Here is a 72,089-nt window from a genome sequence, read left to right as displayed (position 1 = left end):
CTCTCCCCAGTTAAAAAAATTATGAAGTAAAAGTTTCTTCAAATTAATGAAAACCAACGAGGAAATGATAAAAAATTTCAATGAGACAAAAAAAAAATATTGAACCCGGGCGGTCAATAAGGCAATAGACCGCTGACTCGATTGCTCCAGAATTGTTTTTTTTTTTCCTGTTGAGAAATATGCTGTGATATCTTTACTGTTGAGAAATATGGTTATTATGGTTAAGGTCAGAGATCTTGACATCCCTAAACGATGTACCGCAGCTTGATCTCTCCGACATCCTCCCCAGAATCCAGTCCATACAAGCGCTGTAATGTGTGGGATCCAGTCCACACCTCTGACAAACTCCAGTAACAACTGGAAATATGTCAGAGATGGTATCACCACATCTCATAGCACTCACAGTACCAGAATACAGTTCAGACATCAGATTGATCAGTTTTGGAGGCACCCCACGAAGACCAAGAATCCTCCAGAGGGCATCCCGATTAACTGAATAGAGCGCTTTGCAGAGATCAACTCTGGGGCTTTGCAGCCCCTGCTGAAACTCTTATTTGCATTCCGTGAAGACTCGAAGAGTAAAGATACGGTCAATCGTTGACCTCTGGTGTAAAGCCTGACTGCTCAGGAAGCTGGTGCTCAAGCAGATGGTGGAGAACGCGAGCAAGAATTATCCGAGTCTATCAATATTCTACCCCCTCACAGATTCCTCACACATCGGCCTCCTTGACAACCCTGAGCACACTTACAGTTTTACGCATCAGCTCCCTGAACAGCTCAGCACTGCCATTAAGCCTGACCTTGTGACTCTGGTCAATGGTATCCAGTGTCCCTTGAGAGACAAAATTCTTCTTCGCCCTGCGGTGAGTTCCAGGACATCCAGCGGCAACATCAAGGATGGTGGTCTTGAAGGCACTCCACAACTCTTTGGGATTCTCTAAAGCACCCAGACCCCCCAAATGCCCACTCATCGTGTTTGCAAACTCCTCAGCTGCACTCTCATCCTTGAGGTTGCCAACATCCATCCTCCCCTCCCCCCCCTTGCCCCACATCTACTTTCTCATCAATCCTCCTGAAGTCCTGTTACTCAAGTTTTTGGGTTCGACTATATGCCACAAACTTTCTTGGGAAAGCCACATTTCCAAGCTAGCCTCCAAAGCCAGTCGCTGACTAGGCATCCTCCATCGTCTGAATTCCTTCCTTGGCACACCTGAGCAGGTGATTCTCATCCCACTTACAGGGGAATTCGCGCATTGCATTCATCCAAGCCCATCCGTCGGAGCACTGCAGTTAGAGCAGAGAGTGGTAGGCTCTTGACAGAGGAGTCTGAAGTGAAGGCCCGCTGGGCCGGTTACTTTGAGCGGTTGTACCAGGCTGATCCACCAGCTGTCGAGTTGGACGTCAAGGGTGTTACAATCCCTGTTGCTGACCCTCCAATCAACTGTGGTACACCTTCGCTTGTGGAAACACAGGCTGCAGTGAACCGGTTGAAATGGGGTAAAGCTCCAGGGATCTGTGGCATGCATGCTGAACTTCTCAAGGCTGGTGGAAATGCTGCACTCATGATGTTGCATGCAGTTTTGTGCTCTGCCTGGAACACAGGCATCATCCCAACTGACTGGAAGAGGGGCCTTGTTATCCCTCTCTGGAAAGGGAAGGGTGATCGCCAAGACTGCAACAACTACCGAAGGGTGACCCTGCTCTCAGTTCCGGGCAAGGTATTTGCTCGGATAATTCTTGATAGGGTTCGCCACCATCTGCTTGAGCACCAGCATCCAGAGCAGTCAGGCTTTACACCAAAGAGGTCAACGATTGACCGTATCCTTGCTCTTCGGGTCCTCACCGAACGCAGACGAGAGTTTCGGCAGGGGCTGCTTGCTCCCAATGTTGATCTCTGTAAAGCGTTCGATTCAGTGAATCGGGATGCCCTCTGGAGGATTCTTGGTCTTCGTGGGGTGCCACCAAAACTGATCGATCTGATGTCTGAACTCTGGTACTGAGACTGCTGTGAAATGTGGTGGTATCATCTCTGACTTATTTCTAGTTGTTACTGGAGTTTATCAGGGGTGTGTACTGGCCCCCACACTTATCAGCACTTGTATGGACTGGATTCTAAGGAGGATGTCGGAGAAATCAAGCTGCGGTGCATCGTTTGGGAATGTCAAGATATCGGACCTTGATTTCGCAGATGATGCAGTCGTCTTTGCGGAGACTTTAGATATCCTTTTGGGGGCCCTCGAGGTGATGAATGAGGAATCTGAGCCGCTGGGGTTACGGGTTTCTTGGGTCAAAACGAAGATCCAGGCTTTCGATGACATCTTGGATGCTGCTGTCCTGTTTGTGGTGAGGATGTTGAGGTCGTCGAGAGATTCACTTACCTTGGCAGTCAGAGGTCAATAGACGTCTGGGTCGGTCCGAGGGAGTCATGGATTCACTGGGTCATGGGGTGTGGCGCTGCCGGTATCTGTGCGGGGGGACGAAAGTCCGAGTCTTCAGGTCCTTGGTACTTCCAGTCTTGCTCTATGGATGCGAGACTTGGACTCTGACCAAGGATCTGAGACGGAGACTTAATTCCTTTGGTACCAGGTCTCTTCGGAGAATCCTAGGATATCGCTGGTTGGATTTTCTGTCCAACGAGCGGTTGCTGAGAGAGACTCGGATGAGATTTGTTACCTGCATAGTCCGTGAGCATCTGTTGCGGCTGTATGGACATGTGACTCCTTTTCCTGACGCTGATCCCTGCTCACCAGATTCTCTCAGCGAGGGAGTCTCGTGAGTGGATGAGGCCAATGGGCCGACCACGTGCTTCATGGTTGCAGCAGGTTGACCGGCATCTCAAGGAGATGGGGATGGGCCTGGCATCTGCCTGGGGGAAGGCCAGAGGGAGGCCCCTGGAGTACCGGTGGAAAGTGGACGCAGTGGTGCGCTGTTCTGGCACATGCTCCCATACCTGATCTGACACCTGAACTCCTAATCTCATACAAAGCTTTCATCCACAGTCTGACGGAGTACTACTCCCCCCTCTGAGGTGGTGCTCCTGCCTCGCACATAGCTCGGCTTCACGCTATGGATACCAAGGCTTTTAGAATCATTGGTATCTCCTGCAATGAAGCTGAGTCTGAGACTTTTACTCTCACTGCAGGCAGGTCAGTGATCTTTCTGTCTTCTAACGACTCCTCTCCGGCCTTGCACTCCTCGTTCTGTCTGTGTTATGTCCCCCCCCCCCCCATATTTCTGCAGGGCTCTCAAGGTCTGCCAGCAAACCCTTCTGGTGAAACTGCCAACTCACCTTCACTCTTTCATTCCTCTTTGTTTTTTCCCAACTCTGGAATAAACTCCCACTCTCTCTTCAATTCCACTCTCAACCCCCCCAGGTCTTTAAAACAGCTATTCACCACCATCTTAAATCTTCCCCCATCCAAAACCATGATCGTTTCTATCCCCGTTAATCGACCCCAAACCCACCTCATTCAAATTCCCTGTCGTGTCCATCTTGTTTATCTCATGTACTCTGCTCCTTCCCTGTCTCCTCCACACATCTCCTGATGTCCATGTTCTCCACTGTTGTGCTTTCCTCTCCTACCCCCTCTTGTCTCTTGCTCCCTTTGTTGTATATTCTGTCTGTGAGCCCTTACAAAAGTTTGGCCAGAGGTAGAATAGTCCTTGTCATTTTGAGGGCACGTGACTCATGTTGTTGGTATGTGGAGGGGTTGTTTTTCCCTTTGGGGGGGATGTTGTTGTTCATGGCACGGAAGCCATGGTTGAGCATGTTTCTGCACTTCCTGTGCATGGTTTTGGTGAAGGGAGCATTCTTGTGTGAGTGCTCGTCGTCGATATTTGCAGAGTTCAGGACGTACGTATGTACGTGTGGTCTCCAGCGTATAGACTCTGCTGACCGATGCGACTGCACGGATGTTAGGGTCTCTCGGGTTTCCTTGTGGTCTCGGACCATTCATAGTGAAGCTTTTTTACCACCAACTTTTTGGGGATTGCCGGTCCTGGTAACACCATCGTCCTCCAGACGCTGGTCGGGTTGTCAGGTAATGATCACTATCGTGACTCGTGGTACTTGTATGCACCAGGGATCCAGTTTGTTGTGGTTATGTTGATTGCCATGGTTCAGATATCATTCTTTCATACGAAGGATGATTTACAGCCTGATGTGCCATCCAGGTGATTCCGCTTTACTCTGTGGATGATAAAGCTGTTTTGACACTGTATTGGTTTGATAAACTTGTGGTTTGACATTAGGTTGTGCTGGTTAAATTGTTGCATTGGATTGTGACCAGAAGCAGAATAGCACAGAGTGCGGTGAACAAGTAGGCATAAGTGTACAGCCTGGTGTTGGCTTAGTGGTTTGGGTGGTGGCTTGGGATCCTAGGGTCCTGAGTTCAAGCCCTGTTGGCCGCTGAATTAATACACCAGGGGGTTGACTCAGCCTGTCATCCTTCCGAGGTCGGCGAAATGAGTACCCATGGGCACTGCATCAGCGACACAGTCGCACTTCCAAGAAATGATAGCTACCCTAGCAGCTAAGCTGCCATACGCAAGAACAAGAAGAAGCCATAAATGTAATAAACACAGTCAATCTAATAAACCGTTGTCTTTATCTTCAGGGAGAAAGCCGACATGTAACTCAGTTACATGAGCCTCGACAAAGTATACAAAAAAAAAACCACCAAATCCTCTTCTCATACCGTTAACGTTTGCTTTCCTGATATTGAACAGCCTTGCCCACCTGTCCCTAACTCCACACCTGAACAATATAAAACATGCATCATGCTTCCGTCACTTGTCCCCTGATTTTTGTCCCCTATCCACCTCCTCCACCGTATTCGCATCATTGCTGAAACAACTGGAGAGCTCCAGGAACACCTCCTGCAGTGTTACTTTTAGCTTACCTGGACTTCAGTAATGTATTGGAGTGTATTGACCGCATCACAATCTGAGCTCATGAAGGGGGTTTATAGGGGGGGTTGACTACCCCCAAAAATGTTTTGTATATACCGTCGTGGCTCATATGAGAGCTAACACAATGTAAAACGAGAGGGAAGGGAAAAAAGTGTGGAACAGAAATGAGGAGATCTGTGGAAGGGAGGAGAAGTGAGAAGGATCTGTGGGAGGGAGAAGGATCTCAGATAGAGCAAGGGGGGGGGGGTGAGGCCAGAGAGGAGACTGTAGAAGACAGAACGACCACTGACCTGCCTGTGGTGATAGACTGAGAGACCCAAAGACTCAGCCTTATTGCCGGAGATACTAATGATCCTAAATGCCTTGTTTTCTACAGCGTGAAGCCGAGAAAGGTGGGAGCACCAGCACAGAGGGGAGAGTATTCCTCCATCATGCTGCGGATGAAAGTTTTGTATGTTGTCAGGAGCTCAAGTGTGCCAATAGTCTGGGAGCTCGTGATGGAAGATTTCACCCCATTTCCCCTCGAAGGTTTGACCCCTCAAAGTTACTCATGCCACTTCAGTCATTCACAAAAACTGTCAGCTGCGTCCCAGTCAGTGGGTCTGGACCTAAGACCCCCTTGAAAACCCCCCTTTGGGGGTTATTTACGAGGAGGTTAAATTTATTTACAAGGAGGTTACACATCGTCGTCACAGCTTTCACTGTCGCTGCTTCCAGCATCGCTGTCACTTTCTTCGTCTTCGTTTTCACAGTCATCCACGTTCCCTGCTGTAACAAAAAGAAGTATTTTATGCCCCAAAAAAGCTTTCATATTTTTGGGAAAAACCAAATTTACCTTTTTTCTGTTAACCATCTTCTTTAATGCATTATTAGAAACGAACTGTAATGGACAAACATTGTTTCTTACCTCCTCCATCACTTTCCTCGAAGATGTCATCTTCGCTGCAAACAACATCTTAACGATTTTGGAGAAATATCACCATCAATCCATTGCAATCGGTAACATCCATTCTGTTTCCAGCCTAAATCTAGTGGTGATAATGCCGATTGGTTGCATTGTGCAAAAGATAGCCACCGCCTCGCAATGACATGAGTACGTGCGCTTTATCTTCTGCAGTAGTACCTCGTGAGCATGGCGAGAGAGCACTGACCTCAAACTTATTTACACACGAGAATCTTTGCTCTCCTTTCTTTGGTTTGTATTTGTCCAAAAATATCTGCAGACGGACTTCATCGACCGATGATATCTTCTTTTTTGCTGTACATCTCGCAAACAAACTTTTCTATGTTGACAACTGTGTCCTCGCTGACTTCTGTCTCACGTCCTAGCTGACTGAAAGCTGCCTGTGCATCGTGGTTTTTCTGCAGTATCTTCAATGGCCTTACTTTGCCTTTTTCTGTTGAATGAGGAAGTGTAATCACAAGCTGTGAAAGCGTGATTTGCTGGGAGAGAGTTGCATAACGTATCGCCGAGTGCTGCGTGCATCTGATTTATACTGATGTATCTTTTGAGTATTGTTGGTTAGCAATCCTGCTTCTCTGCATATCTTCAACGACTGATCAAATTATTGGAAGCAACCCAGTGCAATAATAAGGCAGTCGGTGTCAGATTATGAACGACGACGTTGTTTGCAGTTGGGCATGTTTGCAAGATGGTAAAACATCCGACTGTCAGCTTCTTCATGATTGTTGCCCAGTGTAGCTTCTACCTGCTTCACTACTCTACCATCGACCACTCTGTAGCTGTAGCATACATCACCAGAATTAGCATAGAGTTTTTTTTTTGCTGAAACACGTCAGCGAATCCATCATCCTCCGCCTCTGATGCAAACGTGAACCTGGCTGGGTCTTCAACACACTCCTTGATGAACTTCCTTCTTTTCCAATTTCGACTGCATTAAGGAGGAACTTCTCTGTGTTGCCTGAGGCAGCTTTACCTGTCCCTATGTTGTAGAGGTGTCCAGGATCAAGCTCGCTATTGAACGGATTCATGGTTTCCTTTACCATTGCCATGACGCTCTGGATAGCAGCATTGTCATTCCTGATTCTGTGAGCTTTCAGACTTCCAGTGACATCTTAGTTGTTGCTCATGCTCAGATCTTCAAAGACATGCGAAAAAAGAGGGGGAGCACTCGGGAGAGTGCAAAACCTCCGCCGCCAATACTGCTGGGTCACTCAAGTGAACCTTATATCTTATTCATTAAATATGTCAACAGTGCTGACAGAGTTATAGTTCTTTTCTCCAACATTTTTTTTTGGGGGGGGGGGGTGGAAATCACTTAAAACATGTAAAAATGCAAAAAAATCGAAATTTTGTTGAAAAAAAGGTTTCAAAATTTTTTTTTCTCTAACAATTTTTGGGGGGGTTGGAAATCACTTAAAACATGCAAAAAAAAATTCTCAAACAATTTTTTGGGGGGTTGGAAATCACTTAAAACATGTAGAAATGCAAAAAAAATAATTTTTTTTCTGTAACAATTTTTTGAGATGGGGGTTGGAAATCACTTAAAACATGTAGAAATGCAAAAAAAAAAATTCTCTATTTTTGGGGGTACAAAAAATTTTGGTGGGGGGGTTAGAAATTACTTAAAACATGTAGAAGTGCAAAAAAAAATTCTCTATTTTTGGGGGGGGGTAAAAAAAAAATTTTTTGGGGGGGGGTTGGAAATCACTTAAAACATGGAGAAATGCAAAAAAAAAAAATTTTTTCTCTAACAATTTTTTTTGGGGGGGGGGGTCCAAGTCCAAAATGTACTGGCATGATCCTAGGACCATACCTAACCCCCCCTCCCCCCAACCAAGTTTTGTCGAAATCCGTCGGAGTTTTTCCGTAATACTGTTCACAAACAAACAAACAACAGAAAGGGGTGAAAACCGTAACCTCCATCCATCTTCGAAGATGGCGGAGGTTAATCACACTCGATCGAAGAAAGTGGGATTCTGCCCATCGTTGCCGAGCAGAGATGGAGTCTGTGATTAAGGCAATTCTGGTCCGTTGACTTGCTGCGTCAGCATTGATCGTTTGTTCCAATGTAAGATGTATGGGACTTCCTGAAAATGGTTTTGTCGTTCTTTTAATAGTGAACCATCCCTTCTGGAACTCAGCAAAAACTTCTGGATGTGTTTCGTGTATTTTAAGGAGGTTGTCATGGTACTTGACAGTTCAATGCGCATAGTTGGGGTGGTTCAATGCAAAGAAGTAGTTGGAAATCTTAGGTAGGCAGGTGATGCATGCGTCTAAATCGCCGACTGATACTCCGACTGTACTCGTGGTAGAGATGAATCATCGTGATGTACTTTAGCCAGAACTGAGCGGTTTTCTCATTCTGTGTATCGAGCGAGTAGACATTGTATGCTGTAAAACGTCATCCATTTCCTTCGTGTAGCTCTGAGAATCTATGTTCTTGTGCTGCTTTATGGTTTCCAACTCACGCCGGATTACGTTACATATATCAGATGCATTTTCTTGTGTGTACAGGAATGATTCGAAGTGCAGGATCTCCATAGAAAGGGCAAGTAACTCATGTATTTTCTTGCAGCGTTTGTAGTTTTTTCCCTTGATGAATCCGTAATTTTAGGTTGTGGTCAAGAAATGCTATTCTTCCATATATATATATATATATATATATATATATATATATATATATATATATATATATATATATATATATATATATATATATATATATATATATATATATATATATATAGTAGGCTCTCGTAGTGATGATTATTAAACGACCTCTGACTGGCTCAAAGCCTTCTGTAACAAACGTGACTTTGGACTGCAATCGGAAAGCAAGATTTTTGTACAGCTTTTACGGCGATATGGACTTACCACTAATGTTATCCTTTGTTACACATTTGTCATTTAGGTTAAGTTATGTTATCACAAAAATAACAAGACCATATTTTTAAAGGTTGTGCAGCTTGAGCATTTTGTTTCTTTCATGACGAATTGACCGATAGCATAACGTTTGTTACTCTGTTGTCAACCCCCCAGCATTCACATTAAAGTATATTTTTGGCAAATTCAGGGTGTATGATATCATAAGTAAAATCTTTTTACACATATAATCTAAACCAGTCTCAATCAAAAACGTATGTGTTCATATAAAACTCTTGGTAAATCTATTTAGTTTTTCATATAACACTTAAGACAAAGATTTATTCCCATCACAGTGAATAAAATTTTATCTGCACACTTTAATTTTAGGACAATAGCGGTTTTGCTATAAATAGGATATATTTACATTTATATACACCTAAAAACATGTTAGTGGTATTCTATGGACACTTAAGGAATCCTGTGATAGCTCCTGAAGATAAGACCCTTAAATGTAGCATATTACTGTGGAACAGCCCTTATAAGAGTTGGCCTAAGTAAATGTAACTGCTGATTTCTTCAATTTTTCAATGATTAATTCCAATTTATTGTATTACAATTGAACATGATCATTGTCTTCTTTATTTTCCTTCCTTCCGATCTTCCAAAACCAAATTATTTAGCTCTTCATCATAATATTCAGTCCTTTTCTCACAACCTTGGTGCAGTTTCATTATCAATGTTCCATCAATGTATACTTCACTTAATATGTTGTGATATCTAGAGTTTCAATTGAGGTGATGTAGAGCTTGGATGAGGCATTTGTTTCTATATTTTGTGTTTTTTTTTTTTTTCCTTTTTTCCAGAAGATGATTTCTTGCTTGAAGTTAATCCATGGTTTGTATCCATTTGCAAAACTCGCTTTTCCTGATTGGTTGTTCAGTTTGATCAAGGTTGGAATAATGATAACTTTTGTGAAGAATTTTGAAATACTGTAGACTGTAGAGCAAGTGAATTGGATGGTAATTCTCCACTTCTGCCTTTTCATTATTATTATTTTTTTCTAAAACCAGGGGTTGTGAAAGAAGAGTGCAAAAAGGCACCAAACTGACATGTGGTGTGGTCACAGTTTGAAACATTAAGTAAGGGAATGAACAAATATGGAAAGAAAGTTGAGGAGGACAGGAGACATTATAACCTGCATTTACGACTCTGCTGACCTGCACTTAAGACTCTGATAAGGTAAATTGGGATAGGTCGAGTTGGTGGGAGTTGGTATGGGATCCCAGAGGGAAGAATGTGATTGAACCACCAATGGAAGGCAGTTCCAAAAATGGCAAAACTGGAAAAGGAAGATGTTGTTGCACACTTACACTGCATGTTTGTTTAATTTTGTCAAACATACATTGTGATTTATGTTAACCGCCCTGAGGAAGTGGAAGCGATGCTTTAGGTATGAGGAGTTCTCTAAATGGTTTCCGGTTCCGGTTTTGAGCGGCAAGAGGTCTCCTTCGGGGCTCCCTGCTGACATTCTCAAAGTTAAGTTCCGGTTGTTATTTGTCCCGTTTTAACTGTTTAATTTTCTCACCTACATGTTAATGTGTGTTCCTAGTTCGGTTTTGTTTCAAAAATCGTGCTATTTTGTGAGTATTTATGTCGACGTTCTTACCTGGTGTTTGAGGCCTAGTCCTAGGCTTGAGGCCTACCGGTTCCACTTGGTGTTCGATCGTTTTTTTTGTTTGTTTGTTTGTTTGTTTTTTCTCCCCATTACCTTCAATTTCTATCCTCCCCATTACCTTCAATTTTCATCCTCCCCACTTTCCAAACATCCCCCATTCTCCCAACTAATCTCTTTCTTATCTCAAAAAAAAAAAAAATATATATATATATATATATATATATATATACCCAACAACAACAACAACAACACGCTCATCTTCTCCCGATTCTGCTACTTCTTCTTCCTCTTAACTTCCTCCTCGTCTTCCTCGATTTCTTTTTTTTTTTTTTTTACACTTCCATGACCTAATCTGTTGAACTCTCTCATACATTAATATTAACAACAAAAACGATCTTATAATGCTTCATCTTCCTCTCTCACACATGTGGTACTCTTTACTGTTTCACAATGCACTACTCTTCTGCTATTTTAACAGACTGCTCTCATTTCGACCTCTCCTTCATTCCTTGCCTAAAAAATCCAACGATTACAGCGCTTCTTCTCTCCATGCTCTGAATTCGCCTTCATTGCATCCATCAAGAATTGTGTTAAATCGCATCTCTGACCTAAAACTTTTAAAAACCACAGTTTGCCATGGATGCTCGCTTTCCATCAACCATTCTTTTTTCCAACTTCAGTGCCAACTCACCCCCTCACCCCTCACTCTCACTCTCAAAGCAACCATCCCACTCTTCTCCCTCCAAGCCTCCCTCTCACCTCTTTCAAAAATTCCCCCTCACCTTTCTCCCACCTTTCATCCCCCTCACTCTTCCTTCTCTAAGTTGCCCCCCTCTCATCCACCAACCTGCCTCCCTCCACTGCCCTCTCACCTCCATCTCATCACTCCACCTCCTCAAATACTCAACTGCCATCTTCCTTGTCTCTTGTCCCCCCTCTCTCCCAGCACCACAGAGCCTTTTCTCCTCCTCATTCGGCCCCCTCCCCTCGCTATTCTGCAATACCCCACACTCCTTCAGCAACCCTCCTTACCTCCCCCCTTCCCCCCTCGTCCTACCCTCCCCCGCCCCCTCCACCTCCTGCACCCAAAGCCTCCTCCCCTACCTCTTCATTAAAAGTGTGGACCTCAAATATCCGGGGCCTTCGCTCAAACCTTTCAGCTCTTTCCATGCAGGTTGCCACTGACAAACCAGACATTATCTGCCTAACAGAAACTTTCCTCTCCCAAGACGTGTCTGACTCCCAAGTATCTCTCCCTGGTTACTCCCTCTTACGGTATGACAGACCTGAGCCTCGTCCTGGTGGAGGTGTTGCTCTCTTCATCAAAGACTCTATTCCTCACTCTCCCTGCACTGCTCTCACTCCCCCACACCCCCAGGAATACCTCTGGCTTCGGCTTCCCTCCACTCCCACCTCATGTTTATATGTGTACTGTACCGTCCACCGAACAGTGATGACTCCATCTACACCTCACTCTCCGAAAACATGGACCATCTTCTATCTTCTCATCCAAACTCTCTCTTCCTCTTATGTGGCGACTTCAATTGTCATCACGCCAGTTGGCTAGGTGTGGGTACCTCTCTCACCTGCCATGGGACATCAGCAAAAGCTTTCTGTGACTCATTGGGACTGACTCAATCGGTCAACTTCCCGACCCGGATCTCAACCAATGGTACTCCATCTCTTCTGGATCTGATTTTGACAAATTTCCCTGACAATATCTGCTGCTCTTCCTTCGTTCCAATTGGTTCTTCTGACCACGTCCTTGTTAAAGTGGACATCTCTCTGGCTGTTATCAGAGAACCACCTCCCCGCCGTCGAGTCTGGCATTTCACTCAAGCCGACTGGCAGGGTCTCCGAGCAGCCATCAAACTTACAGACTGGTCTCCTATCACTACTTTCTCAAACATCAACTCATCCTGGGAATTCTTTCAAAGAAACTTGCTCTCCCTCATGCACAGATTTATCCCCTCTCGTGTTCAGTTGTCTTACCCTTCCTCCCGCCCTTGGTTTACTGAAGCTTGTGGCGAGGCAGTTGTCCTGAAACAACTTGCCTTTGCCTCATGGAAAGCAAACCCAACTGAGGGCAATCTCAGTTCTTTCCACAAAGCTCGTAACAAGTGTGTAGCTACCCTCAGGAGAGCCAGAAAACAACATCTTTCTCATCTCAAGTCTGAACTCTCAAACCTCTCTCCCTCCTCAAAATCCTGGTGGCGTTTAATCAAATCTGTTTCTGGTGTATGTTCCCCCTCCATCCCCTCCCTTACCTCAAATGGCCGCACTGCTGATTCCACACGTGATAAAGCTGAATGTCTAAACTCGGTGTTTGCAGCTAAATCTTGTGTCCCAAACCCATCACTATCTCTACCCACTTTACCCAGTCGCACCCAACTGTCCCTGGACTCTGTATCCTTTTCTCCTGACAAGGTGGAGAGTTTGCTTTCAAACCTCGAGTCAGATTCTGCAACCGGTCCAGACGGCATCAGCCCACGTGTCCTCAAAGCCTGCTCTTCTGCTCTTGCTCACCCTCTCTCTGTTCTATTCACCCTCTCATTTGCCCAAGGTCATCTGCCATCTGCTTGGAAATCTGCTAACATCACTGCCCTGCATAAAAAAGGTGCAAAAACAGATCCCTGTAACTATAGACCAATCAGCCTTCTCCCAATCATCAGCAAGGTTATGGAATCCATCATCACTTCAGACATCAAATCCTTCCTCTTCTCCAATGGCTTGATTTCCAATCATCAATTTGGTTTCAGACCAGGTCACTCTACCCTAGATATGCTGCTACTGCTCTCCCATCAATGGATGGAGGTCCTCAATGCCAGACAGGAAATCCGAGCCGTATCCCTGGACATATCACGTGCTTTTGACACAGTCTGGCACCCTGCCCTACTCACCAAACTCTCTTCCCATGGTATTCAAGGCCATCTCCACTCATGGCTCGCAGACTTCCTCTCCTGTCGCAGTCAACGTGTGGCCCTAAATGGAGTTCTTTCATCCCCTCTTCCTGTGCAGGCTGGAGTTCCTCAAGGTAGCGTTCTGGGCCCTGTTTCTTTTCTGGTTTTCATCAATGATCTCTCGGACTCTCTGGAAAATCCTCTATTTCTCTTTGCCGATGACTCCACCCTCTGCCGTACCATCTGTCATCCCTCAGACCGGCAAGCAGCAGCTTCTTCGCTCACTGCAGATCTGGATAAAATCACAAACTGGTCCAACACGTGGAACATGTCTTTCAATCCAGACAAATCTCACACTCTCACTATGTCTCTTCGAAAGGACCGTTTACAAAACCCCCCCATCCACTTTCTCAACAATCCTCTGGAAGAAGTCTTTTCTTTCAAGCTTCTGGGTCTCACTATCTGCCATGACCTTTCCTGGGAAAGTCACATTTCCAACCTTGCCTCAAAAGCCAGTCGCCGACTGGGAATCCTCCGTCGTGCAAAGTCCTTCCTCGGCCCTCTTGAGCTCCTGACCACTTACAAAGCTTTTGTCCGTAGCCTGATGGAGTACTGCTCTCCCCTCTGGGCTGGTGCTCCTGCCTCCCACCTTTCTCGACTTCACGCTGTCGAAACCAGGGCTTTTAAGATCATTGGCATCTCCTGCAATGAAGCTGAGTCTTTGGGCCTCTCACTCAATCACCGCAGGTTGGTCGGTGGTCTTTCTGTCTTCTACCGACTCCTCTCCAGCCTTGCCCCCCCTGCTCTCTCTGCGATTTGTCCCCACCACATTTCCACAGGGCGCTCAAGGTCCGCCAACAACCCCCTTCTGGTAAAACTACCAAAATCACGAATCACTGCTCATCTTCACTCATTCATTCCTCTTTTTTCCCGCCTTTGGAATAAACTTCCTCACTCTATTCTTTCCCATTCTTCCCTCCAGGCTTTCAAAACAGCTGTTCACCACCACCTCTTATCTTCCCCCATCCAAATCCTCGATCTTTTCTACCCCCGATAATCCACCCAAGCCCACTTCCTTCAATTCTCCTGCTTTCCTTCCTGAAAGTCCCTTTAATGTCCATCTTCCCCTCGCCATGTTCCCCGTCCCATCCCCATCCCTCTCCCTTCCATAGTTCACCTGTGTCTGTTCCCCAATGATTTGTCCCTTCCACTCCCGCCCCTTTTGTCTCATGCCTCCTTGCTGTGAGTTGTGTGTTAGCTCTCATACGAGCCTCGACCAAGGTATACAAAAAAAAAAAAAAAAAAATGCTCTCTTATTTTCCAATAAGTTTTTCAACTTGTTTCACACTTTCCTTTCTTACCAGGCCAAGTACAACTGGATTTTTATCAATCTTCTGTACTGACCAAATCTTTAACTTTTACTTCCAAATGCAATATATTGCCAGTAATAAGATGAATTATAACCACTTGGCCCGTGACAAGAAACCAGGTGAGGCAATCGGGGAACAAACACAGGTGAATGTGGCTTTATGGAAAACATGGTGAATTTGGAAAAGCAAGAACAATTCGCTGGATAAGAAGTGATTGGGGAAAAGGTGAGTGAAGTTGCTCATTGTGCGAGTGCCATCGTTGGTTTAAAAAAAAAAAACCCAAAAATTCGTAAATGGTTTATGCTGAATGAGGTAATGCATTTGAATGACATTTGACAGAATGCCTTTCAGTTGAATACCATTCATGTTATCAAATCAAGCTTAAAGAGAATGAGTTATATTAAGTGTATTCATCTTATCAAATTATACTTATAGATAATTTGATATATTAATTGTATTAATCTTAATAAATGATAGAGAATGAGTTATATTAATTTTATTAATCTTAAATGATAGAGAGAATGAGTTATTAGTTGTATTGATCTTAAATGATAAAGGGAATGAGTTATATTAATTGTATTGATCTTCACAAATGATAGAGAGAATGAGTTCTTAATTGTATTAATCTTAACAAATGATCAAGAGAATGAATAATATTAATTGTATTAATCTTATAAAATTATACTTGAAGAGAATTACTTATTTTAATTGTATTTATCTTATCAAATCATACTTAAAGAGAATGAGTTATTTTAATTGTATTAATCTTATAAAATTATACTTGAAGAGAATGAGTTATTTTAATTGTATTTATCTTATCAAATCATACTTGAAGAGAATGAGTTATATGAAGTGTATTAATGTTATCAAATCATACTGAAAGAATGAGTTATTAATTGTATTAATCTTAACAAATGATAGAGAATGAGTTATTAATTGAATTAATCTTAACAAATGATAAAGAGAATGAGTTATTAATTGTATTAATCTTATCAAATTATACTTGAAGAGAATTAGTTATTTTCATTGTATTAATCTTATCAAATTATACTTAAAGAGAATGAGTTATTTTAATTGTATTAATCTTATCAAATCATACTTAAAGAGAATGAGTTATATGAAGTGTATTAATTTTATCAAATCATACTGAAAGAATTAGTTATATTAATTGTATTAATCTTAACAAATGATAAAGAGAATGAGTTATTAATTTGAATTAATCTTAACAAATGATAGAGAGAATGAGTTATTAATTGTATTAATCTTAACAAATGATCAAGAGAATGAGTTAATTGTATTAATCTTAACAAATGATCAAGAGAATAAGTTATTAATTGTATTAATCTTATCAAATTATACTGGAAGAGAATGAGTTATTTTAATTGTATTAATCTTATCAAATCATACTTAAAGAGAATGAGTTATATGAAGTGTATTAATGTTATCAAATCATACTGAAAGAATTAGTTATATTAATTGTATTAATCTTAACAAATGATAAAGAGAATGAGTTATATTAATTGAATTAATCTTAAATGATAGAATGAGTTATTAATTGTATTAATCTTAACAAATGATCAAGAGAATGAGTTATTAATTGTATTAGTCTTATCAAATTATACTTGAAGAGAATTAGTTATTTTAATTGTATTTATATTAAATCATACTTAAAGAGAATGAGTTATATGAAGTGTATTAATGTTATCAAATCATACTGAAAGAATTAGTTATATTAATTGTATTAATCTTAACAAATGATAGAGAGAATGAGTTATTAATTGTATTAATCTTAACAAATGATCAAGAGAATGAGTTATTAATTGTATTAATCTTAACAAATGATCAAGAGAATGAGTTATTAATTGTATTAATCTTATCAAATTATACTTGAAGAGAATTAGTTATTTTAATTGTATTTATATTATCAAATCATACTTAAAGAGAATTAGTTATTTTAATTGTATTAATCTTATCAAATCATACTTAAAGAGAAAGAGTTATATGAAGTGTATTGATGTTATCAAATCATACTGAAAGAATTAGTTATTAATTGCATTAATCTTAACAAATGATAAAGAGAATCTTCTTCTTCTTCTATCGGCTGCCCCGTTAGAGAGTCGCCACAGCGGATCAACCGTCTCCATTTCTCTCTATCTCCACATCTTCCATTGACACTCCAACCACCCGCATGTCCGCCCTCACCGCATCCATGAACCTCTTCTTTGACCTTCCTCTTCTCCTCCTGCCTGGCGGCTCCATCCTCAACATCCTTCTCCCGATAAGCTCCACTTCCCTCCTGTGCACATGTCCAAACCATCTCAATCTCGCCTCTCACTTTGTCTCCAAACCGTCCGACCTGCGCTGTCCCTCTAATATACTCATTTCTTATCCTATCCATCCTCGTTACTCCCAACGAGAATCGCAGCATCTTTAACTCCACCACCTCCAGCTCCGCTTCCTGTCTTTTTGTTAGTGCCACCACCTCCAAACCATCCAACATAGCTGGTCTCACTACCGTCTTATATACTTTCCCCTTCACTCTTGCAGCTACCCTTCTGTCACAAATCACTCCTGCAACGCTTCTCCACCCACTCCATCCTGCGTGCACTCTCTTTTTCACTTCTCTACCACACTTTCCGTTACTTTGGACAATTGATCCCAAGTATTTAAATGCATCCACCTTCCCCACCTCAACTCCTTGCAACCGCACCATATCACCACCCTCCCTCTCATTTACGCACATGTACTCCGTCTTACTCCTACTATCATTGCCCTTCTCTCCAGTGCGTACCTCCACCTCTCTAGGTTCAGCCTGCTCCCTACTCTCCCTACAGATCATGATGTCACAGAAAAATACCTACAGAAATATTTCTCCCTACAGAAAAATAAGTTTTTCAACTTGTTTCACACTTTCCTTTCTTACCAGGCCAAGTACAACTGGATTTTTATCAATCTTCTGTACTGACCAAATCTTTAACTTTTACTTCCAAATGCAATATATTGCCAGTAATAAGATGAATTATAACCACTTGGCCCGTGACAAGAAACCAGGTGAGGCAATCGGGGAACAAACACAGGTGAATGTGGCTTTATGGAAAACATGGTGAATTTGGAAAAGCAAGAACAATTCGCTGGATAAGAAGTGATTGGGGAAAAGGTGAGTGAAGTTGCTCATTGTGCGAGTGCCATCGTTGGTTTAAAAAAAAAAAACCCAAAAATTCGTAAATGGTTTATGCTGAATGAGGTAATGCATTTGAATGACATTTGACAGAATGCCTTTCAGTTGAATACCATTCATGTTATCAAATCAAGCTTAAAGAGAATGAGTTATATTAAGTGTATTCATCTTATCAAATTATACTTATAGATAATTTGATATATTAATTGTATTAATCTTAATAAATGATAGAGAATGAGTTATATTAATTTTATTAATCTTAAATGATAGAGAGAATGAGTTATTAGTTGTATTGATCTTAAATGATAAAGGGAATGAGTTATATTAATTGTATTGATCTTCACAAATGATAGAGAGAATGAGTTCTTAATTGTATTAATCTTAACAAATGATCAAGAGAATGAATAATATTAATTGTATTAATCTTATAAAATTATACTTGAAGAGAATTACTTATTTTAATTGTATTTATCTTATCAAATCATACTTAAAGAGAATGAGTTATTTTAATTGTATTAATCTTATAAAATTATACTTGAAGAGAATGAGTTATTTTAATTGTATTTATCTTATCAAATCATACTTGAAGAGAATGAGTTATATGAAGTGTATTAATGTTATCAAATCATACTGAAAGAATGAGTTATTAATTGTATTAATCTTAACAAATGATAGAGAATGAGTTATTAATTGAATTAATCTTAACAAATGATAAAGAGAATGAGTTATTAATTGTATTAATCTTATCAAATTATACTTGAAGAGAATTAGTTATTTTCATTGTATTAATCTTATCAAATTATACTTAAAGAGAATGAGTTATTTTAATTGTATTAATCTTATCAAATCATACTTAAAGAGAATGAGTTATATGAAGTGTATTAATTTTATCAAATCATACTGAAAGAATTAGTTATATTAATTGTATTAATCTTAACAAATGATAAAGAGAATGAGTTATTAATTTGAATTAATCTTAACAAATGATAGAGAGAATGAGTTATTAATTGTATTAATCTTAACAAATGATCAAGAGAATGAGTTAATTGTATTAATCTTAACAAATGATCAAGAGAATAAGTTATTAATTGTATTAATCTTATCAAATTATACTGGAAGAGAATGAGTTATTTTAATTGTATTAATCTTATCAAATCATACTTAAAGAGAATGAGTTATATGAAGTGTATTAATGTTATCAAATCATACTGAAAGAATTAGTTATATTAATTGTATTAATCTTAACAAATGATAAAGAGAATGAGTTATATTAATTGAATTAATCTTAAATGATAGAATGAGTTATTAATTGTATTAATCTTAACAAATGATCAAGAGAATGAGTTATTAATTGTATTAGTCTTATCAAATTATACTTGAAGAGAATTAGTTATTTTAATTGTATTTATATTAAATCATACTTAAAGAGAATGAGTTATATGAAGTGTATTAATGTTATCAAATCATACTGAAAGAATTAGTTATATTAATTGTATTAATCTTAACAAATGATAGAGAGAATGAGTTATTAATTGTATTAATCTTAACAAATGATCAAGAGAATGAGTTATTAATTGTATTAATCTTAACAAATGATCAAGAGAATGAGTTATTAATTGTATTAATCTTAACAAATGATCAAGAGAATGAGTTATTAATTGTATTAATCTTATCAAATTATACTTGAAGAGAATTAGTTATTTTAATTGTATTTATATTATCAAATCATACTTAAAGAGAATTAGTTATTTTAATTGTATTAATCTTATCAAATCATACTTAAAGAGAAAGAGTTATATGAAGTGTATTGATGTTATCAAATCATACTGAAAGAATTAGTTATTAATTGCATTAATCTTAACAAATGATAAAGAGAATCTTCTTCTTCTTCTATCGGCTGCTCCCGTTAGGAGTCGCCACAGCGGATCAACCGTCTCCATTTCTCTCTATCTCCACATCTTCCATTGACACTCCAACCACCCGCATGTCCGCCCTCACCGCATCCATGAACCTCTTCTTTGACCTTCCTCTTCTCCTCCTGCCTGGCGGCTCCATCCTCAACATCCTTCTCCCGATAAGCTCCACTTCCCTCCTGTGCACATGTCCAAACCATCTCAATCTCGCCTCTCTCACTTTGTCTCCAAACCGTCCGACCTGCGCTGTCCCTCTAATATACTCATTTCTTATCCTATCCATCCTCGTTACTCCCAACGAGAATCGCAGCATCTTTAACTCCACCACCTCCAGCTCCGCTTCCTGTCTTTTTGTTAGTGCCACCACCTCCAAACCATCCAACATAGCTGGTCTCACTACCGTCTTATATACTTTCCCCTTCACTCTTGCAGCTACCCTTCTGTCACAAATCACTCCTGCAACGCTTCTCCACCCACTCCATCCTGCATGCACTCTCTTTTTCACTTCTCTACCACACTTTCCGTTACTTTGGACAATTGATCCCAAGTATTTAAATGCATCCACCTTCCCCACCTCAACTCCTTGCAACCGCACCATATCACCACCCTCCCTCTCATTTACGCACATGTACTCCGTCTTACTCCTACTATCATTGCCCTTCTCTCCAGTGCGTACCTCCACCTCTCTAGGTTCAGCCTGCTCCCTACTCTCCCTACAGATCATGATGTCACCCACGAACATCATAATCCATGGAGACTCCAGTCTGATCTCGTCCGTCAACCTGTCCATCACCATTGCAAACAGGAAAGGGCTCAGAGTCGATCCTTGGTGCAATCCCACTTTTACCTTAAACCGGTCCATCATTCCTACTGCACACCTCTCCGCTGTCACACTGTCCTCATACATATCCTGCACCACCCTCACATACTTCTCCACCACTCCCGACTTCCTCATACAATACCACAACTCCTCTCTTGGCACCCTATCATAAGCTTTCTCTAAATCCACAAACACACAATGTAACTCCTGGCCTTCCCTATACTTCTCCATCAACATTCTCAAAGCAAACATCGCATCAGTGGTGCTCTTTCCTGGCATAAACCCATATTGCTGCTCACAGATCATCACCTCTCCTCTCATACAAGCTTCCACTACTCTTTCCCACAACTTCATGGTGTGGCTTAATAACTTTATGCCTCTGTAATTACCACAGCTCTGCACATCACCCTTGTTCTTGAAAATCGGAACCAGTACACTTAATCTCCACTCCTCCGGCATCCTCTCACTTTCCAAGACTTTATTAAACAATCTGGTTAACAACCCCACTGCCATCTCTCCTAAACACTTCCATGCCTCCACTGGCATAACATCTGGGCCAACTGCCTTTCCACTCTTCATCCTCTTCATAGCAGTCCTCACTTCATCCTTAAGGCCCTGTCACACCTTGACGTTTTATCCAGCGTATGCCGACGTATGAAAAATTTGGCGAATACGTTATGGGTAAGTTAAGATTAATACGTTAAGGGTAAGGTAAGTTATGGGTAAGTTTGTGTACGTTAAGAGCACGCTGAAGCACGCTGGCATACGTCGTAGTAAGCCGAGCTCCTCGACAAATTTTGAGCATGCTCAAAATTTTTCGACGAATGCCAGCGTGTGACTCACACATTCCGCATACGCTGGCCATAAGTTGTAGGCACGTTATGCGATTGTTGACACACGTCGACACACGTTACTTGTAAGTTACTCAAAAGTCGAAATACGTCGAGGTAATGTCTAGCGTACCCGAAACTTATTTCTAACCGATGAGTAACGTGCTTTGAACCTATGTGTAACGTATCTCCAACGCATATTGACGTATGTAGACGTATTTTACGTCTTCCGGACGACCACAGAACTTACTGAACGTGTTTCTAACTTACAGCTACCGTATAATGGCGTATTGGCAGCGTTTAGGGGAATTGGTATATAAAAATGGGGTTCACAGGAGGAACCCGTCAGTGTTTCAGACTCCATGGTGAGTAGACACTTTGATGTCCAGTGCGGTTATGATTTGAATCGTCGAGCGGCAGCCTTTTAATAGGCTACGCCACGTGATCGTCGGCGATACGCTACCGCGCTATGCATATGTTAGACTATCGTTGGGCATAAGTTGTGAACGCCGACAACACGCTAAGCATTCGTTGGTATAAGTTATCGAAACGTTCTGTGTACGTTACTAATACGTATGCATATGTCCAACTCGTTATTATACGCCCAAAACTGAAAAAAACATCAATAGTTCAGCGTACGCCAGCGTTTTAGATAAATTTTGATACGTTTCCATACGCTGGCAAAATCGTCAAGGTGTGACAGGGCTTTTACTGATCCACCCCACTTCCTGATTCACTATCTCCACCTCTTCTAACTCTAACTCTAACTCTAACTCTCTCTCTCTCATTTTCTCATTTTCTTCATTCATCAGCTCCTCAAAGCACTCCATCCATTTTCTCAACACACTCTCCTCGCTCGTCAGCACATTCCCATTTGCGTCCTTTATCACCCTGATCTGCAGCACATCCTTCCCAGCTCGGTCCCTCTGTCTTGCCAATCGGTATAAATCCTTTTCCCCTTCTTTTGTATCCAACTTCTCATACAGCTCGTCATATGCCTTTTCCTTGGCCTTTGCCACCTCTCTCTTTGCCTTGCGCTGCCACTCCTTGTACTCCTGCCGACTTTCTTCATCTCTCTGACTATCCCACTTCCTTTTCGCCAACCTCTTCTTCCTTATACTTTCCTGTACTTCCTCGTTCCACCACCAAGTCTCCTTATCTTCCTTCCTCTGTCCAGATGTCACACCAAGTACCTTCCTCGCTATCTCCCTCACAACTTCTGCTGTCGTTGCCCAATCATCCCACCCATCTTGACCACCATCCAAAACCTGTCTCACCTCCTCCCTAAATTTCACGCAACAGTCTTCCTCCTACAGCTTCCACCATCTGGTCCTTGGTTCAGCCCTCACTCTCTTCCTCAACCTCACCTCCAAAATCATCCTATCGATGCTGTCGAGCTACACTCTCCCCTGCCACCACCTTACAGTCACCAATCTCTTTCAGGTTGCATCTCCTGCTTAAGATGTAATCCACCTGTGTGCACTTTCCTCCACTCTTGTACATCACCCTGTATTCCTCCTTCTTCTTGGAATACGTATTTACCACTGCCATTTCCATTCTTTTTGCAAACTCGACCAACATTTGCCCTTCCACATTTCTCTTGTTGAGACCGTACCTCCCCATCACCTCATCATCTTTATTCCCTTCCCCAACATGCCCATTGAAATCTGCTCCAATCACCACTCTTTCATCCTTGGATACACTCTCCACCACTTCATCAAACTCACTCCAGAAATTTTCTTTATACTTCATCTCACACCCCATATGTGGGGCATATGCACTGATGACATTCATCATCACCCCTTCAATTTCCAACTTCACACTCATCACTCGGTCAGACACTCTCCTCACCTCCAATACCCTCTTGACATAATCTTCCTTCAGTATTACCCCGACACCATTTCTCCTCCCATCCACACCATGGTAGAACAGTTTGAAACCACCTCCAATGCTCCTCGCCTTACTCCCCATCCACTTGGTCTCTTGTACACACAGTATGTCCACCTTTCTTCTCTCCATCATATCAGCCAACTCTCACCCTCTGCCAGTCATAGTACCAACATTGAAAGTTCCAACTCTCACCTCCACACTTCTACCCTTCCCCCTCTCCCACTGCCTCTGGACTCGCCTTCCCCGTCTCCTTCGCCCAGCAGTAGCACAATTTCCACTGGTACCCTGCTGACCACCGGTACAGGTGGCGGTCGTTGGTAACCCGGGCCTCGACCGATCCGGTATGGAAATTCGTTTTATTGTCCGCATAATGATTTGGCATCGGTTTTATGCCAGATGCCCTCCATGACGCAACCCGATCACCTTCGACTACAAAAGGGGATATGGTAAACCTATTCTAACGGGGTATACACCGGCCCAGTAAACACTGGTACTCATTTCGCCGACCTCGGAAGGATGACAGGCTGAGTCAACCCCCTGGTGTATTAATTCAGTGGTCCAAGGGGGCTTGAACTCAGGACCTTTTGGATCCTGATGGATCCCAAGCCACTGCGCCAACACCAGGCTTACTCATAAAGAGAATGAGTTATATTAATTGTATTAATCTTAACAAATCATAAAGAGAATTATTATATTAATATGCAAAGCCATATTTTGTGGACGTATCTCCTCCGAAACTACCTGACGGATTGTCGCCACTTTCGGCATGCGGGTGCTCTGTGGTCTAATGTACATCATAGACTATGTGAGATCGTGCCAGACGGACAGATTTGGGGATTTTTGGCGATTTTCTAATTTTTACATTCGTTTGCGTGGCTACGTGTGACGTCACTGCTGAGGCATAATGACGTCATGACATAATCAGTCATTACGTCTGTCGTCGACAATTTGTCGTAATGAGTCGTAAAGTCGTAATGCCACTCCAAGAAAAAAGCGTCTGCAATGTAAAACCCTCTTCTGCACATGCTGATGACCTCACAAGGTGCATTTGACGCAAAAAAAATGTAACAAGAAACATTGTATATAAAGAAATTGTCTAAATCACATTGTGAACACTGGATATATTGACGTCCTGACGAACCCTCACTTTCGAAACTTCGCGTGAAGCGCGGGTTTGGTTCGTAAGCTATTACCTCTGCCACCAAAAGTGGAAGATTATGTTTTCATCCCGTCTGTTTGAGTACAGGATATGAGAATTCTTCATCATCGAGATATATAGGGCCAAAAACGATACATGTATGTACATATAGGACAAAAACGATGAAAAACAATCTATAAATAGCATGATATTTCAAAAAGTTATTGGACTCGACATGTTCCACTCGATCAGGCACTGCATGGCAGAGGTATGTACTCTACCAAGGACACTTCTTGTATTAATTTATTAATCTTAAATCATAAAGAGAATGAGTTACAGTAAGTGTATTCAATTTCCTGATGATTCCACTGATTAAGCACAAAAGAGTTTGTTCATCCCTTAAATCCCAGTGAGAATGGCCTTGCATCCAAAAGGAATTTTGTACCGAGGTGTGATAGGTACACCTCGTGTTTGGGAACGATTTCGGCCGACAGGATATTTCTACACAAGTGGGACATTATAAATCTTTGAAAATGAATTCTAACAAGATGGAGTAGTGTGTGTGTGTGTGTGTGTGTGTGTGTGTGAGTTGCTGTGAGTAACTTATATTTCCATAAGTGGGTGGGTTTCAGGAGCAGAGACCGACCACACCTCAAGATATCCACCTCCATTGAAGTATCCATCCAAGAAAACAAACACACGTGTACGTGTGTGTACTTGTATGCACTAAAGTACTGGACAGTGGCGATTTATCTTGAGGTGTGCACTGTGCATGGTAACGTTGTACGAAGCTGGGATTGCCACTCACAACCTCAAACTTTCATTTTTTGTAGTAAGTGGTTGTTTCTTCACCCCTGTTTGCTTGTCTGTGAGCAGGATATCTCAAGGTTATGGACGGATTCGGACGAAACTTGAGGGACAGAGGTTGGGTGTGTGACAAGGACGAATTGACTTGGTTTTGGTGAAGATCTGGATCCGAATATGAGAATTTGTTTTTGTAAAATGATTCTTCACCACCGAGAGATGGGGGGGGGGGCAAAAACAATACGTATCTCGATATTTGAAAACGTTATGGATGAGGTGGATGTTGGTTCGGTGGCAAGAACAAGCCAATTAGATTTTAGTTCAGATCCAACCCATCAGTAGTATCCAAAATGTGAACTGTGCCCACGTCGGAGGTATGTGCTCTCCGTAGGAAGTCACTTCAATGCGAATGAACATTTGAAGGTGTGAAAGATTGTTCAGCAGTGCCAGCCCATCACTTCATTCTTCGCTGGAGATACTTTTCAGGGCAAAATGACTCATTCCGAGGAGCCTTTCAAATTGAAGCTCATGCATTCGAAGCAGGAACTCACACAAGGCCCTTTTTCAGGAAGACGTTTCCTGACAAAAAGCACGACGATGGTAGATTAGGCAAAGGCACCAGCAATGCTGAGTCCTGTGTTTGGATCGAGTGGATCCTCATTTTCAATGAACAAACCTGGCACTGATGCATTATTACAAGCTGGATTGTGAAAGCATTAAAGCAAACTGTGTATTTATTTTATTACAAGTAATGCATTAAAGAAAATATTTTACAGGAAGGTACAAGATTAACAATGGCAAACTGTAAGTCAGGATTTCCTTTCCATCGTCATCCATCTCTTCAAGTATCACACCAAACTTATTGGTCAGCACATTGCCAACAACGCCTATGTCCTTATTCCAAAGGTCTATTATCCATCGATGCGTCACAGGGGTGCTTCGCTCAACCTGGGAAGTGACGTTCGATGTTTACTGCGATAAATCTGAACAAATTTGCAGTCAGACCCATATTGGAAGAGCTGCCCTCAGTATACACAACACAGGCCTAGCTCTGATGGTGACCGCACGGACACGGACCATGTGGTGCTCGTACGAGTTGGGGACGGATGCGAGACAAGACTCCTCGTCGGCGGGCCAAAACGAAAAAGAAAAAAAAATCAATTATTCCTATTGACGATTACTCGTGTTTTTCCAGTTTACCATCGCTTTGACAGTGGCACCATGAAAAGGAAGACTTGGCAATATAGCAACAAATTTGTGCCTCGTCGTCACGTGTGTAACACAAGGGCCACCACTTCTGTCTTAATGTAAACGGGTTTCACTCAATACTTTTGCTACGATCACTTATTTATTCAAATAATGATTTTAGCGATAGAGATACTTTTCCAAAAACATAGATGAACCAAATGGAGCACAAGACCATGAGGTTCGGACATTTTGTTAGGCCGAGGCCCAGGAGGTAGGAATTACCGTTTGCACAGATTTGGTCAGAGCTGCAGACTACCTTCACGGGAATCGTGGAGTTGGTCATTGTCGAACAATACACAATGAAATGGCAGACGTCAGTTCAAAATCACCACAGATGAAAAGAGGAATGATTGCATAGGTGGTTAGTCCGCATAACTGACGATGGAGGAGTGCACGGAGCCTCCTTCACCGAGTCGTTGCACAGAGGGATGAAATGGCAGCGACGTTACGTGGAGTTAGTGGAAAGTTTAACGTTCGTTCAAGTTTTGAAGTATTTACCGGAAACGACGACATGTATAAACCACACCGACAGAAACGGTTAAAGTTCACCCGCACTCCTAGTTGAGATCGATCGTTTATAGTGACCCTTTATCCATAAGAAACATCCAAGCTGTTCACATTACAAGAAGCAAAGTTACAAATTTGAAAGAACGGACATCTCAAAAAGTGTCAGAGGTTAATTTAATATTTCACATCAGTGCAAAGCAGTCAGAAAAAAAACAAAACAAGAAACTTTCACATTATTCACATTATCAGCAAAATAGTCCAGCCTTTTAAAGATGTGACTTTCCCAAAGGGCCAACTTATCATTTTAATTTGATACGAAACAAGATGCAATGTGTGAACTTTCCCCCACCATCTTTGGGCAACATATTCAAAGGAGAGCGAGTGACGCGTTCACCCGGATCGAGTGCCCATTGTGATTAGTTTGGCCTCGTGTGTGTGTGTGTGCACGAGTGTGAAAGTTGATGTCTTAGTGACTCGACTGTGTTGTCCTCATTGAAGGGGGTGATGCGATGGCATGAGGCTTACTGAAGTTAGGCCTTGTTCGATGATTTCTGCCCTCTTGGCCCCTTCATGGTGACTGGTCCTGAACTCCAATATCTTCCCTCCATCTTGTTCTCGAGCCTTTGGGTGTTGAGGGACAGAGTCGTTTTATCTGTTGTTTTCCAAAGCTGTTCGAGAACTTGAGACCGGGCTTTGCAACAAATGTCGATCACTTTGTATGGCGAGACAATGGGCAAGCACAGGCTTGGGGGAAGAAAACTGATACAGGGGTTGAGGTGTCCATGCACCAGGAAGTAGTCGCTGTGACGATCGCTCAAATCGAGAAGGTTGAAAATCCTTGAACATTTTCGGCATGTTTTGCAGAGGAAACATAGAGATGGAAGGACGCTTGGCTGGTCTATCTAGAAGTGTTTCAGAGTCTGTGCAGAAAGGGTTTGAGATGGACGTGATGAGGGGACATGGCGGTGGATGAAGAATGGATAATTCATCATCTGTTGTTATATCCTCAGTGTGGACGCGAGATGGGGCTGAAGAGACTGCTGACAAAGACAAAAAATAGACAGGCATTGCAACAGGTCATCAACACAACGTTAGAGCCAATGCTTGCAAAGTTCATGTTCAAAACGATCAAACGGTTGAAACCACTTCGACGTTGGGCTACATGTATATACAACAAGCTCAATCCGTGATGATCCGTCTTGCACTCTTCACACAACTTGAGAGAGACAGAGACACAGAGACACAGAGACAGAGGTATATGGTTAACATTACCTTTATGGAGAGTGACGAGCTCCTGCTTCTTCATCTTTCTTGCGGGCTTGTACACCCAATCTAAATAGTGCAAAACAGTAGAATTGATACATTAACTGAACACACTCATTCACTGTGCATTTTCACTTCACCAATGAACCGTTGCCCTGCAGTACGAAAAACACTTTTAAACTCCTTGTTGGTTAAATCTTCTCGATTGTACCGCACCACCTTCACTAGGTTAACGAGCAAATGACACGATAACAACACACCGCACTTCACACCACATATCTCATTTTACAAGTTGTTTACGGATGTTAAAGACCTGACTGTACCATCCAAAGCAGGATGCTTGTTCGTCATCGAGGTCCCATATGCTAGCTCATTTCCAAGTTATTCTAAAGGATCTCAGTTAAGCTTTCCTACAAAAAGCCTGGATGTGAAAAAACAAGACCAACTTTGACTGATGAGGATGGCAGAGAGAGAGAGAGAGGAGGAGAGAGGAGAGAGAAGAGAGGAGAGAATGCCCAAGCAAGAGCGTACCAGGAAACATCTTCTTGTGTTCGTTCGCCAGCATGAAGGCTTGATCGTAATACGGACGTTTCAGGTCCTCCCTGAGGGAATGCCACACCTTCCCCAGGGCCTTGCTCACTGCAGCGTTGTCAAAGTTAGGAAGCACGTTGGCCATTTGGCGGCGGTGTGACTTCGCAAACACCATGAATGCATTCATGGGCCGCTTGATGTGATCCTTACGGTCGTCTCTCTCCTGATTGATGACCTTCCGAGCTGCAGGGATAAAGACAATTATGCAATGGATGGGGTTGAATAGTGGGGCAGATAACAGCAACTTTTGAGAGGAATCGTGCAAATGATGATACAAGCATCAAATTTGGCACATTTGTTCTCCAGGGGATTCTAATCAAATCTGCCTGATTGGCCATTTGAAAATCTAAGATGGCGGCCATTTTTCAACGTGGCCGCCAAGTTAGCCTCCTGAAGTTGACTTTTTGCTTCGACGTATTTGTAGTTGTCCGATTTCCATGATCTACGATTCCTACGACCTCATGGACTGGAATCCATCGCGCCTTGGCTCCTTGGCCAAAGACAATCCACATGTTCTCAAGACCTCGTTCCTGTAAGGATGGCAGTACAGATATTGCTATGACTAGTACGTCCGTGTCATTAGCCTTAATGATAATGGACTTGCTACCATCCGTCGTTGCATCCCTGGCGTGTACAAATATTCGAGTGTCAGCTTCTTCATGACAACATGGAGACACAGCATCCAGTGACTTACTTGTGTTGCTAATGGAATCTTCTCCTTTTGTGACAATGACTGTGCTTGTCATCTGTGCTTCACACATCTTTTCCGCAAGGAAGTGAAACAGCTCAGTCTTGTTTCTGTCATCTCGAAGAAAGCTTCTCCAGTTACTTGGGGTCTTATTGGTTCCTGTCACTCTTCTTCTGATTCCTTGCCCCCATTTCGACCTTGCCTCGGACTTCAGACTTGACTTCTTGTACACATCAAACACTACGTCCACCCTCTCGTACCTGGCACCATAGGATTCCACCTTTGGGATGATGTCTTCTTTAGCATAGTCATCAAATATCTTTGAAGTGCGTGGAGGTCGGGCATTAATAAGTGCTGAGCCATCAATGATGACTGCATCTCCCCTTGGTTCCCTGTCTGGGATGTTCACTTGCGCTTCAAGAATTTCAGCCAGCTGTGACTTCTGACATGTATGAAGCTTGCCGCTGTCACTGAGAGATACAGGGTGTGACTGATTCTCATCTATCTATAATTCCAGCAATTTCTGTGTGTCTGTCTGTCTGTCTGTCTGCGGCCGCCGTTTCTCGACAACCGCCGGTCCGATCTGATTGAAACTTGCCAGGAATATTTCCGGGGCCCCGCAGATGTGCCTTCGAGGTTTGATGTCAATCGGACGAGCGGTTCCCAAGTTTTGGCCATTTATCTGTCAACCAATGACAACACATGGTGCTATGACGTCACAATTCGTTTTTTTGTTGTTGTTGCACAATTGACGGTCCGATCTGATTGAAACTTGCCAGGAATATTGCTGGGGACCCGCGGATGTGCCTTTTCAAGGTTTGATATTAATCGGACAAGCGGTTCCCAAGTTACGGCCATTTATCTGTCGACCAATGACAAGACACGGTGCTATGACATCATGAATGACTTCACAATTAATGTTTGTTTATTTTTCTTTCTTTTTTGCACGATTGACGGTCCGATCTGATTGAAACTTGCCAGGAATATTGCTGGGGACCCGCGGATGTGCCTTTGAGGTTTGATATTAATCGGACGAGCGGTTCCCAAGTTACGGCCATTTATCTGTCAACTAATATCTGCGAGAGGGGGACGGGATTACTCTGCATTACTGCAGAGAGTGCTTTCACATTTTAAAAGAAAGATTTCTGGGCACTCAGTGTCTGCTCATGGTGTCTGCTGTTGTTGGTTGCATCTTTCATACCAGACATGGCCTTGTATCCAGCTACTAGACGACTCACTTCGGGTCCAGCGACCATCCACCTATGAAGTGCTGCCGGGTCTTCTGTCAACTCAATTGCTCCTCCGTCACCTTTGATGACTGCATTATTTTGCTCGTGGGCTTGGTCAATTGCCAGGGCAGAGAATTCTCTTCTCGACTTGTGGATAACGAAGTTCCCTTTGTGAAACTCCCTGGCCACATCTGGATGTTGTTGCTCAAGCGACATCATATCTCGGAGGGGAACTGGGATCCATCGCGCATAATTGACATTGTTATTCGCAAAGAAGTAAGGCGCCAGTTCTGAAAGTGCTTCACGGCACAGGTTGAAATCTCCTTCTCTGAATGAGCAGATCAGGGTGAATATGGTGAGCTCCATGTCCAGCACCAGACTCCAGAACTGGAACTGTGGACTCTCTTGCCTCCGTTGTTCACACCAATCTTCAAAGGTTAGATCTGATCTGTTAGACTCTTCAGAGCGGTAGTCATGGTATGCTTCCTTAATCAGTTTGTACAAGCTGCATGTGGCTGACTGCTGAAACAAAGGTACTACCTCTAACACTACACCCCATGCATAAGTAGCTACTACTACATACATGTTAAGTCATGCAAACGTATGAAAATCATAAACAAATGTGCAAAATCAGAAAAAGTGTGAGTCAGGGGGCTTTAAAAACAGGAAAATCCACTCCAGCAGGCTTGAAAACATAGGAATCCACACTTAGATCATGCAAATCGGACAACTACAAATACTTCTAAACAAAAAGTCAACTTCAGGAGGCTAACTTGGCGGCCATCTTGAAAATGGCCGCCATCTTGGATTTTCAAATGGCCAATTGGGCAGATTTGATCAGAAAGCCCTGGAGAACAGAAATGCCAAATTTGATGCTTGTATCATAATTTGCACGATTTTTCTACTGTCTACTACACTAGAAGGAATGGGAATGAGATGGAAGGTCCGTGTGAGAAATTTACCCTCCCAGAAATGTTCAAGTGATGGATTTCAATTGTAATGTGACTTATCAGCTTCATGTTGCTATTGTTATGTATTGCTTGCAAGTTGTAACAGTCAGAAATAACAAAATTAATGTATTACGCACGACACCAGATTTAGCAAACGTGCAATTCCTAAATATTTCTAGAAGTTGATTCACCAAGTTCATCCCTTATTATCAAAAACATTTCTCACACTGAAAAAACAAAGGAATTTGAAAACAATCTTGGAACTATTAAGGCTCTAAGTGTAGGTTCAAAACTTCTCAGGTTGTTTAAAATATATATATATATATATATATATATATATATATATATATATATATATATATATATATATATATATATATATATATATATATATATATATATATATATATATTGTTACGGTTGTGGAAATTCGCATTACACCATAAAGAGTCCTCAGGTGAGATATATCGGTAAGTTCATGTGTAGTTAGCCCAAACCCGTAGTATAGAGGGAATATATGTGATCCATTCAGGCTGCGACACTTCAGTTAGCCGTTTTTCTTTTGCTGTAGTTAATTTGGTGCAAAAACAACAACGAACCTCGCCACAACCAACATCTCAACGATCACGCCATTCACTACACGACGCCGCCTTCCACAACTACGCTACCACATCTTCGCCACTCGCCATTCAACGAGCACCGTGCGGGCGCGTGCAAGAACAAAAACCAACAACGCTTGTGGGGTTTTCCCGCCTGATGCTTCCGCATGAATCCACCCCCACCATGCTTGGTGTGAAGGGGAGGGGTGCGGCAGCTCGCTCCCGATTGGTGGATGCACGGCGTGAGGCGGTCGGAGTGGGGGCACGCCCCCCTTCGAGAGCTTTCTAGAAACGCCTCGAAGGAAGGAGGAGCCAAGAACGGTGCGGGGCGCGGGGCGGAGCCTGCACCTACAAAAGGCGTGGGCATGAAGAGTCGTTGTTGGTTGGTTGTTCCCTTGTCCCAGTTGGAGGCTGAAGGCTCTTGGTTCGTGCAAGCGATTGACAAAAGGCGTGGATGTAAAGGTCGACGAGAACGTCGTTCCCTTTCCTGTTCCCTTGTCCCTGAAGGGGAATTGTGGAGAGTGGTGCTGATAACGCCAAGGTCGGAGGTTCTGTTCGTTCGTCCGAGCTGTCGAGCGGACCACACGAGCGATGCGCGGCACTTGCTCGCGGACCACGCTGGAGGGACTTGGGACTTACGGTCGCCAAGGACTCGACACGCTCAGGGAAGTCGCGACTTCCTTTTCTTTTGGGGTTTTGTGTAAATGTCTGTGGGTGGTGCCAGTCTTGTAAAGTAGAACTATTTAAGTGTTGTAATAATTATATTCGGTTTTAACTCTTTCCCTGCTTCCTTATGGCTGCATATACGTGCTTGTGTGTGTGTGTAATAAAGTGCTTGCTTGTTGAACTGTTTTCCCATTTCGCTTCGTCTTTTCTTTTATTGAATCTCCATCTTGCATCACGTAAGGGATTGGTCGTGGGTTTAAAACACCCGGTAATTAATCGGAACCGTCAAGGCCGACGATAACTTCTTCTTCTTCTTCTTTCGGCTGCTCCCGTTAGGGGTCGCCACAGCGGATCGTCCTTATGATCCGCATAGTGATTTGGCACATGTTTTACGCCGGATGCCCTTCCTGACGCAACCCTGGTCGCTTCTTACGACACAGGGATATGGTACACCTATTTTAACCGGGGTATACACCGGCCCAGGCCACTGGTACTCATTTCGCAGACCTCGGAAGGATGACAGGCTGAGTCAACCCCCTGGTGTATTAATTCAGTGGCCCAACGGGGCTTGAACTCAGGACCTTTTGGATCCCAAGCCGCTGCCCTTACCACTGCGCCAACACCAGGCATTTAAGGCTGAATTGTCAAGGCCGACGATAACTCCGCTTGGTTATCCCTGTAATACGGAACGAACCGCTTAAGCGGTTCGTGTCCGGAGTCGGCCTGTGGCGTGGTCCCATCCCTCGGCAGATTACCCGCGCGGGTACTTAGGTATATCGACATTCGGCGATTCACCCTATCTCACGCGGGTGGACTGCGTAGTGGTGGGGTTAAACCCCCACCCGTGACTGGCTCCTGGCGGTAGTTCCAGGAGGGTCATGACTGAATTGTCCGTTCCGGTGGGCGAGGCGGCCGCCATTCGAGTCAAGCGGCCGATCGCACGCCGGCGGGCACGAATTCGCAACAATATATATATATATATATATATATATATATATATATATATATATATATATATATATATACATATATACATACATATATATATATATATATATACATATATATATATACATATATATATATATATATATTTTTTTTAATCTGCTAATGATGTTGACAGAGTCTTCATTTTTAAATAAATATCATTTCTTTTTCGTCAGTGAGACACCGTGCACTGTCAGGCTGAGAAAGAAAACCTGGTACGGCGGAAAGATCCCGAAACACACCGATAAGAACTTGCGACGATGGCTCAAGCCGAGAAGGTTCACAATCCTTCAACGTTCCAGGTACATCTGGTGGAGGGAGTGAAGAGCTGGAAGGACATGTGGCTGCAAGATTCAGAGGTGTTTTAGAGTCTGCGCAGGAAGGCTTCGGGGTGGAGGAAACGAGGGAACAGGGCAGTGGACGTGCAACTGAAAACTTGGTTCCACCGTCGGAGTGCAATGGGATGGGAGAAACTGAAAGAGAAAACAAGAAAAAGAGCGATCAGAGATTGCAGACCCTCACCTGGACTTGTTTTGTGTGGCAAATAAACGGAAAGATGGACTAAATGAAAGGTTTAAAATCTAAATGATCCAGTTGTAAAGGTCAAAGTTCTTGAACTGCCACTTTATAACTGTTGGCAGTGATTACTGGGTATCAAGACGTCCCGCTTCTCTTGGACACTCGACCCTGACCCATGACGTTCATTATTATGCAACTGAATTCAGAAAGGGATTAAAATAAATTCAATTCAAATCAAATGGAAGACCAAATAGGTACAATCCGTCATCAGGAGGAACCTGCATAGGATTCGTATTTCAGCTGCGACTACTCTACCCTCAAACCCATCCAGGCACAGCCAAAGTGAGTGTTATTCAAAAAACAATAAAATTAAATTAAAAAAAAAAAGAAACCCAGATCCAAAAACATAAATAATTCTGGCTGCCAGAACATGTATCTGATCAAGTTGAAATTTAAAACATTTATTCCCCATCACTTCCAGATCATAATTGTGAAGTTTCACATCAATTGATTAAGCAGTTCCCCAGAGAAAACAGTTAATATTTTTCTTCAATCCATTATGGCTGACAAACCATGTAACCTATCAATTATTCCTTAACAAACTTGTACACCCATGGCTTGAGGAACATTTGTGTGAAGTTTTTCCTCGATCTGTTCGGCCGTTCTGGAGAAGAAGAGTTTAAGAGGTTTTAGGATAAATCCAAGATGGCTGCCAAACCATGTGACCTATGATGTCATGTACAGTGGGGAGAACAAGTATTTGATACACTGCCGATTTTGCAGGTTTTCCCACTTACAAAGCACGTAGAGGTCTGTAATTTTTATCAGAGGTACACTTCAACTGTGAAAGACGGAATCTAAAACAAAAATCCTGAAAATCACATTGTATGATTTTAAAATAATTAATTTGCATTTTATTGCATGAAATAAGTATTTGATCACAGACCAACCAGGAAGAATTCCGGCTCTCACAGACCTGTTAGTTTTGTCTTTAAGAAGCCCTCCCATTCTCCACTCATTACCTGTATTAACTGCACCTGTTTGAACTCGTTATCTGCATAAAAGACAGCTGTCCACACTCAATCAATCAGACTCCAACCTCTCCATAATGGGCAAGACCAGAGAGCTGTCTAAGGACATTAGGGACAAAATTGTACACTTGCACAAGGCTGGGATGGGCTACAGGACAATAGGCAAGCAGCTTGGTAAGAAGGCAACAACTGTTGGCACAATTATTGGAAAATGGAAGAAGTTCAAGATAACAGTCAATCTCCCTCGGTCTGGGGCTCCATGCAAGATCTCACCTCGTGGAGCCTCAATGATCATGAGAAAGGTGAGGGATCAGCCCAGAACTACACGGCAGGACCTGGTCAATGACCTGAAGAGAGCTGGGACCACAGTATCAAAGAAAACCATAAGTAACACACTACGCCGTCATGGATTAAAATCCTGCAGCCCACGCAAGGTCCTGCTGCTCAAGCCAGAGCATGTCCAGGCCCATCTGAAGTTTGCCAATGACCATCTGGATGATCCAGAGGAGGAATGGGAGAAGGTCATGTGGTCTGATGAGACCAAAATAGAGCTTTTTGGTTTAAACTCCACTCGCCGTGTTTGGAGGAAGAAGAAGATGAGTACAACCCCAAGAACACCATCCCAACCGTGAAGCATGGAGGTGGAAACGTCATTCTTTGGGGATGCTTTTCTGCAAAGGGGACAGGATGACTGCACCGTATTGAGGGAAGGATGGATGGGGCCATGTATCGCGAGATCTTGGCCAGCAACCTCCTTCGCTCAACAAGAACATTGAAGATGGGGCGTGGCTGGGTCTTCCAGCATGACAACGACCTGAAACACACAGCCAGGGCAACTAAGGAGTGGCTCCGTAAGAAACATCTCAAGGTCCTGGAGTGGCCTCGCCAGTCTCCAGACCTGAACCCAATAGAAAATCTTTGGAGGGAGCTGAAAGTCTGTGTTGCCCAGCGACAGCCCCGAAACCTGAAGGATCTGGAGAAGATCTGTATGGTGGAGTGGGCCAAAATCCCTGCTGGAGTCTGTGCAAACCTGGTTAAGAACTACAGGAAACGTCTGATCTCTGTAATTGCAAACAAAGGTTTCTGTACCAAATATTAAGTTCTCTTTTTCTGATGTATCAAATACTTATTTCATGCAATAAAATGCAAATTAATTATTTTAAAATCATACAATGTGATTTTCAGGATTTTTGTTTTAGATTCCGTCTTTCACAGTTGAAGTGTACCTATGACAAAAATTACAGACCTCTACGTGCTTTGTAAGTGGGAAAACCTGCAAAATCGGCAGTGGATCAAATACTTGTTCTCCCCACTGTACGTTATCCTTTTGTTCCTCATGGATAGGCGGTCATATATGTAAAGTTTCGCCTCGATCTGTCCAGCCACTTGAGAAGATTTTTGAAGGTTTTCTTCGTCTTTTTTGTTTGTTTTTTTCAAACAATATGGCTGCCGAATCACGTGACCGACATCAAATTTTTTTTGTGGACCATTTTCTCCCGAGATGACCCTCAAAAATGTTCATACTGATCAGATGCAACACTATACATATGCAATGATGATGTCACAACGAAGGCACCTATGATGTCATAAAAAAACATTCCCCACAAGGAGTACTTTCTTCGTGCAAGGTTTCAATTTTTTCCTTGGTGCGGTTTCAGAGATGGAGGTAGAAAGTTTTTCCGTTTTTCCAACATGGCTGCCACACCATGTGACCTATGACGTCATAATCCGTAAAACATTCTACACGAGTAGTAGCTCCTACGGGGAAAATTGTCTCAATCTGACGAGCGGTTGCAGAGAAAAACACTCACGTTCTGTGCAGACAAACAAGAAGACGACGTCATGCAGAGTACGATCATTGCAAAGTCCATAAAACAAATTTGATCCCAAAAGTAATTGGTGGTTGAATTCAGTGACCTGAAATATAAATCCTCTTCAAATTTCAAGTCAATCGGATTTAAATTGAGGATTTTAGAAACACCACCTTAGTTGCTGACAGACAAACAGACACGATTACAAAATAAACTAACCAATTACTTGAAAAATCTTCCATTTTGCAAGTAACAAACACACAAACAGACAAACAGACCCAAATACAATACCCTCTCCTCTGGCGAGAGTAATAAAAAATTTTTTTTTTTAAAGACAAAGAGATGAGAGATTATGAACAGAATAAATTACCTGTACAGTACTCATAAAGTCATCGATAAAATGGTCCAACAGTTACCTTCAACAACAGGCAACACATCCATACACCGCCCCATCTGTGGATAGCCCTCTTAACACTACTTATCCGAGTGGAGACAAAAGCAGGCCTTGTACAATGTACATACAGCACGTTACCTTTTTGTACGATGATGAGCTGCTGCTGCTTGTTATGCTTTCGTGTAGGTCTGTAGACCCAATCTGATGATGGGAAACAACAAAGTCGATCGATTAGGGCCCTGTCACACCTTGACGTTTTAGCCAGCGTATGGCAAGGTATCAAAATGTATGTAAAACGCTGGCGTACGCTGAACTATTGATGTTTTTTTAAGTTTTGGGCGTGTAATAACGTGTTGGACGTATGCATAACGTATTAGTAACGTACACAGAAGGTTTCAATCACATATAGATAACTTGTACCAACGAATGCTGAGCGTGTTGTCGGCGTTCACAACCTATGCCCAACGATAGTCTAACTTATGCATAGCGCGGCAGCATATCGCCGACGATCACGTGGCGTAGGCTATTAATAGGCTGCGGCTCGACGATTCAAATCATAACCGCACGAGACATCGAAGTGTGAAGCCGCTGTCACACCTTGACGTTTTAGCCAGCGTATGAAAAATTTGCCAAACCAAGCTGGCACACATCGAATACGTTATGGGTAAATTTTGTATACGTTAAGAGCACGCTGGCATACGTCGTAGTATGCTGGCAGACATCATAGTACGCTGGTATTCCATCATACGCCGAGAAATTTTCAACATGTTGAAAATTTCTCGACGTACTTGGCGTATGACACATGTTCCACATACGCTGGCATAAGTTGTAGGCACGTTACGCGATCGTTGACACACGTTACTCATAAGTCAAAACACATCGAGGTAATGGTTAGCGTCAGTGTTCCAGACTCCCTGGTTTTTTTTTTTTTTTCCTTCGGTATGACGGTGATGTTGACACTTCGATTTCTAGTGCGGTTATGATTTAAATCGTTGAGCGGCAGCCTATTAATTATATTATATCATAACCGCACTAGAAATCGAAGTGTCAACATCACCGTCACGCCGAAGAAAAACAAAACCAGGGAGTCTGGAACACTGACGCTAACCATTACCTTGACGCGTTTCGACTTATGAGTAACGTACAAGTAACGTGTGTCGACGTGTGTCAACGATCGCGTAACGTGCCTACAACACGTTACTCATAGGTTAGAAATAAGTTTCGGGTATGCTAAACATTACCTCGACGTGTTTCGACTTATGAGTAACTTACAAGTAACGTGTGTCGACGTGTGTCAACGATCGCGTAACGTACCTACAACTTATGACCAAGTGTATGCGGAACGTGCGAGTCATACGCTGGCATACGTCGAAAAATTTCAAGCATGGAAAATTTGTCTAACACCTGGGCGTACTACGAAAAAAAGCCAGCGTACTACGACGTATGCCAGCGTGCTCTTAACGTATACAAACTTACCCATAACTTATTCGACATGTGCCAGCGTTTTAGCCAAATTTTGCATCCGTCAGGCATACGCTGGCTAAATCGTCAAGGTGTGACAGGGCCCTTCACGGCTGCGCACCTGTCGATCTCAAGCTCGGATTATCGAAGTCCTTTTTTGCCTTGCATTTTGAACAATCTTAATTGTGTAAATATCAGTAGATAACATGGAGAAGAAAAAAAAAACATCACATGATAACAATATGCTGTACTTTATGGTAGATTAGCTAGATATTATGTGTGAAGGATTCAACCGTTTGCACTCAAAAGGAGTACGCAGGTGGGCCACTGTGGAATGATACCCTGACTAACTTGGATTCCAAAATTATGATTACCTTCACCTCCCAAGGTGGACAGAGGTTGTGTTTTCACCTCTGTGTGTGCATGATATCTCAAAAAGTTACGGACTAATTCAGAGGAAATTTGGTGGAAAGGTTGGGTGTGTGACCAGGATGAATTGATTAGATTTTGGTGAAAATCCAGATCCGGATCCAATAATCTTTCAGTGATTCTTCACCATTGAGAGATCAGGCCATAAACAATAAACAGCACGATATCTCAAAAAATTGTGGACAGATTCGGACGGCATCGCGAAGCATGAAGAACAAAATAAACATCGATGAGATTCATTCCTTAGACATATGCACAATCCCTTTGGAAGAGCAATGAATTCGACAAAACATTCGCACACACAGTGAGGATGTTCATGTGCAAGAACGTACCAGGAAACAGCTTCCTTTGTTTCTCCTCCAGCCTGCGAGCCTCTTGGTAATATGGACGTTTCAGGTCCTCCCTGAGGGAATGCCAGACCTCCCCCAGGGCCTTGCTCACCGAAGCATTGTCAAAGGTAGGAAGCGCGTTGGCCATTTGTCGGCGGTGTGACTGCGCAAACACCATGAATGCATTCATGGGCCGCTTGATGCGACCCTTACGGTCACGTCTCTCTTTATTGCTGAACTGCTCAGCTGGAGGGATAAAGACAATTATGCAATGGATAGAGGTTGAAGGAATGGGATGAGATGGAAGATTTGTCTAAAAGAACAAAATACGTTTCTCTCTCATAGTTGGGACAATACATCATTGTCATGAGGAAGTAAAAGGTGAAACGGACACGTGATAAAATCTAAGTGCCACCAATGCTTATAAAATGTCAAAAAGACATTCAATGTGTTACTTCGGTATAATAGCCTTCCTTTAAAAAAAAATAATAATAATAATAATAATCGGCGATTCCAAATGAAATCACCTTCCGTTCCAAAATGTCTTACCTTGATGAGTCACTCAACTCAACCAAACTGTCGGTTTAGCCACATGGTTCAAACAACTACAGTATTTCACATTGTATACCCTTAACTTTTCACTTCCTTGCTTACATCCAGACTTCACGACTACCTGGATGATGATTTGTCAGTGAGAAATTGGTTGCCACTCAATGTTTGTTTTAAAGATAGTAGAAGCACCCGCTCCGTTTGTGAGCAGCCTTGGTGAGGTTGGTGGGGGGTGAGGGGGTTGGACATTTTATGAGATTCATTCCTTAGATGAATCCTTAGATGCTAACAATCCTGGCCCCCCCCACCCTGTCTGCAAACCACTTGCACAGGTGTGGAGGGGGGATGTGCCCATGACCTGGGTACTACCAACACGTATGCGAACTTTGGTGGAGATCGGCCCAGCTCTGTTTCATTCCATGATGTTCAGACGTGTACAAGCATGCACACACGTACGTACACACCTTATTTAACTATAGTAGGATGAGAAGAACAGTCCAGGACAAGATTATGCATCTGGCAAAATATTCGGGTCATTGGAAACAATGCAATCCGATAAGGGAGGGAAAGCCTTTCGGACACGCAACACGCGCGGCTGCCACTCACCGACTTGGATCTTCTTGGTTGGCTTTGCAGAATTCGGACATTTTAACCTGTTGCCACGACAAAAAGTCTTTGTGATTTGCCGATTCAACTGCTTCGTGTTTACCACGCTGGAAGCGTCGGATTGAGAAACAGCGTCCCCACCTTTCGTTTCTCTCTCTGTAAAGACAATTCAACATGAAACATTTTAACAGTTGCTGAACCCTTTTCACAATGTATCGTCAGCTCATATCGGTGGTGCTCTGGTTAAAACCAAGGTGGCTTTGGAGGTCAAATCACGTGAGGATGGAACCCTGATAACATGCTGAGCGCACTTTCATATCCCACTCAGGTTAAGATGAAAAGGATTCAGCGACTATAAATGGATTCAGCAACATTAATCGACTATAAATGGACGAGGTGTGTGCGTTTTTTAATTTTTTTTTGGAGTACTGCTGGAGCATTCTGATGTGGAATGTGATGCACCAAAATGATCGTTATGATCTCCCAGGATCGATTAGCCTAATAAACTACAAAGAACCCGGAAGAACTCCGACGTTATAAACGCACGCCATGTTAAGGTGTAAGGAGAAGCTTAATAGGTCCTTCCACGGCATGGCATTCCATTTACAAAATAAAGAACATAAAATAATGATAATTTAACAAACCATATATTAAAACTAATAATATCAACAATAATAACACTAGTATCATTTGGCAAGAATAATAACGAACGTATCATCTCCGCCCTGGCCCAAGCACATCAAAGCTTGGTGAAAAGGCCTCAAGCAGTACAGCACACAGGTATGCCACATGGTTGTGAAGGCCAATGAAAATTTGGTCCAATGGACCAACGGGCCAACTAGTTCGGATAAACAATCAGGAAGTCAGCCTCGAATGTTTTCGGTTAAGAATTGCTCCAAATCAGGAAGTCGTGCAAATTAAGTGCACAACTACGAACTCTGTTACTCCGCCAACGGCAATTTCAGTGACGCCAAAGCAGCTTCACAGGAAGGATTACACTGGGTGGTTTGCCGTTGCGTTACCAGAATGGAATGGGTACGTTCGGCAAAAGTATGAGAAACAAAGCTGCCGGTGATGACCGATGATACACGCGTTGACGTTGTTGCCTTAACATGTCAAGTCTGGATAGGCGTTTGAAGGTCAAACTCCTGAATATACCTTAGAATACTGCTCAAGTACCTTGGCACGGCACACATGTGATTCTATGCGTGAAGGGGTTAAATCGATGAGATTTATTTATTTATGTGATGTCCACAGATTTTGGCACGTTGATAACACAACGGTAATGGTAGGTAACCCTCCTCAAACCGACGATGGTTTTCACTGCACAGTATCTGCTTTTTCTGGAACTCGGCTGGAACCCTCACCACGACACAATGTACAATTACAAAAATGTAAACTTCGATTCGAACCTAGAACTGCACCTTTCATTGCCCTTTTGAGAAGCAAAAGAGAGAGACAGTAGAGGGGTGATGGGTGAGGATTGGTTTCAGGAAGGAGCGGGTCTTCTCCATGCATCTCAGAAGGATGAACACCGGAAATGTCAACTTCTCATTGCTTCCCACGGTAGTTAGCATACCTCAAATCAACATCATGTTGATTCCATCAATTGTGAAGATAGCAAACAGCGACAAGCCACCAAAGAGGCAATGGGATAGAAGTGGCTTGCCTGAATTCCTGGAGTACCTGTTGGTGATACCATTTATACATCGTCTGGAGAGAAAGTAAGTCGATTTGCTCAGACACTTGCAGGTAATGCTTTCAGGAGAGCTCTGCAAAGCCACTACCGATTCCATTTTTAGAACGAGTCGATTCTGTGGCTTTTCTCCGAAAATACAAAATACTTTGTTGGCGCGAGACTGCGATTAGTCTCAATGCGATCTCACAAAGCAGACATGGTGAGGGTATGAATGAACAAGCGGTGCCAATGACCAACCTGTTTCATTCTGGTTGGAAGTATTGGGCTTTCCCTGGCTAATGGGAAGAGGCTCCGATGATTCCAGCCTCCGAACCATGGAAAAGCAAGTTTACACTCACGAACTAGCGGGCCATTCTTTCATGACTGCCGAAGCAACACTTCTTGGCACTGTGCCCTCACCTTGCCTCAGATAATCTAACAACACAATTCACAACAAAAAGTTTGGTTTCTGAGGACCAGTTTTATGACAACATAAGGAGATGAAAAATAGGGGTGCTCACCTGCTAGCGGCTGGATAAGATAACCAGGGAACCACTGGTAGACGTGGATGACCCACAAAATATATTATGGAGAAGAAAGTAAATACCGATGGAATCTTTTTTTAATGGTGTGAATAAACTTTGGAACATCATGGGTGATGAAGGTTGTGGCCAAGTTTCATTGAAATTGTGTGTGTGTGTGTGTGTGTGTGTGTGTGTGTGTGTGTGTGTGTGTGTGTGTGTGTGTGTGTGTGTGTGTGTGTGTGTGTGTGTGTGTGTGTGTGTGTGTGTGTGTGTGTGTGTGTGTGTGTGTGTGTGTGTGTGTGTGTGTGTGTGTGTGTGTGTGTGTGTGTGTGGCTTTGGAGAAGAAAGCAAATACATAATTAGGGGAAAACAAACGCCGTAGAACTCCTTAATCCCCAATTTTTTTTAATGTCGTGAAGAACCCTGAGGACATCACAGGTGATGAAAGTTGTAGTCGAGTTTCATCAGAATTGTATATGAAGTGACCAAGAAGAAAGCAAATGCCTATTTTGGGTGTAATTCCCCCCCCCCAGACCTCCTTATGGCCCAATTCTTTTTATTAATACCATAAACAAACTTTGGTACATCACGGATGACGATGGTTGTGGTCAAGTTTCGTTGGAAATGGTGTGTGGTTTCAGAGGAAAAAGCAAATACCTTTTTTTTGTTGGGGGGGGGGTCAAACCTGGACCCACTTTGACCCATAGTGGACCCCCCTTAGACACTGATCTTCTTAATGCCGTGAACAAACTTGAGTTGCAACATTTCAAGTACAATTTTAGCCAAGTTTGGTCACAATCCCATAAGCTGCTGGAACTATGTTCCAGGTGAGCTAAAAAAATGAACAGAAGTGGAAAACTTTCTCACTGTGATGACTCGAAATGCGTCAAACAACAAACTGCTTTCGTAAGCCTCGCATTATTGAAGCTGTTGGGGCATGTCAGAGCTCCCTGAAGGATCTCCAACCTTCCTGAAGAACAAAGCTAATAAAATCGGAAGCATAAATGACCCTGAAGGTTGTGCTGCGTGTCAGCAGAGTCTCAAAACATTCCTGCCTTTTTTATTTTTTAAACCTGCCATGCTATCAAGGTCTTAAATATAAATAACATTTCCCACCGAAGGATGCACGTGTAAATCGCTGAATCATAACGTCAACAATGTAGTTGGGGTTCAGACCTTTTTCTTGAGGGAACGAATCATCAATAAACTCTGACTTCACCTTCACCTTCACAATATCTGAAAAACAGAAATATTGTCAAACCAAAGTTAAGCTTAAAGAGCATTTCTGAGTTTCCAAATCGAACAATATCAAAAACACAACTTTAATCAACAGGAAAATGTGAACAATGCAACAACAATAACACTACCATAAAAAAAAGTATAGGGGCAATACCCCTGTACTGGGCTCGTAGCGGCTGGATAAGATAACCAGGGAACCAACGGCAGGATGAGATAACCAGGGAACCAACGGCAGGATGAGATAACCAGGGAACCACCGGCAGGATGAGATAACCAGGGAACCACCGGTAGGATGAGATAACCAGGGAACCACCGGTAGGATGAGATAACCAGGGAACCACCGGTAGGATGAGATAACCAGGGAACCACCGGTAGGATGAGATAACCAGGGAACCACCGGTAGGATGAGATAACCAGGGAACCACCGGTAGGTGGAGATAACCAGGGAACCACCGGTAGGATGAGATAACCAGGGAACCACCGGTAGGATGAGATAACCAGGGAACCACCGGTAGGATGAGATAACCAGGGAACCACCGGTAGGATGAGATAACCAGGGAACCACCGGTAGGATGAGATAACCAGGGAACCACCGGTAGGATGAGATAACCAGGGAACCACCGGTAGGATGAGATAACCAGGGAACCACCGGTAGGATGAGATAACCAGGGAACCACCGGTAGGATGAGATAACCAGGGAACCACCGGTAGGATGAGATAACCAGGGAACCACCGGTAGGATGAGATAACCAGGGAACCACCGGTAGGATGAGATAACCAGGGAACCACTGGTAGGATGAGATAACCAGGGAACCACTCATAGGATGAGATAACCAGGGAACCACTGATAGGATGACCCACAAAATTTGTAATGGAGAATAAAGAAAGTAAATCCCGATTTTTTGGGGGAAAACGCCGAATTTTTTTTTTTAATGCCAGGAAAAAAAACTTTGGTACATCACAGGTGATGAAGGTTGTGCTCAAGTTTCATCAAAATTGTGTGTAGTTTCAGAGGAGAAAGCAAATACTTATTTTGGGGGTGTGGGTCAAACCTGGCCCCAATTTAAACCCCGGTAAAACCCCCTTCGATCCCGCCCCGATGTTATTCAATTATGTGAACAAACTTGAGTTGCAACACACCAAATATCATTTTCGCCAAGTTTGGTCAAAATACCATCAGCAGTTTCGGAGAAGTTGCTGCAAGTGTTTACGGACGGACGGACTGACCGCACGTCATACCATAAGCTCCCCAGAAATACGTTACAGGTGAGCTAAAAATAAATAAAAAATTAACAAAGAGCACAATGCACTAATGGAAACTAAAAACCTAGAAGTGTAATGCAAGGACGTTCACCAATTCCTTTACAAATTAAAACGGCACTCAGTGGAGCGCATACTTCCGCCAAGCTGAAGTTTATGTTTTGCTTTCCACGAATAATCCAGATCTGGAATGGACCGTAATCAAAATCTAATTGACTCGTTCTGGTCACCTATCCAACTCATCCACCAAGTGTGGTCATAACTTGTCCATAACTTTTTGAAACATTGTGTTATATATATATATATATATATATATATATATATATATATATATATATATATATATATATATATATATATATATATATATATATATATATATATATATATCGTGTTTGGCCCTTTTATCTCAATGGTGAAGAATCGCTTTAAAAATTCTCATTTATAGTGGATCCGGATCTTCAGCAGAATCAAATCAATTCATCCTAGTCACACACCCAACCTGTCCACCAAGTTTCATCCGAATCAGTCTCATCTCAATGGAACATGCAGGTTATATGCGAGAGATGTCATTTTGAAAAGCAACCGAGCTGCTCGTTTTCTCGATCGATGTGTGCAGAGCAAAGCGGATGCAGTCGTGAAGTGAGTTTCCATCTATAAAGTAAAGTAGAATGCATTCAGTCAACGAGCTGAAACAGAGGAGAAAGTGGGTACAACTAAAAGGAGAGCGGTGTCAGATTAGTATCTGCTGTCTATTTGGAATCCATTACCTCCTGCACTTATTGTCTGGGCATTAGGAAACAAGGCCTGAAACTAGAGCTTCCCTTAATTCATGAAGAACTTGCAGTGCTGGTGAAGGCTAATGTTAATCTGCATCAGTAGACAGGTAGAACAATGGATGAAATCAACAGGATGTTAATATTCTTGCATATTGTATAGCCAATATGGGGTGTTCTAAAGTTGAATGCCCAGGTTTTGCAACCGTGTGACTGCCTCATAGGTGAGTAGGTGGAGGGCTACTCCTGATAGCTGTTGGAAAGGACAGTGCAACGTGATGTGCTCCATCGTCTGGACTCCTCAGTCGCAGAGTGCATCCTGCCTCATCCTCCGTCGGAGGAGAGTGCTGCCGCAACAGCCCTGTCCAGTGCGGAGCATGTTGAGGGCTGTCCATTGCCTAGGTGGGAGTGTGAAGCCGGGTTAAGCAATGGTTGGATCATGTACAATATGTTTATTAGGAGCTGTGGTAGCCTCCCAGCTGACCCTCCTCAAGTCAGATTTTCTTTGATGCGCTCCAGTAAGGAGCTCGGCATGGTTCATGGTGGTTTTTGGGACTTGAGGCAACACGGATGTTCAATGAGAAGGCGCTGGCTTTGAATTTGAGTCTCCAAAATGCAGCTGAAGTATCGAGATGACAACACTTCCCTTCGGACTGCTAACGAAGCAATGTTGGAGAGGATAAGAAACCACTCAGTCTTTGTTGGCTTGAGGGTTCGAGAAACTGTTCTCATTGCAGTGTTTAACTGAACGTTGATGGTCTTCGCCGACCAGACTGGTGCGCAATACTCTGCAGTCGAGTATATAAGGGCAAGAGAGATGCCGTGCGCAAGGTGTTCGCGCCGGCTCCCCACGACGTTTAACGTGACCTGACCAACTGCTTGCATCTTTGCAGGTCAAGGTCCGGTCAAATGTAGCCCCAGGGTATTTGGGATAACGGACATTTTCAACTTTCGTTCCGCAGAACCTCGCATCTACCTCTGCATTTGCTGTGCAGTTATCAAGATTGTGGGTGCAGATGGCTTTTTGTTGGGGCTTGGACAGAGCTTCCATTTGTGCAAGTACTTCTCCAGCATGCCCATATCTCGGGTGAGTTGGTCACCGACAGATTTTATGTTGGGGCACTGTGCTACGAATGCGAAGTCATCAGTGTAGGTGAGTTTGAAGGAAAGATGACAACCTCCACGCAGTGCTCCTGTTAAGTGATAGACGGTGTTCGACTCTGATGAAGATATCAGGACTAATATCATCTGGCCAATGCCACCAACACACATGGGGCAAACCCCAGCAATGGGGCCTGCTTAGTAAAGAACAATTACTGAGTCCCTCACTCCACATCCTCCAACTCAATGTCGAAGGGTTGACATTTCCCAAATGTGAGATGAGGGGTTAATGCCCTGAAGCTGAACATCCCACTCACCTATCTATCATGGCATGAAATGTGATCGGGCCCTGGCCTTAAGGTTGAATGCAGTTGAGGTGGCAGTAAAAGTAACAAGAGCAAGCTTGACCCACAGACTACGTGGCTACAACTAGGGACATTAATCCCCTCCCCTCCATACCTCAACACTCACATTAGTATATGCCTCTGAAGAATACTTTCTCTGCCTGGAGCAGAAGCTATCACAAAAAGGAGGATGACCTGCACCTTAATGCATCCTTAAGGGTCATCAGTGGATGTCTAAGGCCCACATCATGAGGTGTACAGCTATCAAGACGGGCAGCTCGAGAAGCTTCCAACAACCAAGAACACAGACTACATAAAAAATTCATGGAAGACTTGTCTCCTCACATATTGAAAAGCAACAAGACCATCACCAGAAAGGCCCAACCCTAATCACATCAGATGATGGGTCTTACAGGCACCCATGGCAAATTAACCAGTTGCGAACCAACCAACTTGTAGGCCATCTGGAACATCTCCCTACCTCCACTAAACCTCCAGGTTGTGACTTCCTTGGGAAGGAATGGTGCCGCTTGAACAGGCTCTGAAATGGTGTCGGCCGATTCAGCAGCATCATGTTCCCCTGGGGATGGGGACTAGAGGGAATCGCCTTCATTAGAGCCTGATGACCTCCAGACTACAAAACACCTAAAGGGGAGATGGCAGGAGCAACAAAGACTGCAACCATGCACCCACAACTGGCCAAGGACAACTTTTACTTCATAGATCACACACTCAAACCATATGAAAAGAACAAAATGAGGCAAATGGCAAGAAAATGGGGGACATGTTTCTCCAATCCCCCCACTGATCAACACTTGAGATTGCAGACACTTCACCGGATCCTTTACACGTCTGGGATGAAATAGACGGTCGCCACAGACTTCCAAATCCCTATCAGACATTTCTGGACATTAACAGAGAACTGTATCATTTCTCATCCTTCAGACATCCAAGCAGCAACTTCTTCCCTATGCAGACCTTGATAAAAATCAGGAACTGGTCAAACACTTAAAATATGCATTTCAACTCCAACAAATCCCACACACTCACCCTGCCTCTCCAAAAGGGACCATCTGGAAAACCTTCCCACCACTTAAAAAGGTGAAGTCATTCAAACTTTTGGAACTCACCATCAGCTATGATCTTTCTTGGGCAGCCCATATTTCCAAGATGGTCTCCAAAGCCAGCTGCTAACTGAGCATAATTTGTTGGGCAAGGTCTTTCCTTTGCCAATCTGAACTTTTGACAAGATAAACAGCCTTCATCCACAGCTTGACGGAGTACTACCGCCTGTGGAGCCAACTTCTCCAGACTGTTCAATCCCATTCTTCCCTCCACGGCTTCGAGATAGCTGTTCACCCCTACCTCATAGCCTGGTGTTGGTTTAACGGTTAGGGACTTAGGGTGGTGGCTTAGGATCCTAGGGTCCCGAGTTCGAGACCCAATAACCACTGAATTAACACCAGGTGGTTGACTCAGCCTGTCATCCTTCTGAGGTCGGTGAAATGGGCACCAGTGTACTGGTAATAGGGGCACTGCACCAGCGGCATAGCCGCGCCCCTAACCCATGATGCAACCAGCAGCCAAAAAAGCAGCACACGATGGGAATCCCTCCCTCAGGTCATCCCCCATCCGTACTCATGATCGCCTGTACCCTAAATGACCCCATTCCTAAGCACTCCCTTTGAGCAGGTTATTGTGATTTTTTTTCTTCCCTCTCCCTCACCTCTTTTAGTTTGTTTGTTGTCCGTTGGTGCATTCCTTTTCTGTTTTTATCCCCCTTCCTCTTGTAGGTGTGTTCCATTCGGTTTGTGGGCACCTTGTTCATCCCCTACAATGTGTCCTTCACCCTCCATTGACCTCACTCTCACTTCTACTCTGTGCTTGCTGTTTCCCCTATCATTCTGCTCTAACTCTAACTCTTCCATAAGCTTCGATCATATATATATATATATATATATATATATATATATATATATATATATATATATATATATATATATATATATATATATATATATATATATATATATATATATATATATATATATATATATATCATACAAAAATTAAAAAAATGGTCAATATTTGGAATGTCATTACATAAGCTTTGCCAGCTCGTCTCTCGTTTTCAATGGGTCATAAGTGTCGCACCATGTCGCACCTCTCATGCTAACAGTAGTCACACGAACTACCGATGCTGTGACTGGTGAAAACTACTTGTGAAACCATTTGTGTAAAACACGAAGGAAATCACATTTCAGGGTCGACTCCCGGGTCCACAAGGATAGATCGGGTTGCCTTAGATTGTGCACAAATTTCCTGTGAAATGCTCCACCCTATTTAGAACAAAAACCAACGAGGTGCCGTGCGTTTTGTGTGAACCTCCGATTACCTTTGAGCAGCTGAGCAGCGTCGCTTGGCTCTTCGGAAGGAGAATCACAAGGTTCCTGCTTCACACAGTCAATGATCAAAGCATCCTCGGGACTCTGATGCACGTCAGTTTGGAATTTTTCTCTCTTCATCGGATGAGGTTCACCTACAAACAGTGCGACATGGTCATTACAGAAGAAACGGATTGACAAACGTGGCTCCTCACCCTCATGTGCCCATACCTAGTTCCACATTGGAGGAATGTTGATCGAAAATAAATTGTGAACCAAGGATATATTTTTTTTGTAATCAATTGCTTCAATTTAAATTATTTCTTCATTGCAGGCAATTGAAAAAAATGAACATTTTTACCTTCATCGATGGGACAATCCACAGGTTCAGCATCCACATTTAGCTTCTGATCAAAATCTGTAAAAAAAAAAAAATGATCGTCCCATGGTATGTGAACATAATCTCCATTATCGGGATTACTTGTTGGTAACCGAGCGATTCCCTCACTATGCGCACATGTAGCACGAACATATCCACAAAAGTAAACAGGGTACAGCGGAGGTTAGCGGGAACAAATACGAAAAATGGAGACGGCAAGAGATGGCAAGGAAGTGCAGCCTTGAAGCAGTGGCAGGAGGAGCACGATGGGATAACGTGGGGAAGGAGATCGCAAAGGTGGGAAAACAGAGGAGGAAGAAGTCTGCACTTTGAAAGTTCAATGAGGAGGGAGGTCAGTCGACAAAGAAGTTCATCCTCGTAGAGCTGGGGAGGAGCAGACAGCCGGCGTCCGCATCTCCACGGCTTCCAGGTGTGAGAGGCATGAGGCAGGTGCACAGGTTCACAAAATAAATTAAAAAGTACTCCGTTGTGCTTTGAACAATCGTTTCATCAGACACTGTTTATCTTTTGAGATCATGTGCTTGGAGACAAGTAGATATCAAAGTGGTTTACGAGGTTTTCGATGTTCTAATGTGGAAAAAAACTATCAAAATGGTAGTGGGGGCGTTCCATGTCAAGTGTACACATTTTTCAGCGAAATTTTGACACATCTCAGATTTCACTCTTTTTTTTTTGTGCAAGTGTTTGTATCCACGGTAAAACATTATGTGTCAATTTTCAGACCTGGGGGCCCATCGGGGCCCATTTTAGTCCCCCCCCGCCCAAATTTGGGCGCCCCCGGTTGACTCACAATCTTCCAGTGGCCATATCACAGGTTGTAGTGGTCCGATTTGGATGATATTTGGTATCAAAATGCTCGTAAAAGTGAGATCTTTCGAATCGCGTAAAGTAAAATCACTCCGAAACAGTAATTCAAAAAGTTATAGTTTGGGGTGCCCTTTGACCTTGGGCCCCCGCCCCCCAGCCAAACCGATGATCCCGATTTTTTTCATGTGAGAATACCCCTTCATATACTCCAACACCTCAGCATAAATGAAAATGGGATCTCAATGGGTTCATGATGATGGTTTTATTGTTCGGGGTCCACATATCACTAATTCTTGATTCGACATTAGGCGACATTTGCCATCATTGTTCCAATGACGTCACCTGCTGGCAGGCGACTATGTCTGAAATTGACAAGCATAGTCTCTGGACATGTGTATATATATATATATATATATATATATATATATATATATATATATATATATATATATATATATATATATATATATATATATATATATATATATAGCATCATTTGCAAAAAATTATTCTGCCTATTGTGTCTTGATTTTTAAGTGTACATTTTTTGTATAACCATCATCGAATTAAATTATAAATGGGCTGATACCAGTTTTTGTATATTTTGCAGTAAGCATGGCGGCTGAAGATCGAAAGGAGTTCCGAAAATACTGTTGCGATCCGTTCAGCTGCCATAAAACGAAACAACGAAATGATCTTTGCAATGTGTCAAATGATATGTTGATGAAATTTTCTTCAAAAGGTGAAAAAAAGATGACAGACTTTGTACTTCGTGCAGAAAAAAAAACTCAGTTGTCACCAGAACGTATTGATAATTTCGAACTGGTCGAAGATGATTCTTCATCAGAAGGTCCTATCGAAGGCATTGCAGAATCTATTTCGACAGATGAGGACGAGGAGGTTTTTGAGCGAGAAGCAGAAGTTGACCCATTAAACCAGTCGTTATCGATGATAGGCGAAAGCCCATTCGACAAACCAAAGGTGGAAAGGAACCCAGGGTACGTTCCTGAAAAGCGAAGTAAAGTGGAAGATTCTGTGCGAAAGAAATTAGAACTAGTTGCTGGACCAAGCACTGCAGAGAAAACACAAAATACAGCGGCAAAATGTGATGAAAACTGCATGCCAGAGGTGATCAAAAGCCTGAAAGAAAAATACGTTGTTTTGAGCCATTCAGAGCAAATCCGGATACTGACAATATTTGCTTGGAATATGAGCATCAGAGAGATGATGAGTGAATTCAGTTGCTCCCACAGAATGGCTGTGCAAGCCAAAAATTTAGAGAAAGAAAATGGTATGCTATGGTCTCCAAATCCCAAACAGGGTAAAATATTCCCTGACGAAGTGAAATCCGCCGTAACCGAATTTTACCGAAGTGATGAAGTCAGCCGAATAAATGCCGGGAAAATAAAAGGACTGTGTGGTGGTCAGGAATGAACAGGGAAAAGACGAAATTCAAAAGCGCCTGGTACTAAACAATCTCAAGGAACTGTTTCAGAAATTGAAAGAGAAGAACCCTGGCTTGAAAGTTGGATTCGCGAAGTTCGCCATGATCCGTCCCTCGGAGTGTGTCCTGGCCGGTTCAGGCGGTACACACAGTGTATGTGTATGTACGATACATCAAAATGTGAAACTCATGATGTTTGGTTCCAAAATGCCACAAATAGCCGAAATTCCTAGCTATCATCATGTGATAGCACGCATAGTTTGTAACCCAGCACAACCGGCATGTTATTTCAGAACTTGTGAAAGTTGCCCATCAATTGAAGACTTCAAAACCGAGCTTCTGAGTGCTTATGAACTCGAGGATGTTGATGAAATTCAGTTTAAACGGTGGACATCCACCGACAGATCTGAACTGAGCTCCATGGTCCTGCCTTTGGAAGAATTCGTTAATAAATTCTGTGAACGTGCGGTGAAATTAGTGAGACACGACTTCATTGCCAAGGCCTAATATCAGTTTTTGAAAAATAAGAAAGACGAAATCGGTGAAGGAGAATTTGTCATTATTGGAGACTTCTCAGAGAACTATTCATTTGTCGTACAGGATGCGGCCCAAGGATTCCATTGGAACTGCTCTCAAGCGACAATTCACCCCTGGGTTTAATATTTCAAATCGGACGATGGCAAATTAAACCACGATTCGTTCACGATTATATCAGAATGCAATACTCACGACGTTGTCTCAGTCCACCTCTTCCAAAGAATGCTCATTGAACACTTGAAGTCTAGCTTTGGAAATGTAAAGAAACTTTACTATTTCTCAGACTTTTGCGTTGGCCAATATGAGAATTGCAAAGCCTTCGTAAACCTATGTCGTCACAAATCAGAGTATGGTATTGACGCAGAATGCCATTTTTTTGCCACAAGTCATGGCAAGGGCCCTTCAGATGGCGTGGGAGGTACAGTCAAACGAGAAGCAACACGTGAGAGCCTGCGTAGACCTTACGACAGTCAAATTATTTCTCCAAAAGATCTTTTCGCCTTGCTGAAAATGGTTTGAATGAAATGAAGTTCGGTTATGGGATCCAAGAGGTGTATGACGAGGAAGAAAGAAATCTGGAAGAAAGGTTAAAAACGGCCAAAACCAAAACTGGAACTCAAAAACTTCATGCTTTCATCCCTATTTCTGAAACTGCTCTTCAAGTACGCGAATTCAGCCTTAACGAGGAACGCCGTATCGAGTCAGCTATTTCAAAATCTACACCAACTTTTAACGGGAAACTCTCAGGTTATGTCACAGTGCACTATGATGGAAAATGGTGGCTTGCCTGCATCATGGAAGCCTTTCAGGACACTCATGAAGTGAAAGTGAATTTTCTTCATCCAAACGGGCCCGCAAATAGTTTCTCTTTTCCTGACATTGAAGATCACTGCATTTTAGACATTTCTGATATACTTCTTTCCGTAGAACCAAAAACTGATACAGGTAGAACCTACACAATCAGTAAAAAAGAAACACAGCTGTCAAATAAATATTGACTATAATATGCGAGGAAAAACTCTTACTCATACGAGTATCGCTTCCAGTTCCTGCATGTGGAAAATTTATGTACAATATACTGAAACAGTGTATTGGAAATCTTGTGTTCAAATATTGTGCTATGTGTTGTGGCGTATTGTGTGTCCAGCACCCGAGTCCCCGAACAATAAAATCATCATCACACTTGACCCCATTGAGATCCCATTTTCATTTATGCTGAGGTGTTGGAGTATATGAAGGGGTATTCTCACACGAAAAAAATCGGGACCATCGGTTTGGCTGGGGAGCGGGGGCCCAAGGTCAAAGGGCGCCCCAAACTATAACTTCTTGAATTACTGTTTCGGAGTGATTATTCGAAAGATCTCGCTTTTACGAGCATTTTGATACCAAGATCAGCCAAATCGGACCACTACAACCTATGATATGGCCTCTGGAAGATTGTGGGGCAGCCGGGGGCGCCCAAATTCGGGGGGCCCCTAAAATGGGCTCCGATGGGCCCACAGGTCTAAAAGTTGGTATTTTGAGTTTTTTCACCCAAGTGAATAAATGACCAACATATGGGGAGAAAATGAGGTATTAGTGTCGGGAGGGTGTGTACACTTGACATGGAATGCTCCAGTGTTTAAAGGCCGAGGATGGGAATGCAGAGCGCCGAGTTGAGAACTCGCAATTTGGAAGCCAAGTCAGAGTTCAATCGACCCATTAATAGAGCGTATTTGGACTAAATCAAATGAAAGAACAATTACTGCATCGGAGTAATCATAAGGAACCCGGATAGGAATCGAGTCTCAGCTGTTAATCCTCTATCATCAAACTCATCCAGGTGCAGCCAAGTGAGCCTCACAAAAAAAAATAATTGTAATAATTAATTTCTCCCTAAACAGAGAGATAAATAAGGAGAAAAATTAAGAGTGAGAGAGAGAGAGAAAAAAAAAAAGAGGAAAATGAAGAACAAGAAAGGCAAGAATAATAACGAACAAGTCTGAAGACGACGATGGTTCACGAGCGGTATTTGACGATGTAGATCGTTTCAGAAGTCAAGGATGAGACAATGTGATAATGTTTGACCAAGTTATAAAAATGATCAACATGATGTGGTACGAGTGACAGGTTATTAGCTGCAAAATGTCAAAAACCCAGTTTCGTTCAACAGCTTTAAAAATTTGACCTTTGCATAACCTTTAAAGGTCACAAAACAATGTTGTGGACATTAAAATAAGGAAACAGGATACGTGCTATAGCTCATTGGAGTTAGTTCGTCGAAGGTCGAAAACCCGGTTCGATTCCCACAACTTTGAAAATTTGACCTTTGTGACCTTTAAAGGTCAAAGATTATGACCTTTGGTGCAAAACTTCCTCTGGAACATTCCAGGAATAATATAACGTCATATAGGCTATATGGCATTTCGCACTCCTTGGATTATCCATACTTTGATGAAATCAGTGTAAAAACAAACTTGAAGGGGGTGCCACGGGCAAAGTGTTTGAGATAGAGCAAAATGGTTTCAAGACTTTAGGTGGGGAATGACCTCAAGATTATGCATAGAAAATATTGTCATCCTAGCTCTCAAAGTTTGGGCAGTCGTATGATTTTTATGTCAAAATTCGAAATTTTCTAAGTTCGTGACCTTGACCTTGGGACGAAAATGAAAAAAAAAAAAATCGAGCTCCGTGGGGCTATGCAGGTGCCATTGGGCTAACCAAATACCGAAAACCCCTGACAGATTCGACAAACCCCTCGGAGAAGATGGATTTTTATGTCAAAATCGCAATTTTCTAAGTTCGTGACCTTTTGACATTGACATTGGGATGAAAATGAAAAAAAATCGAGCTCCGTGGGGCTATGCAGGTGCCATTGGGCTAACAAAATACCGAAACCCCTGCCAGATTCGACAAACCCCCTAGGAGAAGATGCAAATTGAAATCGGCTACCCCTTAAAAACACAATTCGCAATTTGTCAGGATCGGATCAAAACCCATGGAGCTATGCTCGGGACAGACAGACAGACAGACAAACAATAACGAATATAGTGGTCACTTATTTTTTCGTGAACCAATAAAGAGAAATGTGAAAAAGTAGAGAGAAGTGCAAAAGGAACAAGGAACAAAGATGTGGATAGACTTCAGCGGTTACTCCGCAGGCTCAAATGCGGTGCAATCTACTAGAAGTCCTTGAATCAGAAAATAACCACACCAGCTACCACTGGGTCTCGTAAGAGGGAGGGAGACAGGTTAGAGAATTCAGCTTCAAAATGGTTCAATCTTGTCTGAGGACAGACACGTTTATTGTGGACTTTGCCGAGCAACAAAAGGTTTCCCATAAGGCCAAGTCAGGTTTGCATTCATGAAAAGTCAAGAAAGCAAACTTCTTGGAAGTGAATATCTTGTCACGACGCTCAGCGTACCAAGGCTTAGGCCAGAGAAGATGGGCAAAATAGGACCAGGCTGGATCCAGTGAGCCTGTATAATCAGAGAGAACGTTTTTTTTGTTTGTTTGTTTTGGGGGGGGGACATTCCCAGGATTAATCAATGTAAGGTGTGGAGTAGGTGATAGAGCATGTACTCGTACATCACTGACTCGGCTCGCTAGCAAGATGGCAGGTGAAGTCACCACATATAAAAGGGGAAAAAAATAATGGGGTGAAAGTGGTGGGTGATCAGGTAAGGGTCCATGGCAAAGACAAGGGATGGCTGAGGCAGATTAAAAAAATAAATAAATAAATAAAATAAGGGTAGGGTGGAGGCAGAGGGAAAGGATGTAATAGGATACAGAGGAGGAGGTCCAAAAGGAAAAGAGGTGTGGAGGTGAAAGGGCAAGTCTAATAGCTTTTCATGAGACACAATATACACTGTTTATAGTCTGTATCGAGAAGAAGCAGAATGTGGTTACGATGCAAACAGTTACCTTGAGAGGACGAATCATCCACAAACTCGGATTCCACCTTCACTTTCACAATGAAATCTGAAACACAAACATTGGAATACTTAATAAACATTTCTGAGTTTCCAAATCAAAAGACACCTTCAGCATTCATGTTCAGTAATAACAAAGAAAGGACAAAACAAAAAAAAACAAATAACTTAATGATACAATTGGTGAACGAAGAAAAGAATGACCATAAAGCGAAGGAAGAGATTGGAACCATACTCTGTGCAGATCATTGGTCCTGCTTAAGCAGTCTCCTTGGCTATTGGGTACAATCCTGGACGGGTCGCCACTCCGAAACAGTAACCAGCAAGCTGGTACTCATTTTGCTGACCTCGGAAGGATGACAGGCTGAGTCAACCCCACCTGGTATTAATTCAACAGCTGAGCGGGATTTGAACTCAGGACCCTAGGATCCAAAGCCCACCACCCGAACCATCAAGCAAACACCAGGCATATATAAAGGATGGTTACAAATTGGAAAATAGGGGGTCTCTCTAACTTTTAGGCCTACACTCAACCTCAGCACTGCTGTGTATGTCATCACTTATCCACTCATGTCGCTCACCCAGTTGTTCACCACCACCCGACCCTTTCCATCTGGCCACTGGATATCAGAGGCCTAAGCTCGAATCTCACTGATCCTTGCACATCATTGTCTCCTCTTGGAAAATCAGAGAAATATTTTAATACATATACTGGACTCGCTCATCACTAGTCTTGGTCATTCCATGTACGTTTTGATTGACCTAATGCTCATGTTGGTGATAGTATTGTGATCTCCGTAAGAAGCCCCCCTTTCCCATAGCCCCTGCCTGGTCATCCTACACTGCCCCCCCCCATCCCTATCCCTCTCCACAGCAATATGTTTGTGTGGTCTTCAACTAAAATCTCTGTATGAATACCTCTCTGCCGACTTCAAATCGCTCCTCTATTCCAAACACAAGTCTCAATTTCCAATCCATGACATGTTCCACCATTTAAACTGCCAGAGTATTCGTCACCACACTGTTACGGATCTGGAAACCATACGCATTCAAACATACAGATGTCCCAAAAGTCAGTTATTCCGTTAAGTACATGTGAAGACAGGTCCCTTCCTTTTGTCTAGTGGGAGAATCAAAGGTGTACGTTGCGATGTTTTTTTTTTTAGGTAGGTTATTAAATCTTTACATCCAGCAACCATCCCATCCCCAATCACGATCCACTGTCCACCTGCTGTATCCAAAGGCCTGCTGACCAGGTAAAAATCATCTTGCAGTAATTCAATCTTGACTGCACCACCATCCACCTTCTTCAAACACGCGTGGAGTGGGCGGGCTTTCCCGGCCTGGCCGAAATCCCACCCAGAAAGGGCGGACTCTACGAAGGTCCTGTCCAATCACAGCGGACGGTGACGTCGGCTTCACCAAGGCTCCCCCCCCGCGGAGATCGATCGATAAATTGCGACGCCATCCTCAGAAGAGAGTTCTGTGTGGGGGAAAGTCAGCTCTGGATTTATTTGGAGAATTCTTTGGAGGATTCGTTGCAGCTCTGTGTGGAGCGTTTGTTGGAGTTTTGTTGGGTCTTGTCTGTGACCCCGATTCCCACCCTGGGACTCAGACTACTCGACTCGAGTTCCTCCAGGGGCATGAGTCCCACGTGTGTGACCGTGGGCCGAGCTCCACGACTATTGGCAGGTGCCGCACCGTGGAGCACCCCCTCCCTCCAATGTGCAGGTACCCAAGTGAACTGCGACCCCCAGCTCGTCCCTCTCCCTGGCTGCGAGGGTCGAATAAAACACCTGGGTTTTATTTTTGTCTGTGTGCGTGTGCGTGTGCGTGTGCGTGTGCGTGTGCGTGTGCGTGTGCGTGTGTGGCACCAATCCATTAAGCAATATTGTTTAAGTGTTTGATCATTGTAAATCTCACCTGCCTTGTATTTCCACGTAAGTCTGCCCTGTGTCCTTTGTAAATTATTTGTAAATAAATTATTATAGAAATGTTCCAGTTCGTTGCCTGTCATTTCTACCATTGACCCAGCACAGTGCAGGCTTGAGAAATAGTGAGGCCGTTTGGCCCGTAAGTTGTCATTGGGACCGGCGCGGCTCTGGGAACTCCCGCTCGGTTCGCTGGACCCGAGTCGGTACATGCGACTCGGTTCGGACAGAGTCTGCCGAGGGTGTGGTTTCCCCGGTAGCTAGACGGCGTGAGAACTTAGGTAAATTGGAATAGACAAGTGGAACCTACCTCACGCCGTCGAAATATTGGCGACCACGGTCCTTTAAGTGGTCTGTGACCTTTCGGAGTTGTCCGGGAGTCACGACCTAAATTCCGGGTGTTCGGTGGGAGACGGCTCTACTGCTCCACCTGGTGGTCATTTATCGCCACAGAACCCCAGCCCACAACACCACCATCCGAGGTATTGCAGCAAAGAGCATTTTCATGAAGATGGAAGTATCCCAATGTTTGGGTTGAGAACATGAGAACCGCCCTTTCAAACAATAAAAGTCATTTGTGTCAGACAACGTTAGGTCTGAGTTTGTCCGCACCCAATTTGGTTTTCCTTGAATCCTTGCTCACTGAAAAGTTCCCTCCAGGATGTGATTGCATGGACTATTTATTTATTTTTTCCAAGGAAATCTTAAAAGTCGGATTGCGAGTTTAATTTGTTTGCGTCCCTATCATTCACTCGGCCGAGATATACTGTTCTTTCTCAGTTTTATTATCGGCATCGAAAGAACCAGTCAAATATTCAAGTCCCCGCCTTCAGCTTTATGACAAGTTGGGAGGTGTGGTCGTGGTAAACTCATCAGCAATTAGAGTTCATGGAACACTTTACCCTGCAGTCTTGAGAAATAAATAAATAATTTTTAAAGGACATGGGTCAGGTATGTGAGTGGCAAATTTGATTGGTCAGGATGATGTAAAATGGCAGAATATTTTGCTCAAGTACTGCTAAACGGAAGGTTTTGAAAGTGCCAAAAAGGTGATTTCTGTTCTATTGTTCAAGTATCTAACTACAATTCCAGCAATGTTTGTGTGTCTGTGTGTGTCTGACCGCTGTTTCTTGACAACCACTGGTCCGATCTAATTGAAAATTGCCAGGTATATTGCTGGGGAGCTGAGTATGTGCCTTTTCAAGGTTTGATATTAATCGGACAAGTGATTCCCAAGTTATGGCCATTTATTTACCAAACCAATGACAGGACACGTTGCTGCGGCCATTTATTTACCAAACCAATCACAGGACACGTTGCTGCGTAGGAGAGGCCGATGGGGAAAGGGCGCCTTAGTTACCAATGACAGGACACGTTGCTGCGGCCATTTATTTACCAAACCAATGACAGGACACGTTGCTGCGGAGGTGTGGCCGATGGGGAAAGGGTGCCTTAGTTACCGTGGCGTAGGAGTGGCAATGGTCAATGGCATTGAAAGTCATGGAGGTAAACTTGATTTTAATTAACTCTGTGTGTGTAAGTATCACAGCAGTTGTTACTTCAATGCAAGCAATGATTCGTGGAATGCATGTGAACATTCCTTACGGGCACGCACTTCCGGATAGTGATGACTTACTGTATACGAATAATTGCTCGATTTATTATGCGCATTTATAGATCAACACAATGCCCCAATCCAGTCGATTACGAGAGAGAAGGAACGGCCTGTGTGTTTGTTTCTGGCAAGCGGTTTGAAAGTTTTTGTTATTTTTATTTTTTTTGCACGTACGGCCACGTGAGAGCGTAGGAACGGCCTGTGTCGTTGTTGTTTTTGGCACGCGGTTTGAAAGTTTTTTTTTGTGCACGTATGGCCACGCACGTACGGGCACGCGAGAGCGTAGGAACTGCCTGTGTGGTTGTTGTTTCTGGCACGCGGTTTGAAACTTTTTATTTATTATTGTTTTTTTGCACTTACTGCCATGCGGGTACGGCCACGTACCAGTATAATTAAATTAATATAAAATAAACATTTCAAAGTTTGAAGAAATTTTTTTTTTAGAATTTACCAACATTGATGCAGGGTCCTTTACACCACCCTATTTAACTTCTTTTTTCAGCTGCTCCCGTTAAAGGTCGCCACAGCGGATCATCCGCTATGATCCGCATAGTGATTTGGCACAGGTTTTACGCCGGATGCCCTTCCTGACGCAACCCTGGTCGCCTCTTATGACACAGGGATATGGTACACCTATTCTAACGTGGGCAGACACCGGGCCCAGTACACTGGTACTCACTTCGCCGACCTCGGAAGGATGACAGGCTGAGTCAACCTCCTGGTGTGTATCAATTCAAGCGGCCAGCGTGCCTGTTGCATGTGAAGATGATGTTGCAAAACCGACCTCTGAAAAAAAAAAACTTTCAAACACCACCCTATTTAACATGTTACCTTGATTAATCGTGCCTGTTGCATGTGGCCTTGATGACGTCATTAAAAAAAAATAGCAGTAAGTTTCCTTTTTGGAATAATCGAGATGGAGAAGAAGAATTTCAAAAAAGTTGTGAGCGATGAGAGAGATGACGAGACGAGACTTGCTGCCTCGAGCGACGAAAGGGGCGACGACACTCGCCGCCTTGAGCGCAGAGACGGGCGACGACACTCGCCGCCTCGAGCGCAGAGACGGGCGACGAGACTCGCCGCCTCGAGCGCCGAGACTCGCTGCCTCGAGCGACCAAGAGACTCGCCGCCTCGAGCGGAGACGGGCGACGAGACTCGCCCCCTCGGGCGACGAGACTCGCCCCCTCGGCGCGACGAGACTCGCCCCCTCGGCGCGACGAGACTCGCCCCCTCGGCGCGACGAGACGGGCGACGACACGGGCGACGAGACTCGCCCCCTCGGGCGACGAGACGGGCGACGACACGGGCGACGAGACTCGCCCCCTCGGGCGACGAGACTCGCCGCCTCGGGCGACGAGACGGGCGACGAGACTCGCCGCCTCGGGCGACGAGACGGGCGACGAGACTCGCCCCCTCGGGCGACGAGACTCGCCGCCTCGAGCGACGACACTCGCCGCCTCGACCTATGAAACGTCCTGCTGGGACACGCTCTCACCGTTGTGAAATATCAAGATTCAGACAAGATCGTGACTCGTCGGAAATATCGATCAGACTCAGAACCACAACACTTGAAATGATCCTTCGCACGTCATTTTAATCAAGACTACGTGGGTAAGGTCATCTCTAGTTCGTATTACTAGTTTTTAATTAACTTCATGACGAGAGTGTGTTGTGCTGTGTTGTGCTGTGTTGTAGGTTTCTTCATCACAATTCTCAAATCAACAAATAGTCTTCTTCGGGTGTGGGGTTCATGAACTCGGACACGTCGACGATCCCAACACGAGAAAAACGTTAAACGTACATGACGTGGATAACGAACACACACCACACAGCACAACACCACACACCGAACACCACAACACCACACACCGAACACCACAACACAGCACAGCACAACACCACACACAGCACACACCGAACACAACACACTGAACGAATGTTTGTCGTTTAACCCACTCAGGTCATCGTGAGACAACTCCACAGAACAGCACGGACCCCGTACGAACACCAGAACACAACAATAATAATAAAAAAATCCCTGACAGGAACTTGAGCATCAGGAACCCCGTACGGGAACCAGAACACAACGATACGGAGAACGACACGTACCAAGTACCATTTCCTTGTCCTCGGCTGGAGCGACACTGGCCCCGCCGTCTGCAGGACAACGTCCCGGAAGCAGCGCGTTTCCTCCACGGGAGTCCGGACACCTCGGTGGGTGATTGTTGTTGGTAACGCTCATCGCACCCGCAGCACACGTGTTCCCGTGAAACCGATCCGCCTCTGAGGAAACACCGACCGCGGCTTCGCAAACGCAGATACGCCACACGGACCGTCAATCCTCAACCCGTCGGGTCACGAGGTTATTGCACGCGACGGCTCGAGACCCAGGTGGAGGCCGTTCGGCCCATCATGCCTGCGCTGCATCAATCAACACTCGTCAACAATGCGGGTTGTTTGTTCGTTTGTTGCTTTGCTTGTTTGTCTGTCCGCACAGACCTTTCGTGTTTTTCTCCGCAACCGCTTGTCGGATTGAGACGAAATTTTCACCACAGGAACCACGACCACTACTCGTGAAGAATGTTTTACTGATAGTTATGACGTCATACGTCACGTGGTGGGGCAGCCATGATGGAAAAACGGAAAAACTTTGGACCTCTATTTGTGAAACCACAGTCGAGGAAAAAAATTGAAACTTGACACATTGCAAGTACTGCTCGTTGGGAATGTTTTTTTTTAATGACGTCATAGGTGCCTTCGTTATGACGTCATAATTGCATATGTAGAACACTACATGTGATGAGCAGGAAAAATTTTGAGGGTCATCTCGTGATAAAATGGTCCACAGAAAAGAAAGAAAAAAAAACATTGATTGATTACGTCATCGGTCACGTGATTCGGCAGCCATATTGTTTGTTTGTTTTTGAAAACCTTCAAAAATCTTTTTAGTGGCTGAACAAATTCAAGCGAAACTTTACACATATGACCGCCTAACCATGAGGAACAAATGGTTCACAGATATGATGTCATAGGTCACATGATTTGGCAGCCGCACTAGATTTACCCAAAAACCTATTTTAAGAAATCTTCTCCAGAACGGCTGGACAAATCGAGGGGAAACTTCAGGCGAAAGTTCAACAAGCCTTGGGTGTACAAGTTTGTTCAGGAATAATAATTATCGGTCACAAGGTTTGGCAACCATATTGGATTGAAGAAAAATATTAAATAATGTTTCTTCTGGAACCGCTTAACCAACCAAAGTGAAACATCACAATTATGATCGACTAGTGATGGGGAATACGTTTTAAATTTCAACTTGAGTGGATGCATGGTCTGGCAGCCAGAATTATTTAATTTTGTTTGATCTGGGTTCTTTTTTTATTCTTTTTTTGAATGAAGCTCACTTGGCTGTGCCTGGTTGGGTTTGAGGGGTGAGAAGTAGCAGCTGAAATGTGAATCCTATCGAGGTTCCACCTGATGACTTCATCTTTGCTTTTTGCTTGTTTGGGTTCCGTCTGATGATGGTCCGAGTCCTGATCCCTGAGGTCCCCACCACTTACATCCTCCCACTCACAGCTACTCTTTGCCTCCTAACCCTAAGCCAGTTTCCAATCCAATTAGCTACCTGACCAACCACTCCATAAGCCCTCACCTTGGCTAACAACCTCCGATGTGGTACCTTATCAAATACCTTCTTAAAGTCTCGATATACTTTGTCCACTGCCTTTCCCTCATCCACCCAATCAGACACTGCTTCATAGAACTCCAAAAGATTTGTAAAAGAGGAACTACCTTTGGTAAACCCTTGCTGACTACCTTTAATTAGTTTGTATTTATTTAAATGGTTCCTCATATGGTCCTTAATTAATATCTCCAACACCTTCCCCACAACTGAAGTCAAACTAACATGTCTATAGTATAGTTCCCCAATTCTTTTCTGGATCCTTTGTTAAACTAGTGTGCTTGGTGGTCCGATGGACCAAATTTTCATTGCTCTTCACAGTCTTGTTGCATACCCAACTGCTGTACTGTTCGAGCATTAGCTTGCCTTTCACGAAACCCAGATGTGCTTGTTCAGGGCCAGCGTGGGGATTATATGTTCGTTATTATTCTTGCCATACGATACCACTACTCTTCTTATTGTTGTAAATATTATTAGTGCAAATTAATATATGCTTTGTTGTAATGTTGTTGTTTTTGTTATATATTTTGTAATTAGAATGCCATGCCATGGTGGAGTAGAAGGACGTATGAAGCTGCTTTATATACTGTACCTTAACATGGTGTATGTTTAAAACATGGCAATCCTAATGAATTTTTTGTCATATAGTCATGTCATAAAGGATCTCCGGGATCCTAAGTCTTAGGGGTCATTTGGGTCCTATGGGACTTTTGGATTTGCTGGGTCCTTGGAGACTTTTGTGTCCTCAGACAGTTTTTGGCCCTCCGGGACTTTTAGTTTCTCGGGAACTTTTGGGTCTTTTGGGTCATCTTAAGGGTTTTAGGAGGCTTAAAGGGTATTCAAAGTTCAAAGGGGTCTCAGCAGTCCAAAGGGTCAAAAGGTACATTCCAAGAGTGCTTAATTAATGAAGACTACGTAATTAATAGACAAAAAGTATGACACACACACTCATCCATTTATAGTAAATAATATTGTTACATTTGCGACTCTCCAATCCTCCGGTACCTGTCCTGATACAAGTGAACTCTTGAAAATATCCATCAACATCTCGCTTACCTGCTCAGCCACCTCCATCAATTCTCTCGGGTACATATTACCTGGACCCGGAGCCTTGTCTACTCTTAGATTACCGAGCTGTTCCTTTACTTCCTCCACTCCAACCTGGATCTTCTGTAAAAGCCCTTCCTCACCTCCTTGATAGATACTCAGCTATTGGTAATTCTCCTGACGGTTCGTGTGTAAAAGTTGAAGCAAAATACCTGTTTCACAAGTCTGCCATCTCACTTTCATGACCAACCACTCTCCCGGTGCCAGTCCTTACCAACCACTCACCCCGTGCCAGTCCTTACTAACCACTCTCCCCGTGACAGTCCTCACGAACCACTCTCCCTGTGATAGTCCTCACTAACCACTCTCCCCGTGCCAGTCCTTACTAACCACTCTCCCCGTGCTAGTCCTCACCAACCACTCACCCCATGATAGTCCTCACTAACCACTATCCTTGTGTCAGTCCTCACTAACCACTCTCCCTGTGCTAGTCTCCACTAACCACTCTCCCCGTCCTCGTCCTCAATGGACCCACACTCGCCAGCACTTTTAACCTGCCGTTACCAGAACGAAAACCTCAACTCAAATTTGCTTTTAAACATAATTTTCAGCATTTAGATGAGAGTGTGAATTTTAAAATGGTGACCCATAATAGTTGTCTTCCAAACTACAAATTGGACTCATGGAACTCCAAGAAATATGGATGACAGGGGTCAGGATTCAAATGCAGCATTGACAGCTTACAGGCCAGTATGGCTCTGCAAAGAGTATGGTACATCATCATTATGGGTAACCCCTCCCACCCCTTCCCGCGCCTCCTCCCACCCCTTCAGTTCCACTACACCCACTCCACACTCCCACACTCCCACCCTCCCACCCCATTTCTGGACACCCACCCCTTCCCTGCAACAGGTGATGACTCCTCCCTTTATAAGTTATTTGTAAGAAAATGACTTTAAAACCTGAGTAATATGTATCAAAGAATAACTCAGAATTGAGCAACACGTCATTCCAATGAAACAGAAGAACCCGAAGAAGTAAAGTGTGAAGACAGAGTCCATCAGGAGGAACCTGGATAGGATTCGGGTTTCAGCTGCTACTCCACAACCCTCAAACCCATACAGGTGCAGCCAAGTGAGCGTTACAGAAAAATTTCTGCAAGAATTCACTTCTTCTGAGAGAGATAGATAACAAAAGAGATTAAAAGAAACAAGTCTGAAGACAATAATGGTTTACGAGCGGTATTTGACGATGTAGATTGTTTCAGAAGTCAAGGATGAGACAATGTGATAATTTTTGACCAAGTTATAAAAATGATCAACATGATGTGGTACGAGTGACAGGTTATTAGCTGCAAAATGTCGAAAACCCGGTTTCATTCAACAACTTTCAAAATTTTACCTTTGAATAACCTTTAAAGGTCACAAAACAATGTTGTGGACATTAAAATAAGGAAACAGGATATGTGCTATAGCTTATTGGAGTTAGTTTGTCGAAGAAGATCGAAAACCCGGTTTGATTCCTACAACTTTGAAAATTTGACCTTTGTGGCCTTTGAAGGTCAAATGTCAAGGATTATGACCTTTGGTGTAAAACTTCCTCTGGAACATTCCAGGAATAATATAATGTCATATAGGCTATATGGCATTTCACACTCCTCGGATTAGCCATACTTTGATGAAATCAGCGTAAAAACAAACTTGAAGGGGGCGCCACGGGCAAGGTATTCAAGATAGAGCAAAATGGTTTCCAGACTTTAGGTGGGAAATGACCTCAAGATTATGCATAAAAAATATTGTCATCCTAGTTCTCAAAGTTTGGGTGGTCGTATGATTTTTATGTCAAAATTCGCAATTTTCTAAGTTTTTGACCTTGTGACCTTGACCTTGGGACGAAAATGAAAAATCGGACAACGACAAGTTTTAGATAATTCATTTTGCTTTTCAAATACCGAAGAAGCCATTCCATTCAGTAAATTCCCGAGGAGAAGATAAATTTTTAATCCGACTACCCCCTAAAAATGGCTATTTTTGGGCGTGGCTCCGCCCACAATGGGCGAAGCATGCCCTCATCCAGGAAAACACAACTAGACATTGATATCGAACACATAACCAAGTTTCATCAAGATCGGATCAAAGTTCACGGAGTTATGCTCTGGACAGACAGACAGACAGACAAGCCGGTAGGCAGACATGGGCAGTCGACTACCCAATAGAACCTGATGCGATGGGCCCGTTCGATGGGGAATGACCTGAGGATTAAGCACAAGAAAATTCATGATTTTAGCTTCAAGGGTTAATGCTGCAGATTGTTTTTTCGTTAAAATACCCCCACATTTAGAGGTTTTCGGCCGTTGCTAGGCAACGGAGGGGTCCATAGCAACGGTTATTTCTCACACATAACTAGGACATACCATGAACCTACCATACCAGTTTCATGCATTTCTGACTCATAGTCTCTGAGATATAACGAACTTCGTTTTTTTATTGTTTTCGACCAGGGTTCATTCAAAGTCTATCTTCTCCGACAGTTTTCATAGGATCTGGCTGGAATTTTTTGACAATATGGCTGAATGTACTGCCCACAGTTGCTCGTGGCCCGATTTTTGATTTTCGAAAAAATTAATTTTTTATGATTTTTCAAAAATTTCAAAGTCCCGTTGCTAGGCAACGGTAGTGTCCATAGCAACGGTTCTCATTTGCACACAACTCGGTCATGGTATGAACCTACCAACCAAGTTTCATCGAAATCGCCATTGTATTAACGGAGCACTGAACCGAACAGAGAGACAGACAGACAAGCCGGTAGGCGGACATGGGTAGTCGACTACCCAATCAAACCTGACACTATGGGCCCATTCGATGGAGAATGACCTGAGGATTAAGCACAAGAAAATTCATGATTCTGGCTTCAAGGGTTAATGCTGCAGATTGTTTTTTTCGTTAAAATACCCCCACATTGAGGGTTTTCGGCCGTTGCTAGGCAACGGAGGGGTCCATAGCAACGATTCTTTCTCACACATAACTATGACATACCATGAACCTACCATACCAGTTTCATGCATATCTGACTCATAGTCTCTGAGATATAACGAACTTCGTTTTTTTTATTGTTTTAGATAAGGGTTCATTCAAAGTCTATCTTCTCTGACAGTTTTCATAGGATCCGGCTGGAAAATTTTCACAATATGGCTGAATGTACTGCCCACAGTTGCTCGTGGCCCGATTTTTGAAAAAAATAATTTTTTTATGATTTTTCAAAAATTTCAAAGTCCCGTTGCTCGGCAACGGATGGATCCATTGCAACGGTTCTCATTTGCACACAACTAGGTCATGGTATGAACCTACCAACCAAGTTTGATCGAAATCGCCATTTTGAATACTGATAATAAGGGTAGAACAAATCTCAAAAAAAAAATTTTTTGAAAAATTTTTTTTTTCGACTTGATCGACTCCCCAACAGACATACAGTACAGACACATAGACATAACGAATATAGTGGTCACTCTGGCTGGCGCTCGTGAACCAATGAAAGAGAAGAAAAAGCAAGAATTAGAATTGGGGTATATATACCTCTTATACCTCATGGATTTTTACGTACCATACTCTTTTGAGCCACACTCGCCTGTCAGCTATCCACCCTGCATTTGAATCCCCACCCAGCTATGAACTATCGCTTCACTGATAGGTATATTCAGAGAGAGAGAGAGGGAGGAAGTGGTAAGGAGAGGGGAGAACAGAAAAGGGGATAAGGAGTGGGGGAAAGAGAGAGGAGTGAGGATGGGGGGAGAAGGTAGGGGAAAGTGAAGAGGGGGAGGGGAAAAGAGAGAGGAGGGAGAGGGAGCGAGGAGGGGTGGTGGAGCGAGGAGGGTTGGAGTGTGAGGGATGAGGGGTGAGGAAGGAAAGCCAGCATGAGGAGAGGAGTAGGCAGCATGAGTGGAGGGGAAGGGAAGGCAGCATGAGAGGAGCAGGCAGCATGAGGGGAGGGGAAAGGAGGACAGCATGAGGGGAGGGGAGGGAAGGTAGCATGAGGGTAGTGGGAGGGAAGGCAGTGTGAGGTGAGGGTAAGAGCAGGCAGCATGAGGGGAAGGGAAGACAGTATGATGGGAGGGGAAGGGGAGGCAATGTGAGGGGAGGGGAATGGAAGGCAGCGTGAGGGAAGATGAAGGGAAGGCAGTGTACTGGGGTGAAAGTACTTTCAATCGTCGATTGCGAAAGCAAACTTGTTTCTGTTACACACTTTCGTTTCTTTGAATCCACACTTACAACCGTCTCAAATAGATACTCTCTATGGTGTCTGGTTTTCAAACGTTTTAGCATATTGCATGTATAAGAGTGATGAGCAAGGTCTATTGATCAAAGTGAGCATGCAACTTTTGGATTGTCTTCTTTCATCTTCCCAAAATTGTTCCAAACTTGCCTTCTGGACCCTTTGAATGCCATGTGGTTAAAACTTTATCAGTCGATGTATTTCCTACCCCTCCATCAGCAAAACAATCAGCATGCTTTACCGGCCAACTCCAATTCCATGGCATTCATTGAAAAGGAACACACTCTTGGGGTGTGTTTAGTTCGCAAGTGATTTGCTTTTGCTGCTATATTACAAATGGGATGCCCCAGAGGACTGCTTGTATGAGGATGAAAGTCCGAGTCTTAAAGTCCTTGGTGCTTCCAGTCTTGCTCTGCGGATGTGAGACTTGAACTCTGACCAAGGACCTGAGACAAAGACTTAACTCCTTTGGTACCAGGTCTCTTTGGAGAATCCTTGGAAGTTATGGAGATAGAGGGGTATGGGGATGATGATAAGACTTTTAGGTCGTTTGAGTATTGATGGGTAATTGTCTGTGGAGTGCTGTTGGTGGGGGTCTTGTTAAGGGGGGGGGGGGTTGTGTGGTTGATGTGTGTTCTGTTGGTGGGGGTCTTGTTAAGGGGGGGTTGTGTGGTTGATGTGTTTTCAACCAAGCCCATGCCCCCTCTCCGAGGGGAAGAAGAGGAAAAGAAAGATAAACCAATGTCACCTGCAGGGTGACCCGTATCTTGCCAAAAGGTGACCACGTGTGACTTATTTAAGGTCACACTGAGGTGAACAGAGCTGCTATCCACCAGGAGCGACTCCTTGAGGAATATCTGCCTACGAGAGATTCCGATGAGAATCGTTCTACAGAGTAACCATGAAAAATATGCTTTTGCCTCATAACGTCACCAAATGACGTCATAGTGTCTCAAGCTTGACATATCTAGAAAGCACTCATCGAGGTGTTCAATTTGAGGTACTACACGATATGGTTCCTAAAACTTGAAAATTTGACCTTGAGGTCAAATATGTTTGACCTGAGGCGCTAACCATGAAGGTCAAGGCCAATCGCCACCAAAAATTAATCAGCTGAGCGCCAGACCATGAACTATATTCCCATGAAGTTTGAAGATGATCCGATCAAAATTACTCAAAAAATAAGGGTTTCTTCGACTCCCCTGATTTGCGACAAAGTGACCTTGACCTTCAAAATTTTATGCGCTGAAAGGGACCTCTATAGGCCTCTGATAGGCGAAGTTACAAAAATTTCCAATGACAACTGTGCTCTGCAGAGTGATTTATACGTGATTACAGACCAAAAAAAAAACAAACAAAACATATGAAGGTCAAGGCCAATCGCCACCAAAAATTAATCAGCTGAGCGCCAGACCATGAACTATATTCCCCTGAAGTTTGAAGACGATCCGATCAAAATTACTCAAAAAATAAGGGTTTCGTCGACTCCCCTGATTTGCGCCAAAGTGACCTTGACCTTTGACCTTAACCTTCAAAATTTTGGGCACTGAAAGGGACTTCTATAGGCCTCTGATATGCGAAGTTACAAAAATTTCCGATGATAACTGTGCTCTGCAGAATTTTTTATACGTGATTACAGACAAACAAACAAAAAAAACAAACAAACAAAAAAAAAACATACAAGCTGACTGACATATCTTGCAAAACTTCGTTTTGGCAAGATAATAAAAATAAAAATAAATAAAATCCAAAAAAAATTAGGATTTTATATTTTATTTCATTAATTAAAATCGTTTTTTTTGCATTTTCTTTCTTGTATCTTGTGTGGATGAGTTGGTGTGGTGTTCGCGCAGGCATGATGGGCTGAATGGCCTCCACCTGTGTTGGATTTCCTTGTTCCTTGTTCCCTGGTCAGACTTTGTGTCCAACGAGTGTTTGCTGAGAGATACTCAGATGAGATTTGTTACCTGTGTTGTCCGTGAGCATGAGTTGCGGTGGCATGGACATGTGGCTCATATTCCTGA

The 72,089-nt window shown here is 43.2% G+C and overlaps 1 protein-coding gene across 6 annotated transcripts; it reads right to left on the bottom strand.

The window, feature by feature from the left end:
- Window positions 1–27,170: 27,170 nt before the first annotated feature.
- Window positions 27,171–63,598, bottom strand: LOC147009132 (uncharacterized). Of its 6 annotated transcripts, none has more exons than XM_085862777.1 (12): window positions 63,177–63,566; window positions 57,514–57,570; window positions 50,783–50,839; window positions 50,433–50,576; window positions 44,494–44,553; window positions 41,116–41,271; window positions 39,964–40,206; window positions 37,880–37,942; window positions 34,229–34,459; window positions 28,808–29,050; window positions 28,286–28,345; window positions 27,171–28,053 (listed from the first exon to the last, which is right to left on the bottom strand). In XM_085862777.1, exons 1-12 carry the CDS (start codon window positions 63,307–63,309, stop codon window positions 27,662–27,664), a joined length of 1,839 nt encoding a protein of 612 aa, XP_085718903.1. In that variant the 5' UTR covers window positions 63,310–63,566; the 3' UTR covers window positions 27,171–27,661. The 6 variants fall into 6 exon arrangements, with proteins under 6 accessions (XP_085718903.1, XP_085718904.1, XP_085718906.1 ...); XM_085862778.1 differs by having other exon boundaries at window positions 27,171–28,050; window positions 63,177–63,565; XM_085862780.1 differs by lacking the exon at window positions 34,229–34,459 and having other exon boundaries at window positions 63,177–63,598.
- Window positions 63,599–72,089: the final 8,491 nt, after the last annotated feature.

This window comes from Eptatretus burgeri, chromosome 17 (assembly GCF_056783735.1).
Source record: "Eptatretus burgeri isolate ZD-2024b chromosome 17, Ebu_testis_v1, whole genome shotgun sequence".
Taxonomy (NCBI): domain Eukaryota; kingdom Metazoa; phylum Chordata; class Myxini; order Myxiniformes; family Myxinidae; genus Eptatretus; species Eptatretus burgeri.
Note: the sequence above shows the minus strand (reverse complement) of the source record. Positions and strands in the feature narration are given on the sequence as shown.

What these genes read in the sequence shown, in the direction of transcription:
- LOC147009132 (XM_085862777.1), bottom strand. Translation starts at nt 63,309, where the DNA reads ATGAGCGTTACCAACAACAATCACCCACCGAGGTGTCCGGACTCCCGT. An exon ending in GGATGATTCGTCCTCTCAAG is followed by an intron (nt 50,840 to 57,513) that starts GTAACTGTTTGC and finishes TTTTTTTTACAG; the next exon opens with ATTTTGATCAGAAGCTAAAT. An exon ending in TTCGTTCCCTCAAGAAAAAG is followed by an intron (nt 41,272 to 44,493) that starts GTCTGAACCCCA and finishes TTGTCTTTACAG; the next exon opens with AGAGAGAAACGAAAGGTGGG.